Raw genomic sequence first — 60,948 nt, 5'->3', positions numbered from 1 at the left:
AAGAGATAAGCAATTAATGATAATTTTTTTTAAAAAAAGTCTTTTTGTCATTTTTAATGGAGATTTTTATTTTTATTCTTAAGTGAGTCTCATTTGTAAATATATTTCATTTTTAATCTTTTACATTTAAGCACCTTTAAATGAAGCATCTTTATTTGAGTTCTTAAATGAGTCCCACCAAAGTTCACATTTTTTACATTTCATTAATAATTCATTAGTTAACTTATAACTATTTTATTTATAAACAAAATATAAAATTAAGAGATTTATATTATTATCTTGTGAAATGCTTTTTAACAATAAAAACAAAAAATAACAAGTTAAATTTTATTTAAAACCATAAAAAAAACTATATAATTACAACAATATAAAAATTATAAAGTTAATGAAAAGTACATACTTAATAATAATTAATGTCTTGGATTATCATGTACAAAATATTCTTATCAGAAGATTAATTTGAAATTGATGATGATTTTATCTATCGTGAAGAAATACTCACATCCTTTCTTGATGTTTGTCAAATAGTTTTATTGTATCTCCTTATAACATTGAGATAATCTTAGCTAATGTATCATAATCCTGATAAATATTGTATGCTAAATAGTATTTAATGTCATATTGAATTCTATTCACCATATATTGAATTCTATTAATAATATATTCTCTTCAAAAATTTATTAAGTATCCAAAAAAAATTTAAGCATGTTGATGGTGGTCTTTGAAACATGCACACAAAAAATCAATAAATAAAAACTAATTTTAGAGACTAAAATAATTAGTTATTATTTAACTAAAATAGATTATTTTATAAACTAAAAAAATTTATTGGTATTTAAAGTGGTTTATATTATTAATAGAAATTTATAAAGTAGTTTTTAAATTGATATCTAACCATTAACTACTTAATATTTTATATTCTAAATTAATCTTTATTAGTCTTTTATGAACTAATTTAGAAATTAAAATATTAGTAACTAAAACTTTAATAACTAATTCAATACTAATTTAAAAATTATTTTATAAATATTCATTAATAATAAAAATCACTTTAGATACCAATGATTTTTAATCTTAAAATAGTATATAATTTAGTTAATATAATTACTAAATATTTTTTATATCTAAATTTAATGGTTATTTAATAATTTTATTATAGTGATTTAAGTAAAAAAACATATTATATCCATAACTGATGTGATGTTACTAATTCAATCATAATTGTATATTGCCAAGACAATGTTATGGATATGACATAATTTTTTCTTTCTCTACTTTAATAACGAAAAAGAAGTTTGACAACAAATTATATCACTTATGAAAAGTTTTAAACATCAATAATTAAGAAGAGAATTGGAGACCATTTATTTATGTTGTTTCAAATCGTGCAACAACAAATAAAACTTGACTTACGATGTAATTTTGTAATTTTTTTTCTACTAATAAGGACCAAACGAAAATAATTAAGAAACTAATATTTGTTTTTCTTTTTAATACATCAAGCATATATTATCATAAATATATTTAAATCACAGCATTAAAGTTTTCACTCAGTATAATTAAATATTTTTTTTAGAAAAATCACTTGATTTCACTCTTTGAAGAAAATAAGTTAATTTTGTAAGCTACCATAAATTCAACTACATTAAACTTAATAAATGAAATTTCTATACATACAATTCAACAGGATCTAACATGTTTTCTTCCATCCTTCCTTCGGCTTCACAATTTTTTTTAATAATACTTCATTTATTTAGCCTTCACATAACTGAATATATGACTAGACTGTTTCTCAATCAAAGTCACAGCTAACATCGATTAAATTCTGATTAAGGATAATAAAGCATGATTAATAGACTATTGAATCTACGTTAATTTTTATGGAACACAAAATCTAATAGAAAAGTATAAATAAAGGAAGACCACCATGGTAAAAGGTAATGACTATTCTAGTTCTAAATTAACTGAATATATCAACATCTCAATTGACTTAAGCGTTGAAGTGTCTTTGCATGTATCTCACTCCCTTGGACTCGACGAACAAACAACGGAAGGAGAAATAGAAAACACTTGATAGGAGATATTCAATCTCTAAACTTATAAAAACAAATAATAAATTAAGAATTTGAAGAATTAATTTGTTTCTAGGTTTGTTCAAGTCTACCTCCATATCTTTATTTTCATAAAATATTTCTTAACATCCTAAGGTAAATTGTTTTTCAATGATGAATGATATGTAAGTAATCAACTCACTTTAACAAAATCCAAACTTTAAGGGAGGAATGAGTGTCTTTCATAATTTTAAAATCAAAGTTTGGATTGAATGTTGTTTGATGTTAAAATGTTAGTTTATTACAAACCCATATGTTTGATGCTAATACATATGTTTAGATTTTATCGAGAAAAAAAGTAACAATGTTATTGAGTAGATGTATTTAATATTTTTGGAATTTTATCCTATTTTATGTTTTTGAGAAAATAAAATATCTTACTCCATATTTGATGTCTTTGAATTAAAATAAGGAAGAACCACACTCATTTCTTTAAAAGTAGAATTGTGAAAGCAGATAAAGTGAGATTAAAATAATTGTAGCCAAAATTAAACAAAACTATTTTTTGTCTAACTTGTTTAGCTCGTGACCTAAATAGACTTAGACCAAGTTTGCCTCTAAACTCATGAGTTAACCCATTCTATGACATAATAATCATATTTTAAAAAGCAAAAGAAATTAAAAGTAATATTTTATTAAAATATATACATATATTATAATTTATAAATTAAATTATTATATCTAGCACAACTTAAATTTTAAAAATACACATTTATTTTTCATTTAAAATAAATTCTTATTTATTTGTAAACATCTTTTTATAAATAAAACCAGGGATGTGAATTTCACTTTATTCAAAAAAGTTAGAAATTACACAAACTATAAATTAGTGTCATTTCATTAAAATAAAATAAAAGTGTTATTTAATATTAATTGAAGCGAGATAATTGGAATTTACCTTTTTTTTTTTTCTTTGCATAAACACAAATTTCTGCAATTCGCGCTTAGTGTTCGTTGCACGTTTCACTCTCAACACCAATATAAATCACTCACACGGCTTCGCCGGTTAATCCAAACTTCAAATGGCGACGGAGCAGACCAAATTCAGCGTCTTGTGCAGCCTCTTCACGTGGACGCAGCGGACTAAGTCGGCGCCGAGAAAACGCTTCAAATTCCGCAAGTTTCTCGACGCCTTCTGCATTGATCGCAACTTCTTCCCTGCCATTCGCCTCATTCTTCCCAACCTCGATCGCGAGCGCGGCTCCTACGGCCTCAAGGAGTCCGTCCTCGCCACCTCCCTCATCGACGCCCTCGGCATCTCCCGCGACTCCCCCGATGCCCTACGACTCGTCAATTGGCGCAAGGGCGGCGCCGCCACCGGCGCAACAGCTGGAAATTTTGCCCTCGTCGCCGCCGAGGTCAGTGCACTGAACCGTTTTGTGTGTTTTAGGGTTTTGTAATGCTGTGGTGCGGTGAAAGTGAGATGTTGGTTTTGAGCCAGGTGCTGCACCTCCGGCAAGGGACCGCTTCGGGAGGGTTGACGATAAGGGAGTTGAATGAGTTGCTTGACCGGTTGGCGTCCGGTGAAAACAGGTGCGTTTGTTGTTGTTTACATTGAAGTTTCGCACTTGATTGTTGTCTGTAGCATTTTTAGGTTGCGTAAACAGGTGCGTTCGGATACTATTGTTCGTCTCTTCATTGCCATGATTGCAATTTATCATTGGCCTCCTTATTAGTTAGACACTAAAATGTGTTACATCATGGTGAGTTTGAGTTAGACTTAAGAGATCATCAAACAATGGAGTGCAAATTTCACCTTACCAAGCTGCCTGGTTTTGTGAGTTGAGTTAGACTTAAAATCTATCTTTTAAGATCAACAATGGAGTATGTGTATTCTAATTAGGATTATTAGGATAAGAAAAGTCAACTAATGAGATAAAGGTAATTAATCGTTAGTAGAGAGAATGTATCATACTTAAACGAGGTGCCTATATTTTAGGAGGAATCTTACTCTTATTGTTACCCATCACTGATCAGTAATTTCTTTTTGTAAGTAAATAATATTATTAATTAGTGAAACCATTGGAGGCTTCAAGCAAGGAGCTTTACAGTCTTATGCCCGGGCCACCCATGCCTCCCTGGCCAACCATTCAAAAATGAAAATAAAGCATAATAAAGATGATAGAGAAAAGAAAAACTTGCACTTTGTCTCCTAGAGTAAGGGGTGAATGGTAGAAAAAAGGCACAGAACAAATTATCAATTTGTTAATGGCTTTGGTTACCATGCTATTGGTCTCTTTAGATGTCAGAATTTGAGTTATGAAATCTGAATCCTCAACCTTTTCTGAAGCGAGCGTGAATCAGCAGCCTGTGATTCCCGAACTGGAACAATACTATTTGCTGATTCTGAGGGACTATATATGTTTATACCAGATTCTGTTGTCTACTAAATGTGTAGGTTCTTAACGACCTACAGATGGGGTTGAGTAATATTGTTTGCACTTGGTCTTGTAAACCTTTTATATTGTTGGTTTACAAAACATGAAAAATACTTTGACATAGATTGAACCAGAAGACCTTATCTACCCACATACTTGTCTAATATGTTTGACGTTTTTTAAATAGATCTGGTGATGTTAGAATATTCGAATGTTCTTAACATTTGACTCCACCATTCTCTATACTCTTCTTTTATTAGCATAATTCTTAATAGCGTAATCATTGTTACAGGGCTGAGAAAATTTTGGTTCTTTCTACCCTTATCCAAAAGACAAATGCACAGGAAATGAAGTGGATTATCATGATAATCCTGAAAGGTGTTTTTCATTTATACTAGTAAATAAATTGATGTAATATCTTAAAATTAACTTTGAGTTGAGCCTGTAACTAAATTTTGTTGCAGATCTAAAGCTGGGAATTAGTGAAAAAAGCATTTTTCACGAGTTCCATCCTGATGCAGAAGACTTGTTTAATGTTACTTGTGACTTAAAATTAGTATGTGAAAAGCTAAGGGATCGGAATCAACGGCATAAGCGACAGGTTAGTTGTGATTTAGAAAATTAGTTTGAAATCTGTGTACTCTTCAATAATAACAATTAGTCTCTTCATTATTCTTTGAGCTTGGGCTCTAAATGTGCCTTGCTAGACCTGATCTCTAGCATTTTGGTTATTGTATTTTTTGGCGGCAATGTGTTACGTTATGTAAATTTCAACAATTAACTAGCATATATTTTCACTATGTCTCCCCAAGGGCCATGAGTAACATGCATATGAAACAAGCTTGTTGCATGACGTAAACAAGCTTTAGCTTGAGGGTGTGATTTGATATGTGAATTGGTTGGTGTATTTTATACTTAGAATAAGAAATAGTGTATGTATTTGTTGTAAATAGATGTCAGTCCCTAAAGTATGGGATTTGGTTTTGTAGTGTTTTCAATATAAATCCACAAGGCTGAGAGAATTTGTCGAGTCATTTCTAATTATCGAAGGTCTGAAGTATTTCATTCTAAAATAAAGATTGAAATATGCATGAAAATTCCTATCTGCATGTTGCTTGTTAATATGCTTTGTATAATCATTCTTAAATTTTCTTTTCTTGTGTAGGATATTGAAGTTGGAAAAGCTGTGCGCCCCCAATTAGCTAAGAGAGTAGCTAATGCAACTGAAGCATGGAAGAAGGTTCTCTTTGCTAACCCTTTTAATCAGTCACTTATGCCTCGACTAAATCACTTGTCATTCTTGTCCCTTTCCATGGCTACATGACATAGAGATGGAGAACATATTTCAATGTTTTGGATCTGATAAAGAACTAAGAACTTGGGAAACTCACCCTTAAAAGCTAGTTGTTGAGGGGGAGAACTAAACACTTAAAAACACTAATCATTCCATACTACTTGATGTGAGACTTAAGCACACCATAACACTCAAATTCCTATCAGAGCACCACCCCTTAGAGTCAGTGTCCCAGCGGCTCACATTGTTCAACAATTCATATGTGAAACTTCACTCAACTTTCTCATTAGTCAGAATCTTCCACTGATAAGGACCAGCCGGCCCATTATGCAAAAGCCTTTCAAGGTCTATTCTTGTTGGCCCAAATGTGCAGAACACTAGTTGTGGGGGAAATTGATTTAGTTAGAGGAAAAATAATGTGTATGCAGGAGTTTGTTGTAAGAGGGGAGGGGATATTCATGTGGGGGTACTTTGGAGATTTTGTTAATGGAATTCGGAGTTCAGAGTATCATGCTCTGACTCGAGGGAGCACACCTCTCATTTTTCAGAATTTCTCTTCCTATTTTGTGCTTGTTACTGTTATATTTTGATTCACTGATAACAGAGAGCTATCATCCATTGATCAAAACCCTTGTAGGCAGTCCTCTTTGAGACTCCAACAACCATATTTGATATCAATTGATGAGCACCTAAACACTATGGAAATCCATCCACCCTTAAAAGTATTATTTGTTTAGAGGGCCGGACTAAGTACTTAAACACTCCATCGGGCATTCCATCGGGCTTATGGCACTACATAATACTTGATTTCGTATCAATTTCATGCATAGTGAATTTAGTAGTTTGGTACTTATTACTCTTCATTTTGTACTCTTCTTTTATTTAGCTTCATGGGAAGGAAGTGGTTGTTGAGTGCAAATTTGATGGCGACCGAATTCAAATTCATAAAAATGGACCCGAGATACACTTTTTCTCAAGGCAAGTGCACAAATGTGCTTTGCATCAAATGTATTTTGTATTTTTATTATTTTTACTTCAGCCTGTGGACTATTGCCCTTTCACCTTAGGGAATTCTTGTTTTCGCCCAACCTTCCCTGTATGTATGCTATTCTGACGTTGAAGCCATATGATTACTTGATGAAATGTTTTATTTATTCAATAATTATATGCTGAAGAAGCAGCTTAATGTAACACAGTATGTGTTTCTCTTTGTTTTTCTTGGGTTTTCCATTTGCGTGGCATTTCTGAAAATCTTATAATATTATGCTATTTATTTCTTGTCCATTATTTTTCTCAAGATAGATATTTAGTATGACAAGTTCTGATACAATGCAGTTGTTATTTACTTTTCATCTTTGCAGGAACTTCATTGATCATTCTGAATATGCACATGCAATGTCAGAAATCATAATACAAAATGTTCTTGTAGATAGGTGAACATTTATAGTGCTTTTTATTACAATTTTGTTTATTTCAAATCATTTCTATCCCATTTGTTTACTCATATTGATGGGAAAGGTGCATGCAACTAAATATGTTTATTTAAAGAAACTCGTGTATGTATGTTTCTGACAGCTTGTGTATATTTTTCTTGGGTCCTTGCAAACTTTGTTAGGTGTATTCTTGATGGTGAAATGTTGGTGTGGGACACATCCTCGAAACGCTTTGCCGAGTTTGGCTCAAATCAGGAAATAGGCATGTACTTTAATATGGCTTGATCACCACAAACCTTTGTTTCAAAAGAAATTGAGAAGTGATAGAGAATAAGTGATTTTATGCTGTTGGTTAAGCAGACTTTAGAGATGATGGAAAATAAAATTTGGGACCCATCTCAACAAAAAAAAAAAAAACTCTTCCTTGATGGAAGAAAATGAAGAAAAGAAAGATAGAAATTGTGGGGACACCTAAATTATATAGTCTTTAATTTTTTCCAATCTCTTAAAATCTTTATATATAGGGTAATTATGTCTTTATAAGAAAAACTTATTTTCTTTCTCCACTCTATTATCCAACCTAATCAATGGAGAGAAAACTCAACTGCTCTTTCTCTTCTTCTTTTAATATAAACACCTTAAAAATCTATTCATTTTGAACTCATTTATTCTATGCTCCTACTTTTTTCTACCCTAGTTCTTTGTTTCCTACTTCTCTCTTTTGTCCAAACAAAGCATACATCTTTATTTTTCTGTAACACTACCATTTAATGTTTTTCTGTTATTGGCAGCCAAGGCAGCAAGAGATGGACTTGATAGTGACAGACAGGTTATCTATTTGTAATTTTTTTAATGAGAAACTATCAAGTTCAAATTTAACCTTTTCATGGTCTTTTCTTGATGCAGTTATGCTGTATCCTTGTATCTGAACCTTTTGACCAGTAATTCCTGTCTGGAAATTTGATATGGTTTTGGTTTCAATGGAAGAAGGCATATGTATAGGCGATGAATATTTTATAATGCAATTAAAAGTTATATATGATATGCCTTGACTTGAGGTGGCTAGATGTTGCGTTTGATATCCTTTATTTTGGAGATACCAGTGTGATTCACCAAACTTTGAAGGAACGACATGAGATTTTATGTAAAGTTGTTAGGCCAATGAAGGGACGATTGGAAATTTTGGTACCTAATGCTGGTATCAACAGTCATCTTACTTCAGGTAAGATTTTCTCACGAACAATTTGTCTTTTCTTGTGTGCTTTAAGGAATTTCCCAACATCTCTTTCATATGCAACAACATTTGTAGTGGCAATATGCAAGTCTTTGATACTATTGTTTATTCTCAATATCCTCATTTATTAATCTTTACTTGATTTATTTATTGAATCAATGAGTTGCCAATGCTCATGATATAATATCTGTGGTATTTGTGCTGTTATACAGGTGAACCTTGTTGGTCATTTATTGCTCATAATATTGATGAAGTTGAGCGGTTTTTCAAGGAAACCATTGAAAATAGGTTAGTGGAAACCTTGATTTATTACTCTTAATTTTTCCGACCAAGCTATATGGCACTATTTGAAGCAGTAATCTATAACATGACAATATTTTGTAGAATTACATTGTTTTAATAGTCATGATCCTTTACTCTTGTTCCTCTTTACATTACCCTTCCAATAGGTCTTAGTGTATCATGCACAGTGACACCTTTTTTTCTTTCTTTCTTAAGAGATGAGGGAATTGTTTTAAAAGACCGCAGCTCCAAATGGGAGCCTAGTGATCGTAGTGGAAAGTGGCTAAAATTGAAGCCTGAATACATTCAAGCTGGCTCTGATTTGGATGTACTTATCATAGGTATATGATGTGTTCTTAAATTTATACATTCTAATGTATCATATAACATGTTTGTTTTTACTTTGTTGCTTTTACTATTCATAGGTGGCTACTATGGTTCTGGACGACATGGAGGACAGGTTTTGTCATTTTTCCACTGCATTGGGCCTATGTTTTAACAATTTATTTCATTGTTCGTCAAATTAGGTTGTAGAAACATGCTTATTTTCTTTTCAGGTTGCTCAATTCTTGGTTGGCCTTGCAGAACGTCCATCTCCAAATGAACAACCTAAGCGGTATAAATGTGTCTTGGGACATTTTATGATTTTGTCTCTTGTAAATATGTGATATTATGGTTATCCCTTGTCATTTATAAGTGACAAATTTTAGTTCCATGTTGCAACTCTTAGTTTCTTCCTCCTCCCTTTTGGCCCCATCCAACTAAATAGCACATAACCTCAAAATGATGACAACCATCATTTTGGCAACACAGACCCACCATTGCTCCACCTCCAACAACCACCATCATTATTGCCTATATCACTTTTTCAACTTCCCCATATGTCAACTCTCTTATGCTATAATCCTTCCTTCTCTATTACTCCAACTTCTATTCTCAAAACCTGGTAATCAACATATTTTCATCTTCCTTGTGATGTTGAGCTTCATGGTATTTGCAGGATAGAAAATGTGAACCGAAGGACCCATTTTCTGAAATGAGAATGAAATTGTATCGTGAATTGTAAGATTCATGATCAATCATAAAACATTATATTTACATACATTAAAGGCATATAAAATAAAAAATTTGTGATCAATAAATAAGAGCACATTTTAGCTTCTAAAATATCTTAATCAGAAAATATCTTTATTTAAATTTGATTAAAATAAAAAAACTAGATAATAGTGCATGAAAATTTCAATTATTCTTTTTCTATTTTGATTATAATAATACAAAAATCTTGTGTGAATAAGGGACAAGTCATTTAAACCAATGGTCTAAACAATTTTAAAATTGAGCATCCAAGCCAAACACTGTATGTGTTGTCCTTGAACTAAGACAAAAGCTACCATGGTAAAACAAAAAAGAAACATGGGATGACATTGTATAGACTTAGGTCGTCAATAGCTCAATTTCCTTCTTTGACCCACTCACTAACAACATGCACAACCACGAGAGCATGATGGTGAATAGAAGTTGCAGATTTTGGAGTATGGTCGCTAGGTTATACGTAATGACCATTGGAGGAATAGCTAGATATTGAAACACAATGCTTTTCATAGCATTGTTGTTACATGTTTTTAACTATAAAGTGCAACATGATATTCTTTTTCCAATAGTCACTTTTGGCTTTGAAAATCATTACTACTCTTGACAAAGTGGCTACATATGTCATGACGAACCTTGGTAGAGAAGGTTTTATGCACATTGTTAAAATCATGTGATTCAACCAAAAATCATAATTCGTACAATTCCAAACCAATTCATGTGATTCACTCTGCGATACAAGTGCAAAAGTGTGATTAATTCTAAGAATTTGTTTCAGTAGCTCCGAAACTTGTTGTGATGAGTAAGATATCAACTATTTGTTGAGCACAACATTAAAAACACCAAGTAGACAAATGTAGATTGTTGTCTAAACCTTTGGTTATTTAGTTCAGTCTAACTGAAGAGGACCTTTATCACAAAAAAGGCAACCTAATCAAGATCTCAATGTGCTTGGGTCTTTCTGTGTGCCATCTTCCCTTATTCAATTTTTTTATCTAATGAAAATGACGATTCGTCTTAATGTGCTTGATCCTCTCAAAAAATTGGATTTGAAGCATTACCCAAAGCTACTTGATTATGATATATAAGCATCATTTGTGTGGTTTCTTCCATATAGAGCTCCTTGTGGAGTTGCTTCAACTGAATGAGTTCACAAGTTGTGAATGTCGTAATTTTGTATTCAACTTCTACAATGGATTTTGCAACAATGTTATGTTTCTTACTCTTCCTTGATATCTTTGTCAAGTGCAAAATAGCTAGATGTTGATCACTTGCCCACGAAAAGGAGTCATTTGCTTGGGACCATTTTAATGTATTTGAGCATTTGTGTCATTGCATGCCAATGGTCGTAAGACAACAAATTCAATAACTATATAACCACATTGACTGTAATTTGTCTATGACATATTTTTGTTTTTCAACTAATCTTTTATACCTCCTTAGATTAGACAATGGCCCTCATTATTAGGTTGATGTTTGACATTGGGATCTGTGGGAGTGTTAAAAGGTTTGGCATTCAACAGGCAAGTCTCCAAGAATGTGAAGGGCGTATTTCCTTTGGGATATTAAAATACCATCCTTGTATTGAGCTATCTAAATACTTAAGAAGTATTGGAGCAATCAAGGTCCTCAGTTTGAAATTGTTGAGAGATTGTTTCAAGTGATATATACTGTATTAGTCAATGCTAGTTATGACAAAATCCAAAGAGGAAAAGCAAAAATAGGAAGAAGATAAACAATCTTAATTAAAAGTACAAACATATTGAGGATATGATTGCAAGAGGAATAAATACTTCTGCCCTAGACAATGGGATGTTAAGTGTAGGTGACATAGGTGGAAGTGTAGTTGGATGAAGATGTCTATCGAATGGAACCTTTGATGATTGTATGGTCAAATTGGCAAACAGAGGCTTGATGGATTGCGAAAAAAGACACATAGTGGTTCACCCCTTGCTCACTGTGGCAAATAGGGTAGAAGAAAACCCTACCAGAGAATTTGGATTCGAGCTTAACTTAACACCAAAAGTTAGCTCGATAGATGAGAGTTGTTGCAATATCTAAAGTGTAAAGTTATAAGACTTGACATTTGCACATGGGTTCATAACAAGATTTTAAGAAATGTCTTGATAAGCCAACAATACTAGGATATGTTGAATTGGGATACTTATTTGCTTGTTTTAACTTACATGCACTGCTATGTATATTGAGCTCCATTAATGAGGTTCTTATTTATTTCAGGTTTATATCCTTTTGCAGAGTTGGCACTGGACTCTCTGCTGAGGAGCTTGATGTTGTAGTGACCAAACTGAAACCGTACTTCAGGTGTGATATATTTTCAGGTTAATTTCTTTAATGAGGGAAATAATTCATATTGTTTTACTTGTGTGTTTAAGTTGTTTGGATTGTCTGGTGATGAAGCTAAAAAATTAAATGGTGTACTATAATGTATCAAATATCTTCAACTTTTCTGCCTCTTTCTGTCAGAAAGTATGAATATCCAAAGAAGAGGCCACCAAGTTTTTATCAAGTAACTAATCATTCAAAAGAAAGACCTGATGTGTGGGTTGATAGCCCTGAGAAGTAAGTATCTCCACCTTAATTATGATTTTGTTAACCATATCATGTCACTTGTATTATTTTTAATGTTGAACAATATTTACCCTTCTTTTAATGCAGATCAATTATTCTGTCTATTACCAGTGATATCCGAACTATAGAATCTGAGGTATGTCCTTGCCAATGCAGTGTGTCTATCTGTAAGTGGAAGGATTATTATAGTCTACATAGCCTTTCTTGTCCTGTGAATTGCACAGTTTTAAACTGAATGGTTTTATTTACAGGTATTTGCTGCACCTTACAGCCTGAGATTTCCTAGGATTGACAGGGTGAGATATGACAAAGCTTGGAATGAATGTCTTGATGTTCAATGTAAGAGATTTGCAACATGTGGAGTGCGGTAACTTCATTGATGATAGATTGATGTTGCTGTAAGATTGACTGCTTTCTTTTTCTCCCTCTACAGCGTTTATAGAACTAGTGCATTCTAGCAATGGTACCACACAGAAGGATACAGAATATGGCAGTAAACAGGACAGTAAACCAAAAAGAACGAAATCCTCCACTGGGGGAGAGAAGAAAAACATGTCAATTGTTCCTTCTCATTTAATTCAAACTGATATTTCCAGCATTAAGGGGGGCTCCTTAATATTTTCAAATATGATGTTCTGTATCCTGGTGAATTTTGCTACCTACTAATCAGCTGTCCACTAATTGACTGATATTTTTCTATATATGTTGTTTTAAAATTCTGCTTTTATAGTTATTTTCTCGTGTTAAAGGTGGTGTATTAGTCTGTATTAAATTTTTCTGGTCTGTTGCATTATCGTGTGTGACATTGTACAACTATTCTATTTTATTCTACACAAATACATGACCTGCATCAACATTTGCTACATTTTCCAAATTCCCTCTTGCTCATTTTTTTTGGCAATCCCTTTGGGCTCCATTATACTTATGTTCCTCTCCATAAAATAGGGAACACAATTCATTCCATTACAAAGATATTTTATTTTGCTTGCTTTGCCCCTCCTTCCTCATAATTTTCCTGAAGTTTGATGGTGCAATATAGTTTACCTTGACATGTTCAGACTTCGCTAATGTACCTCCATCACATTCTCTTGAGTCCTTACACAAAATAATTGCTGAGAACGGGGGAACTTTTTCAATGAATTTGAACAACTCAGTCACCCATTGTGTTGCCGCCGACAGCAAGGGTTCTCTGTCTATTTCTCTCTATCTCTCTCTGTTTATGTATATGTGCAATTGCATGTGCATGAAAAGACCAAATTTGTTGGCTGAAGATCTAATAAGAGACAGTTGTCTGTACTATAGGCTTTAAATTTGAAGCAGCAAAGCGTCATGGTGATATCATTCATTATTCTTGGGTACTAGATTGTTATGAACAAAAGAAGCTTGTCTGCTTACAGCCTAAGTGAGTTATATGACTGAATATAAACTTATTTACATCCTGTAAAAGATTTTCTCACTATATGTTGTTTTCAATGTTTCCACTGAAAGGTACTTCCTTTTCCTTTCTGAACTGACAAAGAAGAAGTTACGAGAAGAAATTGATGAGTTCTCAGACTCTTTCTACTTGGACCTTGATCTTGGAGACATCAAGCAGGTAATATCATTTCCTAGCTAGTTTCTATGTTGTCAAATTTTGGACTCTAGTAAAAATTCACATGTTGAAATTTGAAGGAAACAAAACCACCATGTTAATATGGAAATTGTGGTATGATTTTCAATTAAGTCAAGTTTTAGTTAATGTATTTTTCTCTTAGATTGTTGCATTTGCTTTCACAGGGCCAAGTGATAGCTTCTTCTGTTTGTGTACTGTGGACCTTTGTCATATGATGTGTTGTGTACATTGTAACTAATAACTACTTTATTGACGTGTCATGTGTTTTTTTTCCTTAATATTTAGCAAAGTCAAGTTAGATTATACCTCGGTATATTAGATTAACTTCCATTTTTATAAACTTTTGCAGCTCTTAAGCAATATTCATAAGTCTGAAGATGTCAGCACTGTCGATCATTACAGGAAAAAATACTGCCCAAAGGATAAGTGGTCTTTCTTTTGTGGATGTTCAATTTATTTCCACACTGCAATACCTTCACTGTAAGATATATTGTTAAATCAAATATATATTTTTACTTTCAGCAGTTTAAATGAGATTTCAGGATTTTGATTATGGTCATTATTTTCACGTAGTTTGTTCCTTAGCTTCATTATTAAATATCTTCATATAGGAAAGGAGATTGGCATTTTATATTACAACTTGCTTTGAGGAGATTCAAGCTTGAAGTTCTCATGGGTGGTGGAAAAGTTACCTCTAATCTTACCTGTGCAACCCATTTAGTGGCCTTTCTTGTGCCAGGATGTCGGACTGACTCTGAACAAATACTGAATAGGTAAGTGCTCTGTCTATTGTTACCATGTTAAGTGTGCATCATCAACTACTTATGCAGTACAATTTGTTAATGACAGGATAGTTTTACTTTCTTAGTTTTCAGTTAGGTCTTTATTATTTTTTCATGTTTTTCCTATTTATTTTAGAGTGGACATCTCATTTCTCATTAGTTGACAACAGCTTGTAGAAGATCACATCACCTGTGAGTTTAGGAATGGAAAGAAAGAGCTCTCTCTTAAAACAAAAGTGTGGTGCTGTGAAAAACTTGATCATAAGAAATTCATAAACAGGATGAGGTTTGAGTACCTTCTTCATTAGCAAAATGTGGGAATTTCTTGGAAATCCCACATTGATTGTGATATGGTTAAAATAGAAAATATATATGGATAAGACAACCTTCATCTCTTAAGCTAGCTTTTGGGGTCGAGTTAGATCCAAACCTAAATTTTAAAATGATATCGTAGTTTATTCTAGCAATTGTTGTTAAGTGTATAGACCATCTCTAGTTAGGTTGTTATCAAACCACTCACTCATGTTTAGTCGTGCAAGCTTCAAGGTTGAGATTGGCTTGAGGAGTGTGTTTTTAGATCTCATACTGCCTGATGATATGGTCACAATATATTATATAAGTGACAACCCTCATCTCTTAAACTAGATTTTGGCCTTGAGTTAGGTTCAAATCCAAATTCTGAAAGAACCAAAGCATGAACAAGTGAAGGGGCTGATTCTTTAAGAGTGGAGAACATCCTTCAAAACAAGGGTAGCTTGAATGTGGTGTCATCGTCAGCACTAAAAACAAAGAAGGCAGGAAGGACTAGAGGTAGGAAAAGGAGTAGGGATTTCTGGGTATTACGAAGTGGACTTTAAGCCTAACTCAACCACATAAAACAGACTCATGAGATGAGGTTTGCACCCACTTATATACAATGAAAAACTTTAAATCTCTAGTCGATGTGGGATCTCCAACACTGAGTTTGAAGAAGGATCATAAATTATTAATTGGAAGAATAGAATCTACCTAGGTTAATAGGTGATGACGTAAATCAAGTGAACAATTACTTTTACTAGAGTACCCAACTAGAATGTACTTTGAAAGGTTTTTCAGTGAGCTTGTCCTACCCAGAGAACGGAGTAAGATTGTGATTAAAATGGGTAAAACTAAAACATGAGGAGGAAAAGGGCCAAAAATAACATGCATAAATTTGACATTCTATGTAAAATGGTGTTGGTAAGACCTTTTTTGGTAAGAGAGAAAAAATGCAAGAGATGCGGAAAGCCATATGTACACAACAGAATCCGTTTTATATAGATTTAATGAAATAAATAAATATAGAAGATAATATCCCTCTTTACATGATACAATAGGCCCATAAAACTATAAAGATCTCAATTAAACAAGGAACAATATCAAATATAAAAAAGCAAAAATCCTAACAAATCATCTAGGATACTCTTAAAAATATTTAAGATATAAAAATGATAATATCATCAGATATTTCTCAGATTTTCTAACATGACTTTGACTATGCAGTTTTACTTCAGCAGAAAGAAAAATTCTCCAAAGCAAGAGGTTGCATGTAGTTAAATCCCAATGGTTGGAAGATTGTTCAGACAGTAGCAAAAGATTACCAGAAGACTCTTACAGTTTGAAACCTTGGGGAATAGAAGAGTCAACTGCTGAAGATTGGTAAGTTTATGCATAAGCAGCATTCTAGATCTGTGACTTGTGGGAGATGTCAATTTCGAACCTTCTGTGATTGCTTTAATATTGATATAATGTATTTTCCGCACTAGTGCATAACATATCAAATTTTCACTTTGTTTTGATGATATCTTTGAGTGTTGATGGTTCTGCGGGGCAGGAATGGTTAGGAGTGCTGAGATTTATATTTATGTTATGCTAATTCAATTAGATTTATTTGTTCATTTTTTTATAAACTTTAATAGGGCTATCTAATGAAAATTAATGAAGAGGGGGAGCGGCTAAGTATTACTGTAAACCAGTAGACTCTAGCATTAGCTTACTGAAGCGATAATAAAATAAGTAGGTTGAAATTTTAAAGAAGTCTTTTGAACTTCATTCTTAAATCTGTGTCGATTTTTACTTGTGGAAGAAATTGAAACTGGAGATTGAATTTATGGAGGTATGATTTGCTTTGCTATTTGTTGTATCCTCAACTGAACCAAGCTGATTACAGTTTTAATGCCATCTCTTTGCCTTTAGATTTCCCTTTAGATCGGATTGTATTGATAGCTTCTCCTCTGCAAAGAGATTAAACAAATTTACTTCATTCTTGATTGTTTTATATTCTCTGTTTCAAGAATATCTTATCCTGCTGCTAGTTATAATTTCCCTCTTTCTTTCAGATGTAACTTTTCTCTATATTGAGGGAAAAATATTCTGATTGCAATTTTCATGCTTAATGAACCGCACATCATAAATTGCTTTGCTTACCGCAGGGGACAACATTTAGTGATAATTTGCAAAAACAGCTTCAGAAAATGTCCAAACCCAAATGCTGCAAATTCCTCTAGACGTAATTGTATTCATCTTGAAATAAAATGAAAGAGGAAAGAATAAATAAGAAGGAAAATGATAAATTCACTTGAAGAGCAACTCAATCAAATTTGAACCCAACTTATGTTCCGCATCATATTGTTAGATTATAAAGCACCCACATGTGCAGGGAAATCATTTCACTGTCGCAGAAAACTTAGCCCGTAGATTGGTAAAAATTATAATTTAGTATTTGAGAAACCTTTATTTATTTCCAACATTTTCTTCCAGCTTTCTAGTATCCTCTGCTAAGAATTTGATGAATGTAGCCTCTGCTGTTTGAATGCAAAATTGGTGGTATTAGCTGTGGTTAAATGTAGGAAATCGTCATTAGTACTTCTCTTCTATCAATATTTTCCTTCGCATTTAATGGGTTTAGCTCTGTTTTCAGTGAACAGGACTTGGCGTTAGAGGCTCTTCTGAGTGGAGATAATATAGAAGACCAAAACACATCTTTCTCTGACAAGGGAAATCGGCAAAGAAGTGAAAAAGTTGCATGCGAAGGCAATTCGGCCTTGTTATCCCAAGAGAAGGGTATCAAAAGGAAAAGAGGAAGACCTGCGGGCAGTGGTATAAAAATTGTAAAACCAGCTGGCAAACAAACTCGAAGAGCACGACCACAAAATGTGAAAAAGCCTGCTAAAATATGTGAATATGAATCATCGGATGAAAGTGATTCTCGTGACAAGAGACCAATTGAGAAGGAGATTGACACTAGAGCAGGAAGTCTTAACCTTTGCAAGAAACACTCAGAACGCCAGGAGAATGAGGAACGGGATAATGTCCATGTTTCTGGGACAGTGGAAAGTTCTGAACAAAATAAGGTAGAGAAGCTAGAGGACTTGAAGGAGAATGAACATGAAAGAATGTTGATTCCTGAAATAGAAATGATTGATGGGCACAACAATGACCAAAACAATGTGGTGATTGAGAAATTAGAATTTTCTGCTGACCCCCTGCAGGCAATGCTATTTGACATGATTCCTAGTCTTGGCCCCAAAAAGGCTGAGCAACCTATGAATCTTAGTGTTAGAGAAGAGAAGGTACCAGAAGCCTCCAATGCAGCAACAGAGCCAACAACTACAAAGAAAAATAAGGTTAGCTTCATGGATGCTGCCAATGACCTGCTGAAGGACTGGTAAACCATCATCATCTTACAAATCTATTGCTAAATTCTTAATATATAGGCTGAAAGGTTTTTTTGTCAAACTAGTTACCCCTCTTATGTAAAGTTTCATTGTCTTAGATTTTTGGATTTTATTGAGTAATTTATGGTAGAATAACAATGTTAATATTCCTAACAATTTTTTTATAGTATTTTTTGTGGCTTCTAAAATAAAAATATTACATAAAAATGTAAAAAAAAAAAACAGGGATAGAAATAAAGTGTGTTTAATATTTATTTGAGTTAGAATTACTAAAAGGATATAAGAATAAGTTACGGGTATATGATACTGAAATAATAACTCAGAATTTCTAATAATTTGGTTGGGTGGGGAGTGAAAACAATGTGGTATTTTTGTTTTTGGAAGTCCAAATTATTTTATTAAGAGAATGAGGGTAGACTTTAGCAGAAAATGAAGAACTCAATTAGTCTGTGACTGAGATTTAAATTCTTGACATTGGAGCAAGTTGGAAAATGTTGACAGAAATTTCATATAAGGAATTTTTATTTGAAAGTTTACCATAAATTTGCTTATATGAGATCTTCTTGGTTTGTGATGTAATGTTGGAAAATCTGAATAATTTGCATAGTCTAAATAAGACTTTTGAAAGAAAAATAATAATATAGTTATAAAAATGAAATAAGATAATATATATCCGTATCTTCTTTATATATAACTAACGGGAAGTGTATTCACATTTTTTATTTTTATTATTTATATATTCATATAATTTTAATAAATATTAAATTATATGAGAAGAAATGTAAATTATCTAAATATACAACTGATAATAATTTTATAAGATTTTATATTAATTTTTTTATATTTTCATTTTATTGTTTTTGAATATTAAATTTTGATTTAACTTGGGTGTAATGTCGAACTTTGTAAGGTTATCAAGATTAAAATTAAGGTTTAAAAAAATGGACCAGCAAACAATGTCAAAACATAATGCAAATGGTTGTATGTTGGAAGTTGTAGAATCTATCACCATATCAATTGAATCCATGTCTTCCATGGCTGAGAAGTTGAAAAAATAAAAAAATAAACTAAATACAAATTACCAAACTTTCAACTTATGTAATATCTAATAGATCAAAGCATCAGTAGACATAAAAACTTTGCCTGCAAAGTTGGGCTTAGGATTCATATAAAAATATAAAAAAAATTAAGAAAGCTATAGAAACAAAAATGTTCAAATCCTATAACAATGAGACGTGTCTCTACTTCGAACGCTTTGGGAAGTGTGAGAAGGATGAAACAATGATGGTTGTTATTGTACAGTGGTGATTGAAGAGGAACTAAGACGGGTGAGAGTAGGAGAAGAACATGGAGCGTGAAGGAAGAGGGTTCAAAATGTATCCAAATTTATGAGCATTTTTTTTTTCTTTGGATGAAACGAGTGAAAATTACTCCTTATAAGGAAGTGAATATAATAATAAAATTGTTCACGTTTGGTCACTACTTACATTTCCTAATATTTATTTCTCTCATAAAATAGACAATCCCTCTCATTATGCAATTCATTTTCAAAATAAATTATCTCTTTCAATTCAAAACGGTTGCTCCATTTATTTCAAATATTTTATTAAATTTATTTCTTTTTCATAAAACAGACACTCTTCCTCATTATGCAATTAAATTTTCAAAATAAATTATCTCGTTCAATTCATAATCACTCCTCCACCTCTCTTTCAATTCATAATTGTTCCTCCACGTCTCTTTCAATTCAAAAACGCTTTTCCACCTCTCTTTCAATTCAAAATCGCCCACTGCGTATCCCAAATATTGTAGAAAAAATAAGAAATGACATCTAATACAATAATAAAATTAAATATTAATATAAGGATAAAATGAGAAAAAATGAAAAGCAGTTAAGAAGGGAATAAGAAATGAAACAATGACCATAATACAATAATAAAATTAAATATTAATATAAGGATAAAATAGAAAAAAAAATTAAGAACAGTTAATAGGGGAATCCTTTATATATATCAAAATCAAAATCGCCCCACTACATATACCAAATATTGTAAAAAAAATAAGAAATGATATCATAATACAATAATAAAATTAAATATTAATATAAGAATAAAATGAGAAAAAAAAATTAAAACCAGTTAAGAGGGGAATAAGAAATGACACAATGACCATAATACAATAATAAAATTAAATATTAATATAAGGATAAAATAAGAAAAAAAATTAAGAGCAGTTAAGAGGGGAATTCCTTTATATATAGGTATAGATTAACGAAAATATTTTTTTTTTCTAATTTTTTCTAATAGTAAATTAAAATATATTTAAAATATTAATTATTATTATTATTATTAAAAAGGAAATATAATTATTTAATATATTAAATTTATAAAAAAAATAATCATTGGTAACTTTATCAAGATAATATTATTTATTTTAAAAAAAACACTACTTTGGAATAGCTTTGAAAATATAGTTCTATTTTGTATAGTTGTGAATGACTATAGATAAATATATGTAGATAATTTTATTTTATAAAATTTAAATTAATATTTAGAATATAAACGCAAAGAAAAAATAATCTTAAAATATAATTCAAATAAATTATTATTTTTTAAATAACTTTAATTTCATAAATATAGATAAAGAATATAAATCTATAAAATTATTATTCTTTTCATATTTTTTGGAAAAAAATAATATTTTCGACTGTTACTATCATGAAGATAAAATAGGTTGGTAACATCACTCATTTTGATTTAATATACTTCAACAACAAAATAAATAAATATATATATATATATATATATTAAATGTGGTTAATGCATATACAGATTTATATTATAATTTTAAGAATGTTTTGAGTGGCTCGCGAATCTAATGACAATTGTAATTTTTAGTTTTTTTAAAAAATTATTTTGTTTGTTACTTATGTAATTGAGTCAACATTTTGAAAAAAGGAATTATGATAGCCATTTTCTATACAGTTTGATGCTTTTATTATGATAGCCATTTGTTTGTTACTTATTTTTAGTTTTTTTGTATTTATCCCTCTCATTCATCTTCCAAATTTGACTTTAAATGTACTATAATATAATCAAAGTAATATTTATATTAATTAATTGGATTACTTTAGATTTTGGAACTCTAACCCAATATCAATTCACATTATATAAAGACCTAGAGATAGTGATTTCCCAACCTTTGACTAATAATTCATATTTTCAAATATTATATTTCAAGTTTTTCCGTTTCCTTCTGTCTTATTCTTCATCAAATTTAGGAAAACGCGTTTTTATAAATTTCAATTCAGACTTTCTTTATATTAACCTAACTCAATTATTTTTAAATCGTAACCACCATATGAAGAACACTGTTAAATAACTTACTTAAATCTTTTTTTTTCTTTATTAAACTGCGTATATTACGCTCTTTTTAGGATTTTTAATATATTTTTTAATAAAAATATTCTATTTTTAATTACTTAATCAATTTTTAACTAGACCTTTTTTTATTTAAAAACTTTTTAATAAATTTATTACCTTTTATCTTCACATTTATAATTTCTTCACAACATCTTTATTATGCTGGCAAGATGATGTATTTTAACATACTTAAAAAGTTTTATATTTTTTTACCGATTAAAAATAACTACTTAAACAACAAAGGTAAGAATATTAACTACTTAAAAAAACTACTTATTGTAGCTTACAAAATAATAATTAAAAGGATTATATCGCCACAAAATTTAACCTACACAAATTTAAAGTTTCATATAATTTAGAAACCGCGGATTCTAAGTATAGTTTATTATCAATATCAGTGAAATAAACCAAAAAAATATTTTTAAAGAGCTAATAATTATTATAAAAACATTGTAAAAACTATAAAAATAAATTGGATTATAAAACCAATTTTTTTAATAAATATTAATAACAACTATTTTGTTAAGAAAAATAGTAGTTTGATGCTAGAGTGGACAAATAAGTTTGAGGTGAGACCATATGGGAGACAAACTTATGATATGTTACAGTTTCAGAATGTACAAGTTACAAAACATTTGACAAATAAAATAAAATGAAAATCCAAGATGGTGTGAAAAAAGTTTTATTATAAGTTGATAGAGGAGGAACACAAAGGTATGAAACTTGCAAACTTTTTCAAGTGAAAAAGTTAAGAAAATTAAAACCGAAACTAATTTTAGAGAGAAAAAATAATTAATTATTATATTAATTAAATTAGAAATTATTTTAAAGGTTACAAAAATTATTTAGTTTTTAAACTAATTTTTATTATTGTTAAATAGTTTCTAAATTAATATTTAATTAACTACCAAGGTTTTCACTACCAATTATATAGATTCTAAATTTGGTAGCAAAAACCTTGATCACTAATTAGATATCAATTTAGAAATTATTTAACCATAATAGAAATTAATTTAAAAATTAAAAAAATAAATAATAATTTCTAATTTAATCGATGTAAAAACTAATTATTTTTTGTCTATAAAATTATCTTTTATATAATAATTTTCTTGTCATATGTGATGATATTGAGAGGGAAAAAAAAGGGTAAGTAAACCAAATTGCACTTAATGAGCAGAAACTTCTATAAAGGCATGGTTCCTAAACTTTTCTCTTTATACACTAAAAAGCAGAAGTTGTAATGTGTTTGTTTCTTCTTCCTTAAATGCTCATGGGGCTTAGAGGTTCGTTAAGAGCTGCAATGGCTGTCTGTATCTTTATCTCCAAATGATATTTCTCTTCTTCATTCGCCTGAAAATATATATATACAATTAGATATAATCTTTTCATAATTTTCTAAAACATATGTGTCACATTAATTTTGCTAACAAAATAATAATAAATAACAACTAAATTTAAAAATTAAAAATAATTAGGTACTATATTAATTAAATTAGATATTAATTTAAAAATTAAAAAATTATTGGTATCTAAAGTGGTTTCTATTATTAATAAAAATAATGTCTAAGTTGTTATCTAAATTGGCTACCTAGGTTTTTAAATTGGTCTCTAAAAGATTAATAGAGATTAATTCAAAATTTAGAATATAAAATAATAAATAACTAAAATCTTAGTAATGGATAAATTAGATGTCAATTTAGAAACTATTTTATAATTTTTTATTAATAATAAAATTTATGTTAGATATCAATAATTATTTTAATTTATTTAAATAGTAACTAATTATTTTAATTTTTAAAATTAGTTTTTATTTAATAATTTTTTTTTAAGTATTTGTATAATTGTTTGTTCTGTTAAAGAAAAGGTGAAAACAAAAATGAAATAAAAGAATACACAAATGGTGAAGGAATTAAGTTATCATATTCAAGTCTAGAAGTCTAGGAGATACGTTTAGTAGGATATATATTCTTTCTTTTTTTATAAGGATATATATTCTTTTCAATTTTTCAGAGATTCTTTGTTTGATAATACTTTTTTTAAGAAAAATATAGCATTTGAAGAATACTTTAACAATATTGTTTGTTTAAACATTCCTACAAAGGAAGGGTTGGAACCTAAAATTCTGATAAAATAAGTGGAATACTTTTAATCATAGTCACAATAATATTATTCTAAAGAACCTTTCAAACATAGTTTCAAGAAAAGAAATAATCTTTTTTATTCCCCACTTATCATCACATTATTTTTTAATTATTTTCTAAATTATTCATTGTTTCATTCTATAACACTAGCCTATTGTTCCTTTTCAGACACTTTCATATCAAATTAAACTACTAAACCATATAAACAAATAAAAATGATATTTTAAAAATAAAAAAATGTAAACATATTTATACTTATATATAAAGACAATTCTCTTTATAATAGTTTTTTTTTACACAAATTCTTTATGATTCTATCATTATTTAATATATCTCATTTTATTAATATAATGAGTATTTTGTCATTTCATATGAATTACACTACAATAAAATCATGAAATAGAAACCAATTTTTAGAGACCAAAGTAATTAGTTACAATAGTAACTACAACAAAAATTGGTTTCTAAATTAGTTTATATTATTGTTAAATAGTTTCTAAATTGGTATCTAATTAGCAACCAAAGTTTTAACTATCAATTATTTAATTTCTAAATTTGGTTTCTAAAACCTTGGTTGCTAATTAGATACCAATTTAGAAACTATTTAACAATAATAGAAACTAATTTAGAAACCAATTTTTTATTTAGTTTTTAAAATGGTCTCTAATTTAATTACTATTGTAACTAATTATTTTGGTATCTAAAAGTTGGTTTCTAATTCATGATTTTATTGTAGTGTTACTTAAAAAATAAAATTATTTTTTTAATTTTTTAAATTAATATTAATGTATAATTTTTATATGACTTCTTCGCTCTTTCCTTAGTATCTTATTTTAAAGCAACAGAGAGCATACATTCTTACATTTCTATATCAAATTTCACATATAAAATAATATAATCTCCACTTTCAATCACTCTCTACTTTCTATTTTTGTTTTTCAATTTCGACTCATCCAAAATTATTTTTATAAATATAATATATTTCTATTATCGTAAAAATTTGAGTAAAACATTCACTATCGACCCTATGTTTTCCACTATTAAAGAATAGTGATAATTGATTGGAAAGTTTGAGCAGTTAGAAGGATGGTTTGACATGTGTATAGCATATTGAAAAGAGGAGAAAAGAACACGTCAAGCATTCCATATTTTATAACAAAAACACACTAAACATATATTTTAATTCTTTCTACAAAGACAGATTAGTGCACCACTTGTTTCTTTTTTTATTATCAACTTACACTCATTTTAATACCTATTACATATTTCTTATGCAATCATTATCTTTTTGGAGTTCACATAACTAACTCAGAACCAGACAAGAATATTACCACATTCAACAACAACAAAAGATGATAATTTCCTGAATTTAAATTCCATTGTTATTAATTACTGTATAAAAAAATTTAGTAATGAAGTTGAAAATAAATAATTCATGATTAAACTTCAACTATGTCTCTCACTTGTTTAAAATATATAAACTATTTCTGTTATATGTTTTAAATAAAATAAACCTACAACTAAGCATTAGCTTTTTTTATTCAGACAACTAAGTATTAACTTTTTTTTTATTTAAACAACTAAGTATTAGCTTTTTTTATTCAGACAACTAAGTATTAGCCAACAATACAAGAAACAAAAATCACTACCAATTAGATAATTAATCATTATATTAGAAAAAAAATAACTAATCACTGTATTAATTAAATTAGATATTATTTTAAAAATTAAAAAAAATTATTGATATTTAAAGTAATTTTTATTATTCATAAAATTTAAAAATTAGTTTCTAAATTAATATCTAGTTAGCTATTAAAATTTTAGTTATTAATTACTTGACAGCTAAAATCTTATATCTAATTAAATATTAATTTATAAATTTTATTAACAATAAAAATTAATTTAAATATCAATAATTTATTTAATCTTTAAAATAATATATAATTTAATTAATATAATAATTAATTATTTTTTATTTTTAAAATTGATTTTTTTAGTAAAATAAATTTTTGTGGATAAATACAATTCATGTCTTTCTCCTGGTACCAATATTCTAAACAAACTCTTATTATTTGGCGTAGACCTTGAAACAACGGTTGGACATTGGAACACACTTGTCTGTTTCATATTTTAAAAAAACTGCTGTCGTTTCTAAAGAGGTACCATAGTTTTAAAAATCTTATTTTAAAATAAAAAATGAACACATATCTCTAAGCTATTATTAATTTTTTATCGAGACCCTTTTAAAAATAATTTGGAAAAAAAGGACTTTTGGAGTTGAGAATCGCGTTTGATATCTGAAAACACAAGTGGGCATTTTAAAAATTAGTTTGGACCGTAAGTTATAGAATGACATGCAAGTGTTATCGTTTTCCTCGTGCTAGCGTTTGACTTTGAATGAAATATAAAAAACACGTTTATGTGTGTGGGAAATAAGAAGGTTCCTTAATCAGCGTGTTTATGTATGGTGTTTGATGTGTACGTTTTGGAACGAAGATTAAAGTAGTAATAATTAGAAGAGTGGTTCTGCGATTGGTCAAAAGAGAATGGTTTGAGTAAGAGTGAACGCAGAAGCCTACAATACTGTGTGGTGGAAGCGACAGAGTGAGTGAGGAGGAAGCTTCGTTATGTCGTAGGACGTAAGAGTTCTTGTTGTTCTTGTTGTTCATGTTACTGTTACTGTTTCTAACAAACGAGAACAACAAAAACAACAAGAACGTGTGCGATTGAAAAACGGCACCACTTGGGGAAGAGTCACGCCGTTCACGAAGCCCTTTTTCACAAGAAGAAGAACGAGAAACACGTTTTTCAAAATTTGGTTTTGGTTTTTGGTTTTACTACTAATACTCTGTTCTCTTCTGTTGTGTTGTGTTGTGTTGTGTCCCCTCTCCAACAACAGGGTCGCAGCCATGTGAGTGTTGTCATCCCAAATGAAGTTGATTGTGGAACTGTTTAAGCATGACAGAAATGTAGGTTTTATGATGTCTGCACACTGTTTAGAGGCTACCCAGATAAAATTTAACTGAGGGGAATTGGACTGCGTTGTTTGGTTTGGAATGCATGAATCATCGAAAGCGACAAACAAAAGGGAAAGAAGGAAAGAGGAAGGTGTTTGGTACGACTAAAATAGGAAAAAAGAAAACAGAAATCTTCCCAGGAGTTCACTATATTTTTTTTTCTTTCTGAAATTAGCATTGAGACTAAGAACTAAACTGTAGAATTTATTCAGTTATACTAGATCCTATTCTATTCTATTCCGTTCTGATCTCAAATCTGAGATATAGCGTTGTTAGGTCAATTATCGCATATTGTCTGCTTTAAAAGTTGGTGTTTTGTCACGGTTTTGTCTTTAAAAAACGTTTCAACAGTTTAAAGGAAGAAAGTATATAAATTGTCATTAATTTTGACGGTGAATAGTGGGAGTCTATATAACAAGATTTAAGGTCGGAACGGATAAATTTACAGTTGTCAAAATAATATTTTTTAATATATTATGCTCTTCTAAATTATCTATTACTATATTCACTTATAAAGAATAAATTCATAATCTATAGAGATTTTTTTATTGACTAGAGAAATTCTCATATTATTATATACTATATGGTGAGCTAAAATTTTGTTTTATAGGTAAATTCAAATTTCATTTGATGGGTCACAAACCATGTAACTAAGAGATACTTAGTCAGTTAGCTAATTAGTTAAGTAATTTTAATTGTTAGTTAATTTGTAAACACAGGACAAGTGAAAATCAAATCTAGAGTGTTTTTTCGAATGCATCGATGATGCCATTATCATATTTTTGTATCTTACGTAAATATGTAAAAAAAGTTAATCGTGTAATAATATACTGAGAAATTAACTTTAACTTGTTTTTATAATACAAAAGTGGTTATTATAAAATAAACTAGATGCTTAAGTTATCCATTGAAATTTAATAAAAAAATAAAATAAATTATTTTCACGAAACTCGGAATTTAATTTTTTATTTATTTCATACGCATTTATGTAAAAGCTATTCTCTTACGATGAAATGAAATGATTTTTTTAGCAAAAGAAAATATTAACTATACGTGAATGATGTATTAAAATAAAATAGTTTTTACATATTTGAAACACACCCTAGCCAACTTGACTTCATGGTAATTAAAAAACACACTTTAAATAACTATCGCCCTCCGCATAAATTTTGTCTTTTATAAATGTTGAAGATCGCAATGATGACAAAATCTCAAGACTCTATAAGTGATGTTTGGCACTGACGTATCTAAATTTTTCTTCTTAAAAACAACTTATCCAACAAGTTTCAGACCACACAAAAGAAAACGAAGCATCCAGAAAAGAAAGCAGAATCTTCTTTTGTTGGAAGTTTAGTTTACAATATTCATAAAGGGGAAGGCCATTTCCTTGAAACTCAATTTTGCTGTAAGTTTAACAGTGACAACATTTCAGAGTTTTTGAAGTTGTGAAAGTCACATAATGTTTTCTTCTATTTGATGTAACTAGGTGGTAAGTATCTGAGGTATAAAGTTATGATGAAAACTACAAGTCTTAAGTCTTGACCGAACTTTACTGAGAAATTATGGTTAAAGCCCTTATGATTGGCCTCAAAAGTCTAGTACTGTTCCTAATGGGTGTTCCACATTTTCACTTTTGCTAAAGTAGTCTCGTGCTTCCCTATCACGTAGGCCCAAATTCTTGTTGTAAAACTTTTTATTTTTGTAGTATTATATGATATGCACACACACTGCATTTATATAAGATTGTCTTTATTTATCAATAGTATTTATAAAGGGATTTGGGATCTCACGTACCTACCAAATTACCAAAACTAATTTAATGGGAATAAAGAAAGTGAGAGGGAATATTATAGTATAAGATAGGAGTAGTTGTGAAGGAAAGGAGCTAAGAACACTGACCTCGATGAAGACTGTTTTCTGAAGCTTCCCTGAAAACGAAGTGATGTTGGCAGTGATGATCTTCAGCTTCAAAGATTCGAACACCTCGCACAGTTTCACCATTGTGTCTGTTCTTTTGCTACATGTCAAACTCACCACAGCAGTTTTCTCCCCCATGTAGGTAACGCTCAGCTGCATCCACCACATCAAAATCAATTCAAAATTCCAAACGAATAACAACAAAAAACAACCACAATACCCCACATCATTTTTATACTATCAATAATACAAGAGAGAGAGAAGGGTGTGTTCACATCAAGGACTTCAATTGGGGTGTTTCTTGAACTGACTGAATCGTATATCTGCGCGGTTCTCTTCTTCTTGGACCTCAGCACCGCAGGAAGCTGTTCCTGCTCAAAATCATCATAGCTTGAACTACTCTTTTTTGGCATCCCAGATTCAAGATCCATTATCTCAGCTTGGATTATCTTCTCTTTCTCATGCAATTCCTGGATGTATTCAATAGCATCCTTAATAATCGAAGCCTTATCCATCTGCAACAAACAAACAAACGCCACTCATCATGATTCTGTAACAGACACAAATTCACAAACATCAAGCATGCCTTGCCTCACCCTCCCAATTACCCTATTCAAAGTTATAAATGTGTACACCGAATAAACAGTGTCCCTGGTAATAAACATATATAACTGAAAGAAAACACTGAAATTCTATTGTTAACATAAGGACGATGAGGCTTCAGAGACAGTGCAGAGTACTACAATATCTATCTAAAAACCCCCAATCAAAGCTCTTCACTTTCTTCTTCCCCATTGCCGTCACATCTTCAATATTGGGAGAACTGTTGATGGGCACAACAACACCTTTCACAGTCACACCCACACCTCACACCTCTTCGTATTGGTAGAGGAAAAAACAGTATCAGGTAAATAATCAATTAAACAAACCTTACCTTGCTGATATTAGGAACCACCGATCTAAGCGCGAAAAGCCTTTCGTTGAGCTTCTTCCTCCTATTCCTCTCGGAAACAATGTTCTTAGAAGCTGCAGATGAAGCAGCACCATCAGGGGAGCTGGAATCGTAGTACCCTGATAAAGCCTCATCGAACCCCCAACTAGTGAACAAAAACAACACCAAAACGAATAAACCAGCTTATGTTAGCTCAATTCATCACACACCAAATAGTTTTTTTGATTAATTAATGATTGGTTCCTCATCAGTATCATCATTATTACTATTAATTAATGTTAACTGTTACCTGTCAAGATCTTGGGTCTGGAGGAACATGGTGGTCTCCCAGTAATGCTTGTACTCTTCAATATTCTCCATGATTAAGGTTGAGAGAGAAAGGGGAGAGAATAGGGTGATGGTGTGGTTTGGTTGAAGGTGGTGTGTGATAATAGTTTGTGTTTGTTACTCCTTTTATGGGTTGGTTTGTTTATGTTGGGTTGGGACTTTATATAGGGAGAGAAGGAGCAAGGGAAATGACTGAGGCTGGAATTAATCACGTGACAGTATCAATAGTTCAACATGTAACTGTCTCCTCTCTGGACTCTTGCTTATGATGTTTCCTAGAAATATCCAAATTCTTCTAATAAATTTGGTCCATTTAAGACATTCACATAACCCACTCATCTTCATCTTCATTCTTGAAAAAAAAAGAACAAAAAAGAAATAGAAAAAGAAAGAAGACTTCAACTATTAATTGTATTCTTATGTTCTATGTAGCATAGACACATACACGGATACGACACGAACATGGAGACGAAGATACGTGTAATCTCTAAAATGTAGAACACGGGAATACGGATTTATATATTATATAATTATGAATTATATAAATTGATAATAAAAAATTATTTGCACAATTATGTTTATGTTTCAGCAGAAAGATGGTTTCAAAAAGATTTGTTTTTTATTTTTATAATCATAATAAAAATTTATACAATAAATTTGAGCTTTTAGAAAATTAATGTATTTCTTCTTTTTAAAATTGTTTAGAATCGTCAAAAATTCAATAAATATTTTTTTAATCAAACACTTTATCGATACATGTTCTACAAGTATTGTACGAGTTCGCAAGTATCATACAAATTTAGTGTCCAATATGCATGTTCGACATAAACACATCATTTAAGAGACATATAAATTCCATAACTTACTATATATAAGATATTTATTAAGAAAACAATTTGAATTAGTTATTACAAGTTAAATTTATATTTAGGCTCAAATTTCATTTTGATGTAATTTTTAATTAACTCTTCAATAAAATATTGATCGTTTCATTTAAATTTATTCTTAAATAAATTATTCTGTGGATAAAATAAGATATTTTTGTGACTAAAATTATTTTAATAAAAGATTATATGCTTATTATTATTATTTTACTTTTATAAAATTTAAGTTTCATTATATTTGTAAGAAGAACGAATTTTGCTTCCAGGTGAAAATGGAAAACCTAGAAAGGAACTACTCACTCCATGTTGCAATTAAAGATTTTCCTTATGAAACTTTTTATGAAATAATAATGATTAGATACGATTTTATTATATTATTATTATTATTATTATTATTATATTTGGCAACCAAAATTTAAAAGTTAATTTATTTTTTCTGGTGATATAAAAATTAATGAGTCTATTTCGCCGCATCAATAATTAGAAGAACTGAACCTTATTTTTGTATATTTATTTTTTATCGTATTTTCTTACGTGTGAGAGAGCAAGGAACAAAAATAATCAGAACAACATTTATTATTACGCAATCAGCATAAATAGACCCACGTCCATGATTTAATGCCACCTGTCCTTTGGTTGTTGGGCCTGGGACCAAAACTGAGTCCAAAGGCACAGATACATTTTTTATATTAAAAAATTCTATTAAAAATACCTTTTTTATTTTTACCATTAATAGGGTTCTTCGTATAACATAAATCCATGCGTAATTAGTTCATTCATAGGCAATGTTTGGAAAGTTCTGCTGAAATCAAAATAGCTTATTTTTTAGTGGAGGATTTTCTATTATGGCCAAACAAATTTAGGTATAACTTGGGTACAAAGTCTAAATAGTTTCTATAATTTATCAATTCTAAATAAATAGAATTAAATTCTAAATAAATAGAATTAAATTCTAAATAAATAGAATTACTTTTAAGTGTGATTTAATCCTTATATAAATTATGAAAATGAAGCATACCTTACTCAATAACATATCCCGACAGGGGAAGAAAGTTATCACTTAACAAAAGAAACTAAAGTACTAACAAGAGCGGCATATGAAGCTCGGACACTCCTCTTAAATGGCGTGTCGGTGTCCGATATCGGACACCGACACTCGTAGGATACGTATCTGTGAAGTGTTCAATTCAAAAAGTATTTGTTAGATTTCTAATAATTCTAGTAGGTTCTATCACAATTTTAAAAAGGAAAAATACATTAATTTTCTAAAAAATTAAACTTTATTGTATAAATTGTTATTATGATTATAAAAATAAGAAATAAATCATTGTGAACCAGTCATGAAAAACATCTTTCTGCTCTAAAAAATAATCTGGAACATATTTGTGTACATAAATCTTTATTGTCAATTTATATAATTCATAATTATATAATATATAGATTCGTGTCCTTGAGCCTTACATTTTGAAATTTTTACGTATTTTTGTATCCGTGTCGTACCAGTGTCCGTGTCAGTGTCATCAACTTAAATCAACAAAACTAACAATCCAAACAAAACACGATAAACCATTTAAATAACTAAAATATGTTCACAATATATCAATTTTTATATAAAAAAAATTAATAATTTTTAAATAGTTGTCTTGAATATAGTTATAATTCTTATAAATTGAACAATGTTTACTTTTAGTCGCTAAATTTGTTTGTTCCTCATTTGATAAGTAAACCAATTTTCATAAAGAGATAAATCGAATGGTTTAGTTTAGTTTTTTCTTTGGAAATAAACATCATCGAATACATTCCTGTAAATTAAGGGCTAGATCGATTATAAGGTATTATTGTAGTAATTGAAAAAAAATATATATTTACATCAACAAAAAGGTATTTATTTAGTCTCAAAATTTGTGTATAAAAAAATTTAGATATAACACTTGCACGTTTGAACTTTATCGTATAATTTTTTTATTAAAAAAAAATATTTTTCTCCTAAACAAATTATTTGCATTAAACTAAAAATATATATTTGTGATTTTCCACTGTAAAAGTATGAGTGTTATGAAGAGTATAGAAAACTATACATTAGGATACGTACATCAATGTTAAAATTATATGACAAGATATAGAATGATACATATATTTGTTTGTATAATTAATACTAATAATAATATTATTAACCACAATATTCACCTAACACATATTCGTTCAAGATTTTTATTATGAACGGGTGATAAGTTAATCCCACTTTTATTTTAGTATTGAATTCTTATTCTTATGCATAGTATATTTTTATTTTAGTTTTTATGAAAAAAAAATCTAATGTGACTTATAGCTTAACATCAGAAACTTATATCTGCTGATAATAAAAAATAAAAAATAAAAAAAAATCAGAAACTTATATGTGAACACTTTTAATGGGAATCGAAACACTGTTTTCTTTTTGATGTAAAAAGTGAAAAAGAAAATTAGGGCAGGAAAAAAAATCTTAATTTAGCAAAAACATGTTTAGGGTTAGTAGAAAAGTTGCTTTAAGAGGAAATTGTGGTGTCAGCACAGTGATTTGTGATGACGTCTAATATTGTGTGAACACATGATGGGACCATTTAGCCACCAAAGAAATAATGAACTACTTCACACTTCTTTTTCTTTCATTTTCTTTCATGGATTCACATTTTTCAAAACACAAACTTTCATGATGACAAGTCTTCTTTAAAATAGTTGGATAAGTCTCTGGTTTATTTATGAATTACAATATTTTTTTAGAGTTATTATCTGATGTGGAAAAGCCTGCGAATAAACACATCCATGTAACTAAACAATAATTTGGAAAAATAAAATATTCATCAATTTTAATTTTGCATTAGGTAGGCTTAGTGATGATGGCAACAATGGAAGCTTTGAGTATTTTATTCATTTGTAAAGCCTATAAAAGGCAATAGACATCAAATTGAGAGTGAGTGAATGAATGGTGTGGCTGTTTTATTTTTCTTACTTGGTTAACAGTGTATTAATTAGAATGAAAAAAAAAATTATAATATCTTTTATTACACTACAAGAAAATCATTAAATAAAAAATAATTAATTATTATATTCATTAAATTGACTAAATTAGATACTATTCTAGAGACTAGAAAAATTATTGGTTTCCAAGTTTTTATTATTGATAAATAGATTTTAAATTGTTATCTAATTAAGTACCTACCAAGGTTTTTGCTACCAAATTTAGAATCTAAATAATTGGTAGTTAAAACATTGGTTGCTAATTAGATATAAATTTAAAAACTATTTATTAATAATAGAAAGTAATTTAGAAATCAATAATTTGTTTAATTTCTAAAATAGTATCTAATTTAATCAGTATTGCAACTAATTATTTTTAGTCTCAAAAATTGATTTTTATTTAATGATTTTCTAGTAGTGTTATAATTCGCCAACAAGATTTATAATCATGATTCTAAATTGAAGAATAACCTTACTATTGTGATAATTTAATTGTTATTATATTATGTATTTTAAAGTTTATTCTAAGTTTTGAAAAAATAAAACTTGAGTAGTTTTCAAAATAGTTCGAATTTAATTCTGAAAGATGCATGTTGATGACGCATTAAGAAATTAAGTTCATGGGTGAACTAAAAATAATAAATTTTATATAACAAACTTTACATTACAACAAAATTTTAACGATAATTTATTTTTATATTATCCTGGATTAAAATATCTATTATGTCATTTACTTAAAGTTGTAGATTTCCTGCTAAATTATCTTCCTATTTTTCACAATCTTTAACGATCTTACTGACTTCTCTCTTCCACCATAGATGCACTGCTCTCTGACATAGACTCAATGGCTATCGACGACGGTCCTAGTAAGGAATCGCAATTCATACACACTTATGTCTATTATATCTAAGGATAAGAAACTAAATAAAGCAATATCTTCTTCTTACCCCAATATTGCGTCTTCCATCACCTTACTGTCCCAACTTGGACCACAAAACCTAGCTTGGTAACAACTGGTCTTTATCACTGTTTTATATATTTTAAATAATTGCATTATCTATCAGATGCGGACTTCAAAGTCATGTATGTTTTTGGCTAAAGATTGCAAGAACATATTGTGATATTGTGAGGAAAAATTAACTTTATTACTTTTCACCTTCATAGTGAATTGATTATTATATGCATTTTTAAATAAATGTACCTTAATTTAAATATTTCAAAATCACGAGAATTAAATATTAACAATTATAAATAAAAATAAATCTGCACATAAAATATATGTAAATCAAAAGGTAAAACAAAATAAGTCAGATATTTTGAAGTATGAACTCTAACAAAAAAAACTAGGAATTATATAAACCAACTACCATCAATCAAAAGAAATATGCAAATATTATTAAAATACTTATTATCAAAGATTAGTTGTTGAAATACTTGTTATCCAAAGTTATTTTGCTATGTTTTTAAAATAAAATTTTGAAACTTTAGAAAATTTATTTGTAATGTAAAGTTACATTTTCAAAATTTTAGAGAATTTAGTTATAAAATATATTAAAACTATATAATTTTTAATTATTTATTTATAAATATATTTAATTATATTTATTTATTGAAGTGTGAAAAATCTGGAGTATTTTATTGAGGTTCTACAATAAAACTTTAGAATTTAACGAAGGTTAAAAAAACCTCCGTTATTTTGTTGAGATTTTTGAATAAACCTTAGAAATTTAACAAAGGTTAAAAAGACTTTCGTTCATTTGTTGGGGTGGTGGAATAAATCTTTGGAACTTACTAAAAGTTAAAAATACCTTCGTTATTTTGCTGAAGTTTTAGAATAAACCTTTAGAATTTAACGAAGTTTAAAAACCTGTGTTATTTTGCCGATATTTTAAATTAAACCTTTGAAATTTAATGAAAGTTAAAAAATCTTGTTATTTTGCTGAGATTTTAAAATAAACCTTTAAAATTTAACGATAATCTTTGAAATTTAACGAACCCGTTAATTAAATTAATTCCTAAATCATATTAACCTCCATTAAATAATCTATAATATTTGTTAAAACTATTCTTTTATACTATTAAAATATTAGGTTTAACTAGTGGTTTTTTATATGTCCCTTAATTTGTTTATTCTAATCCAACATGAAACTTTATACCACATTCGCATTCTAACCTTTTCTTCCTCAACGTAGTTAGTCTCTTATAAATAAATAAATAAATATATATATATATATATATATAATAGAAACAATTTCTTTTTCAGTACTAATTTAAAAATTAATTTAATTTTTTTATTAAGAATAACAACTACTTTAAATACCAATCAAATTTAAATTTATAAAATATTATCTAATTTATTCAATATAATAAATAATTATTTTTATATCACTAAAATTAATTTTTATTTAATAAATTTATATATATATATATATATATATATATAACTTAATATTTGGAATCCTCTAAAATTTGGGACTCTAAACCATAATCAAAGTCAACTTTCTTCCATAAACTTTTTATATAAGAAATTTTAAAATCAACCATTAATTTTAGTACATTTCTCTGAATGGACAACATGTTAAATCACGCTTATTATTAAAAAAATTATTTAATAAAAATTAATTTTAAAAATAAAAATAATTAATTATTATATTAACTAAATTATATTTTTTTTAAATTAAAAAATTATTAATATATAAAATAATTGATATTATTAATAAATAAAAAATTAAATTATTATATAACTACCAAGGTTTTGACTACCTAAAATAAATTTTAAAATAAAAAATAATTGATCTTGGTAACTACTTAAATATGTATGAGTTTAAAAAAACATTTTATAATTTGTTATTAATAATATAAAATATTTTAAATATCAATAATTTTTTAGTCTATAAAATAATATATAATTTAATTACTATATTAATTAATTATAATTATTTTTAAATTTATTTTTTATTTAAAAATTCTTTTAGAGTGGTTTCACGAATTATTTTCTAATTTTATTATAGCGTATTTAGTTTGATGTTTGAAATCTGCAATCCATGTTTTCAAATGTGGAAAAGATAATAATGAAGATGTATTCAAAATAACTTGAAGCATGAGTCATAATAATCCACAACCACAATATAGAATGAAGCATGTGCAGTTATTTGAAAATGGAAATAAATACAAAAAATATGATAAAAATGTGAGAATTGAATTTGGAAAAAGCTAAATAATTTATATATATAACTGTAATGAGACGAAAAATGATGTTGTGATAGGTGTCATGTGAAGGCAAGGACGTGTACGTAACCCTAGTTGGGTGGTTCAACTTCGGCTGGAACTGTTTATACCGAGGAAGAGTGTGTGTTGTGTTCTGCACTGCTTCATCATTGCCACCAAATTCCACTCTTTCAACTCGTTGCCCTAAAACATTATCATCTTCATTCTTTTTTTTCAACTCTTTCTGCTTCTTTTCTTCTTTCTGTCTAGACACAGAATCAAGCTAAACATATATGTCTAACACGTTTACTTTGAAGACGTTTCTAATCAAAAACTGAATCTATAGCAACCACTCTGTTCAAGTAGTCCTCGTAAAGTTTGAAACATGAAACCATTTGGTCTTATGTTACGATTTGTAAGAGGTTTTTGTCGGTGGTTGTCATCTTCGTGTCAGACAGAAACAACACTGAACGTGTGAGGCTGACGATGGTGGATAAGAAACCACTGGAATCAATGCCTGCGTGTTGTAAGTGTTTTTTGTTTTTTCTGTTCTTCTTCTTCTTGTTCAGTGATTCAGTACATGATATGGGTTCTAGGTAGGTTATATTGACTATGCTTCTGGAGTCATTTAGATACATAATATTTTTTATAAAAGGATTGAAATATCTTTTCAATAATCTATATTAATTTATTCTTTTATAAAGATTGTAATGTTTTTTTATCCATATAAAAGACTGGAATGGTTTACAACAAATTAAAATAATAACTAGAAATTTAAACCAACAAGGTTTTGAAATTTTCATTATATAAAATAGAAAACTTATTGAGAAAAAATATATAAATAGTTTTGATGTTAACTATTCACGGTTAAAAATCATTACATAAAAATTAATATTAAAGATTAAAAATAATTAATTATTATATTAATTAAATTAGATATTATTTAAAAATTAAAAATTATTGATATATAAAATAATTTTTAAATTTATAAACTAATCTTTAAACTATTATCTAATAAACTAATTGATAGAATTAACTAATTATCGATTTATAAAATAATTTAAAAATTGAAAAATATTTTAAATATCAATAATTTTTTTATTCTTTAATTTATTAATCAATACAGTAATTACTTTTTTTTATCAAAATTAAATTTTATTTAATAACTTTTTTAAATTACTGTCTTTCTGTTTATCTAGTCATTTAAGTGGGATTATCTTTTTTTTTTCTTTTAGTGTAATACTATAAAGAAATTAGAAATTAGAAATATAGAATAATTAGAATAAAATTGATGATATCATTTTGGATATACAGAATAATTCATATTTGTATTGGTATGGTCCGAACAGTCAACACATGGCTCGACTCCCGCAACCTAGACGATCGAACGATCCAAGTCCAGGTGGTTCGATACTTTTGGTTCAATTACGCTCAATCAAGGTCAGTGGTGTATTCGTATGGGTCGAACGGTCAATACCATGGCTCAGCTCCTGCAGCCGGGACAACCGAATGATCCACGCCCAGGTGGGCCGATCGAATGATCCATGCCCAAGTGGGTCGACCGATACTTTCGATCCAATTACGCTCAATCAAGGTCAATGAAGCTAAGTCATCATTAAAAACTAGGTAATACACCACTAATCCAGCCCAACAAGGTAGACCCATTAAAATAATATAAATAGCGCACATTCCAAGAAGTAGGTACTTCATTTATTACTGTACTCTCACACCTGAATTCTAAATCGTCTTTGGTGACTTGAGCGTCGGAGTGTCTTCTACAGGTACTCCCATTTAGTATTCTCTAAAAAACCGAGTGATCAAGTAGCTCAGACCGAAGGAGTAGCAAACACTTGAGAAGAGGAAACTGAAGTATAGACCAACGACCCAATAAGAAGGAAGAAAACAATTTTTCAACACTTATCTAGATTTATCTCCCTAACAGGAACCATAGTAAAAGGAAAAATATGTGGGAGTTCAATTTCTTTATTAGTCATTATTTTTTATTATAAATAATTCGGTATTATGGTTAGAAAACATATAATGGTGAAGAAAGAACCATTACTTGTATAAAAATACGACTACAGACTAAAAAAATTATTAAATAAAAATTAAATTTAGAAAAAAATAATTAGTTAATACATTTATTAGAATAAATATTATTTAAGAAATTAAAAAGTTGTTGGCATATGAATTTGTTTATATTATTAATAAAAATATATAAAATGATTTTATATTGGTATATAAATTAGTTATTAAAAATTTAACTACTAATATTTTAGATTTTAAAAGAGTAATACAGACTAATTTAAAATATAAAATAGTTAATACCCACTACAAGAAAATCATGAAATAGAAATCAATTTTTAGAGACCAAAATAATTAGTTGTAATAGTAACTAAATTAAAGACCATTTTAGAAACTAAATAAAAAATTGGTTTCTAAATTAGTTTGTTAAATAGTTTATAAATTGGTATCTAATTAGATATCAATGTTTTAACTACCAATTATTTAGTTTCTAAATTTGGTCTCTAAAACCTTGGTTGCTAATTAAATACCAATTTAGAAACTATTTAATAATAATAGAAACTAATTTAAAAACCAATTAGAAAATGGTCTCTAATTTAGTTACTATTGCAACTAATTATTTTGGTTTCTAAAAATTGGTTTCTATTTCATGATTTTCTTGTAGTTACCTAAAACCTTGGTAACTATTTATTAGATATCAATTTAAAAATTATTTTATAAAATATTATTAATAATAAAAATTATTTTATAAAATATTATTAATAATAAAAATTATTTTATAAAATATTATTAATAATAAAAATTACTTAAAACTAATAATTATTTAGTTAATAAAACAATATTTAATTTAGTCAATATAATAACTAATTATTTTTATAAATAAAACTAGTTTTTATTTAATTATTTTTCTTTTAGTATAGAATAATAAACAAAGGGTTATAATTTATTTCAAAGTAAGGAATCACATTTGCACACCCTTGTTTCCAAGAAATTTCCAAGTTTTAGTTGTTTTGTTCCTCTAAATTCAAATTGGCACATAATATTATTAGTGAATTTTGCAACGAAATGCTCAAGTCTAGCGAGGAGAGTACACAATATCTAGTTTCAGTGTGAATGGTCAATCATAATCAAACTACTTTCGAGTTGTACACAATTAAGATTGACCTTAGGTCAAGAACATGCACCCTTCAATTATTTTTCTTTCTCAATCATTATTTAACTTCATTTTTTATTTATTTCAAATTTATATGTAATAATTTTTATCATATGTTAGTTTGTGCAATATATTATTAAGGAAAATATGCAAAATATCTAAGTAAAATAAAATGTAAAATGAAATTCTTTTTTGCTTTTCATTTTTATCAAACTATATTATTAGTTTGCTTTTCATTAAAAAAAAAAATTAGACTCGCCATTGTTTATGGTAAAGAAATGTCAATGGTCCTTCGTAAAGTGGAGAGAAAATGGCTGTTTATCAATAACTCATGTTTTACACACTCATACCAAATACTTAATTAAGCTTTTCTCTTTATGATAAAGACAATGCAAAGAAAGATTGCTCTTTATTTTACGTAATTTTCTTCTGCATCAGACATTTTTTCAGCAAAAAATAATTTAATTATTTTAAATTATTATTAATTAAATTTATTTTATTTTTATATTAGTTTGATTTAACTTATATTATATTATATCAAATTAAGGACACTTTTTAGATTAGAGTGTAACTTTCACCTCTTAAAAATCTCTTAGTGTACTTAATTCATCCAATAGAACTCATAAGTTTGGATATTAAGAACTAATGGTCTGAAAACGGAGTTAACTAATGTATGATTTGATGTAATGTTTGAAATGTTTGGCCTGAGATTAGAATATGAAAAGACATATGAAGTTAAGTTTGAAAAACCACAAGGTTTGAAGAAAGTGAATGATAGATTAGATTAAAGCTACATTATTAGTTACTTAACAAAATGTGCGACATTATCTAAAAATAGCAAAAGGTAATTTGAGAATAACAGTTATCAAAGTTGACATGTGGTCTCATTTGGAACATATCAATTTTTTTATATTCTTTTTAATAAATAGATCAAATTATAAAATTTTAGGTCACTTTTGAACACCTATAAACTTTGGTGAAACATATTTCAGTAACATGAATTTAACTAATTGAACGGAATCTTACACGATAATAACGTAGATCATACATTGACTAAAGATAAAGACATTTTATAATATATAAGTGAGTACAAATCTTACTTCATAAGTTTTCAAACTTTCAAAACTTATAAATTTTGAACCAATGACAACATTCAAACTAGTTCCTTACAAGTTTTCAAACTTATTACATTTTTTTCAAACTTATTACATTTTTTAATAAATTATGAAAATTTCTAATCAACAAATTGACTTGCGATGGAACATACGCTATACTGTGAAGTTAACTAGTTTGAAAGAAATTTTATACGATATTGTGTAGATCATATATTTACTATAAATAAAAAAATTTCATAATAATATATAAGTGGTGAAAATCTCACTTTATAAATTTTAAAGCTTATAAAATTTCGAAATAGTTACTTAAAACTTTCAAACTAATTCCTTTTTTTCAAATTTACTATGTTTTTAAACAAATTATGAAAATCCCTAATCAACAAAACAAGCGGTGAAACATTGGTTATTATAAACTTAACTAATTTGAGAGAAATCTTATATGATAATGACATAAATCACACATTGACTAGAAATAATGACATTTTACAGTATATAAGTGAGTACAAACCTTATCTTATAAGCTGATTTTATATGATTGAGTTAGACTTAAAAATCACTATAAAGTAAGGTTTGCATCCCACTTGTCACTACAAGAAAAAATTAAATAAAAAATAATTTTAAAAATAAAAAATAATTAATTATTGTATTTATTAAATTAGATACTATTTGAGTAGTTAAATAAATATCAATTTGGAAACTATATATTAATCATAAAAACTACTTCAACTACATTCTTTTATTTTTAAAATAGTATCTGATTTAGTCAATATAGTAATAATTTAAAATTAATTTCTATTTAATATTTTTCTTGTATTTAATTATTTTCTTATGGTAAATATAGTATAAATTACAAATTTGTTGATGTAAATTTTTATACGATTTTCAAAATTAGTTATAATTATTCTGAATAATATCATTCATTATATATAAGAATGATAATAATATATAAAACTTGAACCAAATAATTTCTTGTGTACCTTGTTTAGATCTGTTCGAGTAACTTTATGTTAAATCTACAGCCATCATTATAATATAGAATAAGTACTTTATTTAAATAAAAATTATTATACTAATGATTGTACAATATTTAAATTTCTATAAAGTAAGCACGTCCTAAATTATTAACATTCTAGAAAGTTTATGGTAATAAACATTCCATTTTGAATCTGGTGTGTGAACATTATTGAAAAGCATGCGCTTGTAAAAAAAGACAGCATAATATTAGTAATAATAATAATAATAGTAAATGAAAACATTCATTTAATTAAAAGTGTGTATACGGATCCTTGGTCTTCATCCGTTAAACGGCGTAAGTGAGGTGGTTAAGATAAGTTTTGTAATATATAATTTAAAAATTATAAAATTAATAAAAAATAATGAAATGAAAAATTAAGTATAAAATTAAAAAAAAATAGTCATTTTGAAAAACGTTAAATATAACGAATTTTATCATTAGCTTTCTCGTAGATTTTCTACAATAAAAAAACATTAAATGAAAATTAATTTAAAAAAAAAAATTTAGTTGCTATTAAATTATAGATTATTTTAGAGAATAAAAAAAAATTGATTTCTAAAATCTTTGAAATTACAAAATATTTTCCTTTTGAATTTAAGTTACATAAATAAAATTATTTTCAATTTATAGAGGTAATAATTTGATATAAATTATTAAATTAAAATTATTATTTTGGAAAAGGGCTTAAGTATAAATCCAAGCTTAAGTATAAATCCATATCATAACTCAGTTCTAAGCTTATTTGGGTAATGGACTAATATACTTCAATTAACGTTTCTATTTTCTCAATAGTTTCTCAATAGGTACCTATTTAACCAACTATAAATAATAGTAATGCTTAATTAAAACTCTATCTAGAACTAATAAATATACAGGGATATCCTAATTAGTACACATATTTTATTTTTTGTTTTATCTTTTGATATATAATATGTTTTTAAACATAATATTGATAAACTTATAATATTTTAATTCTGCTTTGTATCTTATTTTGTCATTCTTCTGTACCTTGGGCTTGTATTGGGCCGACTGGGCCGCTTCCCTTCTTCTAGATAGCACCACACCGCTTGACCCTTTACTGCTTTTATATAAAGTAGATACTCTTTGTAATTACACAATCTGATATAATAATACTTCAATATCCTTTTTCTCTTTTCACTATTCCTCTTTCACTTTATCCCCTTTCTCCCTTCACTGTGTTGGGTTCCTTTGTTTTCTTGTTTCTTTCTTTTGTATCACAGGGTTTTCTCCTTGCTTCCGCAGAATTAGTAATTCAACATCAAGAGCTTGCATCTACTTTGTTATGGTATCATAGCTCTTCATCTTCCTTTGAAGAGCTCTGTTGTGCGCTCTATCCTCTTTTTCTTTCTATCTTCATCTTTATGTTTTCATCAGTTCTTACTTTCTGATTCTTGGTTCTTTCTTTCAGCAAGATGGCGGAGGAACGAACAACAAGGTCGATTGTGTTGAAACCTTCCTCAAACAGCTATCTCTATCTTCACCCTGGTGAGAACCCCGCGACATCTTTGGTCTCACCGGTACTCGATTCAACGAACTACCATTCTTGGAGTAGGTTCGTCATGACAACGCTGAGTGCGAATAATAAAGTAGAATTTGTCTTGGGCACCCATCCGTGTCCACCGAAGAGTGATCCTACCCATTCGGCATGGGTCAGGTGCAACAACATGGTTGTGTCATGGTTAGTGCATTCGGTCTCTCTTTCTATTAGACAAAGCGTGATTTGGATGGATATAACAGTTGATATTTGAACCAATTTAAAAACTAGATATTGCCAAGGTGATCTTTCTAGGGTTTCCGATTTGCAATTAGAAGCATCCTCTTTATGTCAGAATGATCTGTCCGTAACTGACTATTTTACGAAGCTAAGAATAATTTGGGATGGGCTAGACAATTTTCGACCTAATCCTATTTGTGTTTGTCAGCACAAGTGCTCATGTTCCGTGGCTTCTGTTATTAGCAAAAGGAAATGTGAGGATCAGGCCATGCAGTTTCTTAGAGGACTCAACGATCAATACAACAACATTCGGTCTCATGTGCTCCTCATGGAACCGGTACCACCTATTTCGAAAATCTTCTCTCTTGTGGCTCAACAAGAACGTCAATTGGCAAGTAATTTCTTGGTTACGAACATTAACCGTGCTGGTACAAATCGTAATTCTGCTGTCACATGTTCTTTCTATGGAAAATTGGGTCATACTGAAAACATTTGTTTTAGGAAAGTGGGTTTTCCGAATCAAGAACATAATATTTTTAGGTTTAATGGTAATAGACTTGCTTGCACCCACTGTGGTAAGAATGGTCATACAATTGATACATGTTATAGGAAGCATGGGTTTCCCCCCGGACATAATTTTCCCAATAGTAGGACTGCCCCTTTACTTAATGTTGTTTTAGCTGACGATGTTTCCTCTGAGAATTTTGTGCAAGAACAGGGAAATGGAGACATGCGTTCTGTCTTCACAGCATAACAATGCTAAGTTCTATCTACTCTTATCAAGCAGACCGTAGCAAATAATGTTGCAAATCAGCTCCCGATGCAAGTTAATCAAGTGGGTTCTTTCACGGTTGATGACAATCATAAGGATTCTCCAAACGGTAACACTACTGTTTTAAATTTTTATACTACCATTAAAGGCTCCTGGATCTTAGATTCAGGAGCAACTGATCATGTTTGCACATGTTTATCTTATTTTACCTCATATAAAAGTATCAAACCTGTTCTCATCAGTTTACCAAATGGGCATAGTTTTTATACTAGTTATTCTGGAACTGTTGCCTTCAGTAATAGATTTTACTTAACAAATGTCTTATATGTACCTGAATTCACCTTCAATCTGATTTCTGCTTCTAAACTTGCCTCAAATTTGAACTGTCATTTGATTTTCTCATCTAAGAATTGTGTGATACAGGACAATCTAACGAAAGAGAAGATTGGTACAGTTGAGGCCAAAAATGGCCTGTATGTTTTTCATGCTTCTATTTTTCAAAGACCCATCAGAGAAATATCTGATCCTTCTTTTCATTGTGTTTCGAAAGATATCAATGTATGGCATAATAGACTGGGACATCTTTCTAATGAAAGATTGGATGTATTGAGATCTCGATACTCTTTTGTTTCTGCTAAAAAAACATATCTGTGTGATACTTGCCATAGAGCAAAACAAAGAAAACTCCCTTTTGTTTTGAGTAATTCTAATACTTCTAAAATTTTTGAGATTTTGCATATGGATATTTGGGGTCCTTGTTCTATTGTATCTATGCATGGTTTTCGGTATTTTTTAACTATTGTGGATGATTTTTTTCGTTATACTTGGACCATTCCTATGTGTACAAAATCTGAAGTTAGAACTCATATAGCTACCTTCTTATCCTATGTTGAAAATCATTTTCAAACCACTGTTAAAATTATACGTTCTGACAATGGGGCTGAATTTGCCATGACAACTTTTTTCTCTTCAAAAGGTACTATCCATAAAAAAACTTGCATAGAAACACCTGAAGAAAACGGTATTGTAGAACGCAAGCATCAACATATTCTTAATGTAACACGTGCTCTTCTTTTTCAAGCTCATTTACCTCCTATCTTTTGGCACTTTGCTGTTTTAAACGCTGTTCTCCTGATTAATTGTATTCCCACTCCCTTATTACACAATATGACTCCTTATGAAAAATTGCATGGTTCTTTATATGATATTTCATCTTTGCGTGTTTTTGGTTGTCTTTGCTATTCTAGCACCATTACTTCACACAGGAAGAAGCTTGATGATAGGTCTGTTTCTGGAATCATTCTAGGTTTTCAACCTCATACTAAAGGATATCTTTTTCTTAATCTTCAAAATCATAAAATTGAGATCTCAAGACACACAATTTTTTATGAAAATCATTTTCCATATAAATTGAAAGATGATAATACAAAGAGTCCCAACAATTTATCTTTGCCCATTCCTCAGTCTTATAATTTCAGCTATGATTTTCTGTCTGATAACCCCAATACTGTTGCTGAAATTATGTCTGATAACCCCAATACTGCTGTTGAAATTATTGTTCCAATTGAATATATGGATCACGAGCAACCAAGAAGGTCCACACGGATTCGAAGAACTCCTGCCTACCTTGAAGAATTCCATACAAATCTACCATTTGCACATGCAGTAAGTTCTAAGTATCCAATTCATAAATTTGTTTCATATCATAAATTATCCTCTAAATTTAAAAACACTATTTCTTCTTTTTCTACTTCCATTGAACCCCATAATTACGAGGATGCTGCTGAACATGAATGCTGGAAAAAGGCAATGGCAGATGAACTAGCTGCTCTACACGCCAATAACACATGGATACTGGCACCTCTTCCCTCAGGCAAAAAGGCCATTGGATGTGGTTGGGTGTACAAGGTGAAGCACAAATCAGACGGTACCATTGATCGCTACAAAGCGCGCCTCGTTGCAAAAGGCTACGCACAACTTGAAGGCTTAGATTTTTTTGACACCTTCGCTCCAGTTGCAAAGCTGACTACCTTGCGTCTTCTTCTTACTCTTGTTGCTTCAAACAACTGGGCCCTCAAACAACTGGATGTTAACAACGCCTTTCTCCATGGAGACCTTCTTGAAGAAGTCTACATGAAACCACCTCCTGGAGTTGCCGTCCCCAATTCAAACATTGTCTGCAAATTACAACGTTCCCTCTATGACTTACGTCAAGCTGGCCGACAATGGTACGCAAAATTACCCCAGTTTTTACTTACTAATGGTTATGTCTTATCCTCTACTGATCATTCACTGTTTATAAAATTGCATGACACTCACATAACTATTATTCTTGTGTATGTTGATGATATCGTACTCACTGGAAATGACACTGAGGAAATCACTCACATCACAACACTGTTGAATCAACAATTTAAGATCAAAATCTGGGTGATCTTACCTTTTTTCTGGGTCTGGAAGTTGCCCGTAGTCGTGTTGGAATACACCTTTCACAACGCAAATACACTTTGGATTTGTTACACGAGACAGGAATGCTGGATTGTGCCCCAGTCCCAACACTTATGGTTCATTCTTCAACCTTTTCCAGTAATGAAGGTGTTCCTCTCACTGATACAACATCATCCTCATATCGCAGACTTCTAGGAAGGCTCATCTATTTAAGAAACACTAGACCAGATATCGCCTTCAGTGTGAACAAACTCAGCCAATTTGTCTCAGCACCTACATCAACTCATCACCAAGCTGCCTTTCGAATTCTTAGATACCTTAAGAATGCTCCTGGACATGGCATTTTTTCTGCCAGCTACCAGCACACATCAACTCAAGGCATACAGCGACTCTGATTGGGCTTCTTGTTCTGAGACAAGGAAATCTGTCACCGACTTCTCCATCTATCTTGGTGAATCACTACTTTCTTGGAAATCCAAGAAACAACAAACCATCTCCAGAAGTTCTTCGGAGGCTAAATATAGAGCGTTGGCTTCCACCACATGCGAGATCCAGTGGCTCACTTACCTATTACAAGATCTCAAAGTGCACTTCACCCAACCTGCTATTATCTACTGTGACAATCAATCCGCAATACAAATTGCGTCTAATCAAGTGTTTCATGAACGGACGAAGCATATTGAGATCGATTGTCATCTTGTTCGGGAAAAACTCAATACTGGATTGATAAAATTACTCCCTGTCACTTCCTCCATGCAGACTGCAAACATCCGCACCAAGCTTTTACCTCCATCCACCTTCAAAGGTCTTCAATTCAAGCTGGGAATGAAGAACTTATACTCCCAGCTTGAGGGGGGGGGGGTGATAAACTTATAATATTTTAATTCTGCTTTGTATCTTATTCTGTCATTCTTCTGTACCTTGGGCTTGTATTGGGCCGACTGGGCCGCTTCCCTTCTTCTAGATAGCACCGCACCGCTTGACCCTTTACTGCTTTTGTATACAATAGATACTCTTTGTAATTACACAATCTGATATAATAATACTTCAATATCTTTTTTCTCTTTTCACTATTCCTCTTTCACTTTATCCCCTTTCTCCCTTCACTGTGTTGGGTTCCTTTGTTTTCTTGTTTCTTTCTTTTGTATCACAGGGTTTCTCCTTGCTTCCGCAGAATTAGTAATTCAACATCAAGAGCTTGCATCTACTTTGTTAAATATGTCTTTCTAAAACACTTTGTAATGGTTAAAAATATTTATTAAAATCATTTATTGGATATCTAATGTTATCGTACACAAATTATCATTTTAAGCTTTAATCAAGAAAAAAAAATTATTTAAAAAAAATACATAAAATTAAAATCAGTATGAAAATTAAACTTTTAATTTTATAAAACAAAATAGAGTAATATCATATAAATGTGAACACATATACGATAACCTCTGTTTTTTTTTAAAGTGTGTACAACGACCTCAGATAAATTAAATGACATAGATATAAATAAATAAATATAAATTACATAACATAAATATAAATAATATATAATTCAAAATAAATAAAAAGGTTGATAAAACACCCACAAATTTATTCAAAATAATAAAAAAAAAACTTTAACAGCTCTCTCATTATTCTTTTACCTTTTATTGAAGTAACATATTAGAATTTAAACAATTCTAAAAGTAATTTAAACAACTTCTCTCCTAATTTTACTTATGTCTTCTTTTTCTTTCTGATTATCCACCCTCTAAGACACAAAAATATATAATTATTTTTTAGATTTTATATATATTCAATTTTACAAAAAAAAATTATTTTTCTAGTCCATTATGAGATTACTCATTTCATCACAACATTTTTAGAATTACAACATATTAAAATGAAAAGAGTAAAAAAAAGTTATACTTTATCTTAAATATGATTTATTTTATAAACATTTCCCAAACCTCTTATTATTATAGTAGAATGATGATTTTTTTTAAATCTTTATATTTTTTCAGAAAATGATATCAAGAATGTATTAAAAAGTTTGTGAATTATGCCATTGGAAATAGAAGTGCTCAAATCTATTCAATTTAAAAAAGAATAAAAACCAATATAAAGTATCGATTAAATTTGATTTTTTATCTACTTTTTTTCAACGAAAAAATTGGTTCAGATTCCAAATTGAAATTATAAATAATAACTAAACCACTTATTATATTGAAATATAATATTATATATTTAAATGTAATAAAAAACTAATAAACATATATACGCTTGTTTATTGAAAATTGTTTTAGAATTTGATTATAATGTATTTATAATATATTTATAATTTAAGATGTCGAATAGTAATAAAGGCGTGTTATTATATCTTCTCACTTCATCTTTTTCACAAAATCACATTACCCAGTCCAGTTGGCCCATCACACTATTTTTTAAAAATTTTCAATGAAGAAATGGCCGATATATGAGGAGACATGGGCTTTTGGTTTCTGCACCCCATCAATTGAAACCTGCACCCATCATTCTTTAAAATCCCAAAATTGATCTTGAGGATTTTATTTCAGAGTGGAAGATGAAAAGAACATTCCGAAATAACCATTATAGAATATCTATTTAGGTTTCCAAAATTAAAACTGATGAGGACATTTTCGTCATTACGTAATAGTGATGGGTGAAGGTTCCAATTTGATATGGGTGCAGGAGCCGAAAGTGGAGGCAGCTGCACCCCTACATTTTTTTTGCACCCCAGTTGTCCAAAGATAAAACTGTCGTTATATAAAACTTTACATTTTTTTATTTTGGATTATGAAATTCAGTAAATTTTTGAATTGACGTTTTGGTAAAATTTCGGATTGGCATGTCCGGTAATCTTCTGGATTAGTGCTTCCGTTAGTACATGAATGAGTGTTAATCCAAAATAAAAAAATACAAAACATCCATAATTGAAAAAATCATTCTGGATCCACCAATCCGTAATTCAAAAATATGCATTCTGGATTTAGAAATCCATAATTGAAAAAAATCATTATGGATTCACCAATCCGTATTAGAAATTAGGCTTCCGAATTCAACAATCCAAAAATCAACAATTTATGCAAAGTTTGCTTCCAAAACACCCCCTCATCCGGAATGCAACATGATTCACTTTCGGATTGATGAATATGTACCACACTTCCACATCCTGAATTCAAATAACAGGTGAAGGTTAGTTTCGGAATTTACAAAATTGTGGAGGTGCAGGAAGAAAATGTAGGGGTGCAGGAAGAAACTGCCGAAAGCGGAAAACATTTTGGTCATGCAGCACAGTTTCTTCCTGCACCCCTACATTTTTCTTCCTGCACCCCCACAATGTTATGCAAAGACCAAATTGTCCCTATTATTTTTTAAAAACCCTTATATGCACTTGAACTGCATTTATTTTTTTTGCATTATGGATTATGGAATCCGAAAAAATTTCGGATTGGCACTGGTAAAATTTCGGATCCATCAATCCGTAATTCAAAATATGCATTTCACATTCAGAAAAAGCATTCCAGATCTACCAATTCGTAACAGAAGTATGCATTCCAGATTTTGAAATCCGTAATTCAAAAAAAAGCATTTCGGATCCACGAATCTATAACAAAATTAGGCTTTCGGATTTAGCAATCTGGAAATCAATAATTTATGCAAAAATTGCTTCCAAAACACCTCTCATCCAGAAAAAATATTCTGTTCCAGATTGATGAATCCTAGCACACTCCCAGATCCCTACTTCCGGTAACCACGGTGTCATTTTTCAAGTAAAAGATTAAGGCCAGTTTCGGGATTTAGAAAATTTTGGGGTGCAGGAAGAAAAATGTAGGGGTGCAGGAAGAAGAAGCCCATGCAGCATTGTTTGGGCGATAAACCCACCCATGGAAAGCCCAAGAAGTGAGGCCCAGGATGGAGTTGACATGCGAAGGAAGATACAGTTGTTGCAGTTCTTAACGACCAATGAACTCCGATCTGTGAGGCAGAGGAAGAAGGAAAAGGTAATGGATTCAGAAAACTGGAGGCACTCTGTTCTCTACCTCACGTTTCTCCTCGCAATTCTTCACCTCACGCAAAACTTACTATCACACTTCTTCCTTGGCAACGAAACGGTGCGCATCAAGAAGCACCCCAACCTGCCCCTCCGCTTCTCTTCTGACGGTACCTTCAAGATCCTCCAGGTTTCTCTATCGCTTTCTATTTGTGCTTAGAAAATTGTGTAAAACCACTGCGTTTAACTCTTCATCATGTTCTCGTCGCAGGTGGCTGATATGCACTATGGCAGTGGAAGCCTAACCCGTTGCAGGGACGTGCTGCCTTCTGAGTTCGAGTTTTGTTCAGATCTTAACACCACTCGGTTTCTGAAGCGGATCATTCAGGCAGAGAATCCAGATTTTATTGCCTTTACTGGTACTTTTATTATTTTCTTTCTTTTTATATCCATGGGTGAAATTGGATTTTGTGCGCTTGCCAAAATAGGGAAAAATGGTATTGTGATGAAATTGCACGTTCCTAATCTGATCAATTTTGGTGCTTTGTTTGTAACGGTAATTTGCTGAGTGTTGCTATATAGAAATTATATATCAGACATTTTTTAATTTAAGTAATTTTAAGGATTATACTTTAAATTATGTTTCATATTCAAATTGTTTTATTTAGTTTTCCACTAATATTTTCAGAAAAAAAATTATACACACAATGTATATATATATATATATATATCAAATCCGTGTGATAAGTTTTCGAACTATGAAACAAATTTGAATATGACATCAAATAAAAATAGAGGATGTCACTAAAACTTTTGTTGTGAGTTGCCATATGGTACTCAACAGGATTTTTTTGTTCTTTCAATTCTGAACTGTTTCCCATGACATGAGTGTGTTTCTTTGCATGTTCTACTGCCTAATTAACATGGATTCAGTTCTTGCAATTAGGAGATAACATTTTCGGATCAAGTGCACATGATGCTGCAGAATCTCTGTTTAGAGCCTTTGGTCCGGCTATGGAATCAGGACTTCCTTGGGCAGCAGTGTTGGGAAACCATGACCAAGAATCGACGATGAATCGTGAAGAGTTAATGTCCTTAATTTCCCTTATGGATTATTCAGTTTCACAAATCAACCCATCAGATGATGATCCTACTAAAGGTGGCTTGATGACTAAAATTGATGGATTTGGGAATTATGACCTAAGAGTGTATGGTGCCCCAGGGTCCATGTTGGCAAACAGCACTGTTTTGAATCTTTTCTTTCTTGACAGTGGAGACAGGGCTGTTTATCAGGGAATTCGAACTTATGGATGGATCAAGGAGTCTCAACTTCACTGGCTTCGCCGTGTTTCTCAAGAATTCCAGGTAACAACAAAATCTGAATATTGTTGCCGGTTGCTAATCATACTAATTTTGGTTATGATTTTGAAGAGACTCAATATTACCTCTCTATTCTTCAATTCTGACATGCTGCATGCTCATGATTGTTTTCGTTGACTTATATTTCTGCATAAAAATACAATTTTCATAATTTTTTCCTTTTGTTTCCTTGGTAGTAGTTTCATACGTTTTCAGTTTTTCAACAATATTCTCAATCGGAAGTATGAAAGAATTTGTGGATACAAGATACATGAGCTTTGTTAAATAATATTTATTTAATTGTATAGTAGAAAAGTGGCTCAAGGGGAATAGAGCAAAGTGAATTGTGTGCAAGTGTATTGATGCACTATTAGTTTTGCATAAATCACCAGGTGGAAAAAAATGTCTGTCGTCCTTTGGAAAGTTACAGAATAGCGTAGGCATGTCAGATAAGGAATCAATTTCTGCCTTGAACACACAAGGGTCATAAATAAATGCACGAAATCTTACTAGAGTGACAACATTTGTTTCCATGGTTTCACTCTTTTAGGAATGAAAAACTTTAGTTCTCTTGGCAGAATATTGTTTATTTTTCATGCAATAATGCAATTACGCACTTCTGTTATTCATAGGACACGGCCTTTCCATTCCCTTGATGGAGGTTTCCCAGATGTAGACCCCATTAACATCTTGCTGGTCACACACTAACAGGGACAAAATCAGGATTCTCTTCATTCTACTGATGCTATTTCCACAATTAAACCCCTCGCACTTGCATTTTTCCACATCCCTATCCCAGAAATTCCGCAACTGTTCTATAAAGAGATTGTAGGCCAATATCAAGAGGCTGTGGCGTGTTCAAGAGTGAACTCGGGGGTCTTGCAGACCTTTGTCTCCATGGGAAATGTGAAGGCTGTGTTCATAGGCCATGACCACACCAATGACTTTTGTGGAAACTTGGATGGCATATGGTTTTGTTATGGTGGTGGCTTTGGATACCATGGCTATGGGAAAGCAGGGTGGCCCAGAAGAGCAAGGATTATACAGGCTGAACTTCAGAAGGGAAAAAATTCCTGGATGGGCGTGCAGAGAATCTTGACTTGGAAACGCCTTGATGATGAGAAGCTGAGCAAGATTGATGAACAAATCCTTTGGCAGGTTAGATGACCATGCTATCATTACTTCTTTGTTCCACGCAGATGCATAATATGCCATTGTGTTGTTCACGGTATTAGTAGTAAAGCAGCATTTTTATTCACTTTTTGTTCATCACTACCATTCCGTGCCCCTCTTGCACTTTGTTTAATATAGTGCAAGACACACGATTTGCTGTTAAGTAGTATAGTATTCAATTAAACTGGTGTACACTTGATTTTCTTTAAATAAAGTCCAGGCTGATCTTCATATATATGGGAAGTTTTCTGTCAGAAGACTTGGTTCCATCATAATGAAAATATTCTTAGTTTGAACAAAATTTTCCCAAATTTGATTATTATCTTCCCTTCCGTTAGTGATATGTATTTAAGCTACGTTTTAGCTTGACAGAATGGAAAAGGCTATATCACTACTCCTTGAACTCAATTTTTTAAGAAATACCAAGATACTCAAAGTGGTTATTCTGAACATCCTAACTAGTCATTTTGATTCATTGCATGCCAATGGAAGTTGTCTTTGTTAAAACAATAACAATATTCAGATCAAACTGTAAGCATTGCAAATTGATTTGCTTGCATACCTTGTGTTTCCACTTTTCTAGACTTTCACGGGCTCAATATGATGGTGTTTTGTTTCTGAAAGAGTTGGTTTACTAACCTAAAACATAGAATTCTGACCAATATGGAATTCAATCACGGAGATATACGCGGGAGTAGCGAATTTGCATGATTAGTGGGTTGAATATCAGTTCAAAAATGGACCACATACAGTAACTTCTCAATAACTGTTTTTATTCATTTGATTAAAACGGTTCATGGAATATCAGAAAAACCAATAGTCTTATCTTAGTTCACATTAGACTTGCATCTATGACTTAACTTTAAACAAGGGTTTATATTGAGAAGCACTAAAGAATTTGCAATCTTATCACAAATTCTACCTGCACTAATTTGTTGTTTGGAATTCAAAATAAAGTTTTTCTTAAAAGTCAATTTGTTTCTTCTCCTTTACAAAATTCCCAAAATTGTTTAAGCTCTAAACACTGCAAATAATGAGTGATATTTCTCACTTTTAAGGTTGTCACCATGCTCATCATATTTTTCATTGACAATAACCATGTCATGATTACCTTATCACATTTATTTCTCTCCTTTCTAATTTCATCTAAATCGAAAAAATAAAACTAAGGGTAGATGGTTACAACTGTCTTTAGGAAGAAATATTTTAATGAAAGTTAATTTAATATTTCCCATGCATTTAATATTATGATTAATTTTCAATAACTTTGTATCTATACCTATTTACAAAGGGATTCTTCTCTTAACTGCTTTTAATTTTTTTTCCTATTTTATCCTTATATTAATATTTAATTTTATTATTGTATTATGGTCATTGTGTCATTTCTTATTCTTCTAGAGAGAAATAAATTTAATAAAATATTTGAAATAAATGGAGCAACCGTTTTGAATCGAAAGAGATAATTTATTTTGAAAATTAATTGCATAATGAGAGGGTGTCTCTTTTATGAGAAAGAAATAAATATTAGGAGATGTGAGTAGTGCTTGTAAGGAAGTGAATATAACTGGTGAAAACTACTTCTTTATAACCACTACTCACATTTTCTAATATTTATTTCTCTTTCATAAAACATACACTCCCTCTTATGCAATTAATTTTCAAAATAAATTATCTCAATTCAAAACAGTTGCTCCATTTATTTCAAATATTTTATTAAATTTATTTCTCTCTCATAAAACAGACACTCTCTTTCATTATGCAATTAATTTTCAAAATAAATTATATCTTTCCATTCATAACCGCTGATCCACCTCTCTTTCAATTTTCCTCCAAAATTAAGAGTAGTTAAGAGGGGAATAAGAAATGACACAATGATCATAATACAATAATAAAATTAAATATTAATATAAGGATAACATAAGAAGAAAAAAATTAAAAGCAGAGGAATCCCCTTTATATTTATATATATATATATATTTATATTTATTTATTGTATTATATTTTCAATATGGTTACAACATCGTAATACTTAATATGACCAAATAATTAAGAAAAAAAATAAGAACACCTCCGTAGTAGGAAGACTTGCTTCAGCTCACATTTTCATACTTATAATTGTTTTGTTCGTTTTTCTCCTTTTCAGTTATTGAAATGTGGAAATATTATTTAACCTTCATTCAAATTTTGCTCATCCCTCATAAGTGAAAATCTCATGTCTAATAACTATCTATAGCTCTATTTATAAAAATGTGAGATTCCACCTCATCAATAACTCAGTAAAAGATGTTCATTTTTTTATAAGATTTTTTTTTGTCGCGATCTTTACTAAATTTTAGATAAATTAAAAATTTCTTGATCTGAAATATTATAACCAAATTTTGTTTATACTTTAAAACTATATCATGTTAAAATGAAGCAATTTGATGAAATTTTATAACCGACATTTTGACTCACCAAAAAAAACTAGTTTTAAAATTACATAAAATTTTGTAGACTTAATGTACCTAATAATAACTTATATGAAATTTGATATATAGAGATAGAGAACAGAGTAAAATTAATAAAACTTACTCATAGAATATTATTCACGTAATGTGATCAATAATTCATTAAGAGTTTTATTAAACAAACTAAGATGGGCAATTTCTTCTCCACTTCCATAGTTTCTTTCTGCACCTCTATACATCTTTTTATTCCAAAACTACCCTTTGACAAGAGGTGCAGGGTTTTTTTTTTCAATTTTAAATTATATAATCCATAAATCTTCTGAATTCTATTCAGAATACAATTTATTTTAAATTCTCGAATTCGGAAGAATATTTTATGGATTTTAAAAATACAAGGGTGTCAATGAAAAAGATGAAAAAGAGGCACAATTATCATTTCACATCTTCTATGGAGGTGCAGGAAGAAAACTTGGACGTGCAGGAAGAAATTGCCCATAAGATGAGAATGAGAACTGGGCCAAAGCCCGTTTCTCAAATCTGGCCGAAACCTATATCACTCGTTCGTAGTTGGAAAATAGATAATTTGAATTTGTTAAGGGAACAACAAACAAGAACAAAAATGGCGGCAACCAGTGACGAAGAAATGGAGTCACTTCTCTCTGCGTTCGATCAGATCTACGAGGTTTTAGTAAAATCTGATTATTATTGATTTTCAGTTAGCATCAATGATAATCCTAACACATTTGATTTTTTGTTCGTTTTTCAATTTTGCGTTCATCTGTTCAGGATGCTAAGAGCGGCATTTCGGAGATGCAGTTGCTGCAATCCAACTACAACGCAGAGTTCAAGATGCGTGAATCACTCCAAGTCGCTTCCAACGCCCTCAAAAGAGGTTCGTAACTATAATAATACACATTTAAAATTTTCACGTGTTGTAATTTAGCTGCTAAATTTGTTTTGTAGTGTTGCAGAAAATGACAGGTTGGCAAAACTGTACTCGGAGTCCTTGAAGAATCTAGCGGATCAGGTACTTCGATTACAGAATTTTTTGTGACCTAACTTGTGATTGCAATTTAAATTTGGAAACATTTTCTGAAATTTTTTATTTAAAATTGAGCATGTTGTGACGCTACAGCTTGATTACCGTACAAAATGCCTGAATTTGAAAGAAGAATTGGAGAGAGCGAAAAATGAAGTTTCGCTTAAAGAAGACGTGAGTTGCTTCCGAGTTTTTGTTTTTATCTTCTGCTCTGTGATTTGATTGTGAAAGAGAATATTAGCAACGCGGTTGTGTGATATGTTATGGTTCGGATTTTGTGTTTGGAGCAGGGACATAGGAAGGATACGGAATTGCTTAAGCGAGAATACGAACAACAAATTGCGTGTTTGGAAGCTCAAGTTAAGTGAGTATATTTTGCAGATTCAGTAAAATTTTAATGGTTAGTCAATTATTTTTTCAAAGATATATTAGTCCGTGAAGGATGAAAAATTACATATATGGTATCTATATTTCCATGTTGAAGCGGGATTTGATATACTCATGCAATAAATAAATTACAATCATTAAATAGAGTATATGAAGTTTCATTTTTAATTCGTTTTATTTATACATGTTTAATAGATATTAATATTTTAAGATACTTCACCAACACACTCAATGGACTATCAAAACATATAAACACTAATACTTTTATTTATTTCCCTCGTCAAATATATATGATAAAATATTCAACCTTTAAATCATTTATATGCAAAAAAAAAAGTTATTAACCCTAAACCACGTAAGTATTTGATATAGAAATATATAATTATTGTTGCTTCATAAACTAAAGGGTAAAATTGTTCTTTATGAATTATTTTAAAAAGTACAGAAATTGATAGTGTTATTCTTATGTGTAAATAATAAAAAGTAATGCATAACAATAATAATTTATAATTCTCATTTGGACAATATCTGAAAATATGATTTTAATTTAGATTTTTACAATTATAATTATATACTTATTATATTTTTAATTTTTAATATATTATTAGAAATCGAATCATTGTATCATATAGGCTTATCATATCCGAGCACAAATAAGTCATATTTGGCGTACATCGAATTTATCCAAATAAAATATGCATTGTTTGATCTTCACATCCAATGATTCTAATTTGCTGACGTATAAGTGAGTGAAATTTTTGTCTTCAAATTGAGAAGTTGCAAAGTCGTAAGACAATCGAACATGGTTAATTGTCGAACTCAAATTATTCATAGAGATTCACGACATCATTGATATGGGGATTAATTTAACTGAATAAATGCACATACGTGGCCTTAGATATAATTTGCAGTGTTCAGGGACTATATACTTTCAACCACTAATTTATTTATTCGGAAAAATATGCCAATCACTGAACTTAAATGTTTTGTTCTGTTGATGGTCATTGGGTGACCTCTTTCAGGGAATCTCTACATGAGAAAGCAACATATGAAGCAACTATAAGCCAACTCCATGGAGATTTAGCTGCACATAAAAGTCATATGCAGGTTCTAGCAATGAGATTGGACCAACTGCATGTTGAAGTGGAATCAAAATGTAAGGCATTTTGTTTACCAGTAAAATGCATGGATTTTCTTTGCCTCAAGTTTCTGATATATCTTTATGTTAGGTCATGTGGGCTGAAGATTTGTTTGTTTTGCTCATCATTAATCATCTGACAGATAATTCTGAGGTTCAGGACTTGAAGGAATGTCTTTCGGTTGAACAGGAAGAAAAAAACGAATTAAACAGAAAAATCCAAAATCTGGAAAAGGAATGTAAGGCTGATTTTATTCCCATGTCTGTATTCTGTTCAATAGCAATTTATTGTTATATTTTGAGCATAGTTTCGTCTTATTATTCCTAAAAATAAATGGGAAGCTTTTCTGAACCCTGCAGTACTGATTTGTAAAGGAAAGCTGGTGGACCAGCAGCAAGAAATGACCGCAAATTGGCATGTAGAAACGCTTAAACAGAAAATCATGAAACTGAGAAAGGAAAACGAGGTCCTGAAAAGAAAGTTATCCCATTCAGAGGAGGGCATGTAATGTAGGGAAACTGAAGCTAACGAGCAACTTTGAGTTCACAAGGACAAGGTATCTGATGCTAATTGGGTACCGTACTTTCTAAGTAACAAAGATTTACTCTTAGGGTTTCACAATTAATATATAGGAAAAATAAAAAAACTATTTTTTTGTTTTATGAGTTCAACTCAAGGCTAGTCGAGAGGTCAATACGATTAATCGTACTTGTCAAATCTCAATATAGTTAACCTAAAATTTGATTAATTTTAACATAATTAAATTGTGAAAGCTTAAAACCACTGAGTAAGTTAAGATATTCTCTAACTAATTAATGTAAGTGCTTAGTGATCATTAAATTTCTTAACAAAATTTTATGTTTTAAAAAAATTAAATTATATTTTAGAGAGATTTATAAAATAATAAATTGGACTTGATTCTTTGTATTTGAAAAGAAAAATTATGGAAATAATTTATTTTGTGGTACAACCAATAAAATTCTTATTAAACAATGTGCAAAGTTTTTATATTTTGCTAGAGCGCAGTGTAATTTGGAGTTAAATATTGAATAAAAGTTAATAAAATAAATAATATATAAAGAAAAAATTCAGTAATTAATCATTTTATTTTTTTAAGTTGAAAGTATGTTATGTTATAATAAACAGTTAAGCAATTCTTCATATAACAAAATGTGTTGTCTTTTATTAATAATTGTAAAATATTTGTTCTTGTTTTATACATATGGGAAAAATAGTATCATTACAAATAATAAAATGAAATTATAATTATAAATAAAGCAAATATGAGGAGATAACAATTTTCATATGAATAATATCTTAATTTTTTTTTCTTTAATTCACGATAGAATGTTATAACATGTACATACTTGATTATATCAATTTAACTATGTCATTTTCTTTTCATGTACTCAAGATCTATGCAATTTGTTTTGAAAAAAGTATTGATTTGACAGAAAAAATATAATATTTCAAAAATGATATTACGAATAATATAATTCATAAAGTTCAAATATATCTACCTTAATTTCTACGGTAACTTTTTGACATTACTGGGAGAAGGCATAGTCCATATATCACATCAAGAAATTAACCCTATGATCGATGTTTGACAATTGACACGATGGATGATGTGAGGTTTGTGAAGAAAACTCACAAAAACATTTTGGGAATATGATGGTCGATGTTCAGTGTGTGTCACGACCCAAAGCAGCATATGCATAAAAGTGTCATCTTAATGGGTGTCAAAAGCTGAGGCCCAAAGCAGAAGTTTTATCACCACACCAAACTGA

General features: G+C 29.7%; 4 protein-coding genes across 4 annotated transcripts; 3 read left to right on the top strand and 1 right to left on the bottom strand.

Moving 5' to 3' along the window:
- The first annotated feature begins 3,038 nt into the window (after positions 1 to 3,038).
- LOC137821133 (DNA ligase 4) lies at positions 3,039 to 18,655 on the top strand. The gene is made up of 27 exons (XM_068625581.1): positions 3,039 to 3,469; positions 3,553 to 3,644; positions 4,782 to 4,867; positions 4,954 to 5,090; positions 5,655 to 5,729; positions 6,670 to 6,761; positions 7,145 to 7,216; positions 7,399 to 7,478; positions 8,008 to 8,045; positions 8,123 to 8,129; positions 8,283 to 8,438; positions 8,663 to 8,738; positions 8,949 to 9,073; positions 9,158 to 9,192; positions 9,290 to 9,348; positions 12,060 to 12,143; positions 12,306 to 12,401; positions 12,498 to 12,546; positions 12,662 to 12,749; positions 12,844 to 13,047; positions 13,469 to 13,594; positions 13,713 to 13,812; positions 13,899 to 14,004; positions 14,372 to 14,502; positions 14,634 to 14,795; positions 16,326 to 16,481; positions 17,743 to 18,655. The coding sequence occupies exons 1-27, from the start codon at positions 3,134 to 3,136 to the stop codon at positions 18,491 to 18,493; spliced, it is 3,519 nt and encodes a 1,172-aa protein (XP_068481682.1). The 5' UTR covers positions 3,039 to 3,133; the 3' UTR covers positions 18,494 to 18,655.
- A 4,413-nt stretch (positions 18,656 to 23,068) lies between these two features.
- On the bottom strand, positions 23,069 to 30,575 carry LOC137821705 (transcription factor bHLH35). The gene is made up of 5 exons (XM_068626426.1): positions 30,238 to 30,575; positions 29,931 to 30,093; positions 29,272 to 29,511; positions 28,979 to 29,149; positions 23,069 to 23,271 (listed from the first exon to the last, which is right to left on the bottom strand). Exons 1-5 carry the CDS (start codon positions 30,306 to 30,308, stop codon positions 23,182 to 23,184), a joined length of 735 nt encoding a protein of 244 aa, XP_068482527.1. The 5' UTR covers positions 30,309 to 30,575; the 3' UTR covers positions 23,069 to 23,181.
- Positions 30,576 to 51,496: 20,921 nt separating this feature from the next.
- LOC137821221 (probable inactive purple acid phosphatase 28) lies at positions 51,497 to 54,381 on the top strand. Its single transcript, XM_068625708.1, has 4 exons — positions 51,497 to 51,804; positions 51,886 to 52,033; positions 52,561 to 52,979; positions 53,685 to 54,381. The coding sequence occupies exons 1-4, from the start codon at positions 51,508 to 51,510 to the stop codon at positions 54,138 to 54,140; spliced, it is 1,320 nt and encodes a 439-aa protein (XP_068481809.1). The 5' UTR covers positions 51,497 to 51,507; the 3' UTR covers positions 54,141 to 54,381.
- Positions 54,382 to 57,083: 2,702 nt separating this feature from the next.
- LOC137821222 (protein At-4/1) lies at positions 57,084 to 59,820 on the top strand. Its single transcript, XM_068625709.1, has 8 exons — positions 57,084 to 57,275; positions 57,380 to 57,485; positions 57,565 to 57,620; positions 57,729 to 57,806; positions 57,923 to 57,996; positions 59,042 to 59,175; positions 59,301 to 59,396; positions 59,518 to 59,820. Exons 1-8 carry the CDS (start codon positions 57,093 to 57,095, stop codon positions 59,664 to 59,666), a joined length of 876 nt encoding a protein of 291 aa, XP_068481810.1. The 5' UTR covers positions 57,084 to 57,092; the 3' UTR covers positions 59,667 to 59,820.
- The last annotated feature ends 1,128 nt before the right edge of the window (positions 59,821 to 60,948 follow it).

This window comes from Phaseolus vulgaris, chromosome 9, assembly GCF_000499845.2.
Source record: "Phaseolus vulgaris cultivar G19833 chromosome 9, P. vulgaris v2.0, whole genome shotgun sequence".
NCBI lineage: Eukaryota > Viridiplantae > Streptophyta > Magnoliopsida > Fabales > Fabaceae > Phaseolus > Phaseolus vulgaris.
The sequence above is the reverse complement of the archived record's forward strand: the minus strand, read 5'-3'. Positions and strand labels throughout refer to the sequence as shown.

Bases quoted from the DNA above. Each gene is read 5' to 3' on its own strand.
- LOC137821222 (XM_068625709.1), top strand. From the start codon at position 57,093: ATGAGAATGAGAACTGGGCCAAAGCCCGTTTCTCAAATCTGGCCGAAA. The intron at 57,621-57,728 runs GTACTTCGATTA...GTGACGCTACAG, and splicing joins TGAAGAATCTAGCGGATCAG to CTTGATTACCGTACAAAATG. The intron at 57,807-57,922 runs GTGAGTTGCTTC...TGTTTGGAGCAG, and splicing joins AAGTTTCGCTTAAAGAAGAC to GGACATAGGAAGGATACGGA.
- LOC137821705 (XM_068626426.1), bottom strand. From the start codon at position 30,308: ATGGAGAATATTGAAGAGTACAAGCATTACTGGGAGACCACCATGTTC. The intron at 30,094-30,237 runs GTAACAGTTAAC...TTTGTTCACTAG, and splicing joins CAGACCCAAGATCTTGACAG to TTGGGGGTTCGATGAGGCTT. The intron at 29,150-29,271 runs GTGAACACACCC...TGGTGGATGCAG, and splicing joins CCCCAATTGAAGTCCTTGAT to CTGAGCGTTACCTACATGGG.
- LOC137821221 (XM_068625708.1), top strand. From the start codon at position 51,508: ATGGAAAGCCCAAGAAGTGAGGCCCAGGATGGAGTTGACATGCGAAGG. The intron at 51,805-51,885 runs GTTTCTCTATCG...TTCTCGTCGCAG, and splicing joins GTACCTTCAAGATCCTCCAG to GTGGCTGATATGCACTATGG. The intron at 52,980-53,684 runs GTAACAACAAAA...ACACACTAACAG, and splicing joins GTGTTTCTCAAGAATTCCAG to GGACAAAATCAGGATTCTCT.
- LOC137821133 (XM_068625581.1), top strand. From the start codon at position 3,134: ATGGCGACGGAGCAGACCAAATTCAGCGTCTTGTGCAGCCTCTTCACG. The intron at 4,868-4,953 runs GTGTTTTTCATT...ATTTTGTTGCAG, and splicing joins TATCATGATAATCCTGAAAG to ATCTAAAGCTGGGAATTAGT. The intron at 16,482-17,742 runs GTAAGTTTATGC...CTCTGTTTTCAG, and splicing joins GAGTCAACTGCTGAAGATTG to TGAACAGGACTTGGCGTTAG.